This window comes from Falco biarmicus, chromosome 7, assembly GCF_023638135.1.
Source record: "Falco biarmicus isolate bFalBia1 chromosome 7, bFalBia1.pri, whole genome shotgun sequence".
Lineage (NCBI taxonomy): Eukaryota > Metazoa > Chordata > Aves > Falconiformes > Falconidae > Falco > Falco biarmicus.
Genome location: NC_079294.1, coordinates 44,507,870 through 44,559,494, shown reverse-complemented (window position 1 = coordinate 44,559,494; position 51,625 = coordinate 44,507,870). Strand labels below are relative to the sequence as shown.

The following is a 51,625-nucleotide window of genomic DNA, read 5'->3' as shown; positions in this document are numbered from 1 at the left end:
GAATGAAGGAGCCATTCTACCATTTGTTTTACACATATATTGCAATGTTTGTTGCACGGCTTTGAGGTAAAGTCATCCGTACCAGGCCAGGGCTGACAGGCAGTTTCCAATCGTTGTTGATAGTTTCACATAGCTGCTGTGTGAATGATTTCTCCTGCAACTCATAGCTCCTGTGGAATTGCTTTTAGAGGCATGCCAGCTCTCCTGGGCAGTCTGGTGATATTTATCACTGCCCTACAGATCTGAACCCAAAGCTGTAATTCCACAGAAGCTTTGTCCCCCCTGCCAAGCAACATGCATAGAAAAGCAGTATAGTTACTGTGCTGGAAACAGGAGTGTGCATAAGGGAGTGCTGATGCCAGCGATGGTGGCGAGGAGATTAAAAAAAAAGTCTTAGAAGTGTGAGCTCGCAGGGATTTTCTGTGGAATCCAAGAATAGGAACCCTGGAGCCATGTCAAAGTACTGTCATTTCTCCAGGTTCTCCACCATGGTGATGGAGTCCATGTGAGCAGCTGCTGCCATGTTGCACTCACACTGTCGGTGCATGGCTGCCACACTCTCGATTAAGTGTAATTGGACTTCAAGAGGATCACCTTCATTCTCCTGAAATCTGTGGACTATTGCTTGCAGAGCAGTTGTGATGTCAGCAGCCTCCTGCTTTTGCCACCCAGGAAACCCTTGCCCCCCTCACGTCCCTCTCATGGAATAACAAGCACTACCACTTCCATAAAGGCCCAAGGCACAAGTCTGTGTTTGCAGGAGGCTAAAGGCAGAAGAGAGAACAGTTGGCAAATGGATAGTAAGAAAAAGATCTGATAAAAGAAATGAGGGGTTCGGCAAGTGGGATTGACAACAGAAGGGAAAGCAGCTGAAGACGGGAAAGGAATTCAAACTAGAGGTGTCAGTGGATGATGGCGTGGTGGCAAATTGCTGAAGGCTGGCAAATGCTGGCAAATAGGAAGGTGCCTACGGCACTTGGCCCTTTACATGTAGCACAAGAAGCACTCCAGGATCCAGTGGAAGCTCTGAATCGTTTGAGAATCTTCTCCTGGCACATGTGCTATGTAAGAAGGATCTTAAAGCAGTGCAGCCCACATACGGATTTGGAAGATGATGTTTCCATGAAGTACCAGAGTGGAATGGCATTTCTCTGCCTTTCCTGAGAAGACACCTGGTTTGTGTTCCTTAAAATCACTCTAAGAATCAGGCTAGCCACAGAAGCAAATGTGAGCTTTGCTTTGAAACCACACCACTGGGCTAGACAAAAGTGCTAAAGGCAGCCACTGAACCCAGGGCACGTAATGTCTGCTGCATGTCTACGTTTCTTGAGAGGTGGATTACAGCTCCCTTATCGTCTACACCTGAGAGGAGAAGGAAGGGACATAAAGTATTATCTTATGTCTCCTGGGAAAAGATGTACGTTGCCTTTTTTTAAGGGTAGATCTCTCTACGCTGACCGCCCATCGTTGCAGGGGTCCTCTGAAATGGCTTTTCTGTGGGCAGCAGATAAAGCGGGTGGCCCAATACCTTTCCAGTGCAGTGTGCAGGGGGGCTGAATTACTTCCTCTGCTCGAGAACGAACAGGATCGTTGTGTGCACGAAAGAGAGACATGGAAGAGCTGCCATCTGCTGTTGGAAAGGTCTCTGAGTCACCCCTTAGCCCAGGCACTGCTAACTGCTGCAGGTGACTTAGGCCAGTGGCTCCCATCACACTGGTTTAGCACACGGAGCAGTATTTTGCAAGGGGTCCAGGAAATCCGCACCCGTCGTGTGCTGGGGAGAAGTAAAGTTTTCCTCGGAGTGCTGCTGTTCTCATTTCTGACTTCGGAAAAGACAATGGATTGTATTGACCTTATGAAGCATCCGTACCAACAGCACAGCGAGGCCGGCAGGTATGGCAAAACCACTGTGCCTGCAGGAGGGAGTTTAATGGAATAATCAACCCCATTTTCAAACTTAAGCCATAGCTAGTCAATTAAATCAGTGTTTAGACCTGATATCTGCAATCTTTTTTCAAGAAGCTGAGCACTCTCTATTACTATGGAAATAAAAGAATTGCTGACGTCCTACACTTCTAAAATCTGGATACTTAGGGTGAGAAAAAATTACTAATCATCTACTGAAAAGACACCTCATTCAATGAAAAGTCACTTTGAGTCAAAACTATTTATTGACTTCTGAAAACATGTTTACTCTTACTTTCTAAATGACATTTTAAGCCAGTTTACCTAAATATAACTTATTTTTTTACAAGAAAAGACATTCAAATATTTAATACGAATTAAAGAAAATATTTCAGTCATTTAAACAGCAAGTTAATCTTGTTAATGCTTCAATTAAAGAAAAAAAGCACTGAAAATTCTGCATACAAAGGTACTGCTTGTTTGTATTTTTTTCCAAGGGAGAAAATGAATGAAGAAAAAAGCCATCCGTATCACCCTAGTCATTTACAGGGGAACCACACAATGCAACAGTTCAGGACCAGATCTTTCACAAACAAATAAAGCTTCATACTACAGCAGTGTGGTGATGATTTACTCTGAAAGTAAACACTTTTCAGTTATTCTGTTGATTTTTTTCATTGCAAATTGGTATTTTTCAAAAAAGGATAAAATGAAAAAAAAAGAATAATTCTAGACCATGCGTACTAAACTCAAATCATTTTCCAGTAGGAATGGTGGCAGGAGCAGTAAGCGCAGCTACAGGTGAGTGTTCAGTCAATCCCATTGTTTGTGTTGGTGAATTTTTGAGTAGCGAGGTTCTGCTCTAGTAGATGCATGCATTGAAGTGCCTAAGTATAAGCTTATAGTCCATATTTGAAAGTTTTGGCATATTTTCCTTTTAAATAAAGACTGGGTTTGTTTTGTTCATTGTTGGTTTTTTGGTGGGGTTTTTTTTGGTTTTTTTTTTAAGAAAAGTGATAGTTCAAAAGGAAATTATTGATTTCATGCAGTAATTACAGGGTAAATCCCAAGCCCTGGTATATGTCAGACAAAATTTTAAGACTTATTGCCCAAACAGGTAACATGAATTTTGTCCCCAATATACTTCAGAGGGGAAAACTGTTAATCCAGCTGGGATAATGCTTTTAACTTAAACTAGTCAATCGATGAGAAGGTGTCATGCAAAACACACATCAGGGAACTCAGGAGCAGCTGTCACACTTGTACTCAGCTGGTCTGAATCAAGAGAAGTGAGTTCATACCAGGGCAGGTGAAATCCACTTTGTAGGGAGGCTGTATCTCATGCTGCCTTTTTCCTGATGTAAGAACCTGCCCTGTGTATCTACACCAGTGTAGATTTTCTTGTGATTCTGTGAGTTTTCAGCTGTGTTTGCCTGAGAGAGGAGGCAGCAGTGGGTACATCCAGCAGATGGTGCAGCTGATGGCTTCCACCGCAGGGACTCAGGGTCAGCAACAGGTTTTTGGGAAGGAGGTTATAAGGTGTACTGGCCAGAGAAATACACGCTACCGTTACGTGGCGAGTCCTTGATGAAGTTACTGATGTTATTCCGGGAAGAAGGCACTCCGCTTTCTTCTGTTCCTGCCCTGAGGTGCCAAGGTCTGTGGCAGCCCTGCTCGCGCCACTGCAAAGGCAGCTTGAACTTAGCAGGGCAGCTGCAGGTTCTCAAAACCCACGCACCCCTTCCCCTCCGCATGCAAAGCGTGGTTTAGAGAGAAGCATCTCAGCCTTTGCGTCGCCTGTTTCTGGCCTCTTCCTTTGAGAAGGCAAAGGTGAAAATGTAAAGCTGTGCAAAACAATCTCGGTAGCCAGAAAAAATGCTGAGTTCTCCTCAAAACTGAAAAGAGAGTGTGAACCCCCGAGGTCCCTGCGACACAAACTTACTGCAGCATAGACGAGAATGCTATCCCAAGTGTCAGATGCTTTGGGGCTGACTCACAATATTACTGTCTCCTCGGAGCCACAGCTGCCACGGGGTGGCCATGGAGAGTAAGAACTGCTCCAAAGCAGAAAGAAAAAAAATTAAAAAAACTTTCAGAGACTTGCCAATAAAGTTTCTTTGGCTCTGTGTCTAGGCATCGTTCCCAAATTCAGCCTCTCATCCTCAGATAAAGCAGTACAGCCTGGAATGAGAGTCAGATGCGTGGGAGGGGAGTGCACATATCTGTGCCTGGGATGGAAAACTTATGTACTGTAAAGCCTAGAAAAAACTGCTTATTTTGGGTCTTGCTCCAGAAAAACCTCTTTCCTTGGTTTTACAACTGTTCCCCGTTGCTTGGGACTGCCCAGATGTTTAATCCAGAGCCGAGGGCAGGAAGGTTAGGGAGTTTTCTTCACACTCTTCCTTCTGTCACTCAGACATGGGAGCACCAGCCCTAGGCACGGTGCCTCCAGCCACCCTCAGGAGGTGGGCGAGAAGAGGTGGTCACCTCGGGCTGGAGGTGATATGCCCACAGCTCCTGGCTTTACCAGCTACAAGTGGGTCAAATTGTAGTTGACTGGCTCAGTATTAGATCAGACATGTGCCTATCCATGGTCAGTAGAAGGTCAGCCTGTTGAAAGTTAGACAAAATATAAAAATATCTGTAATGAAAATCAAGACATTTTTTGAAAAACAGAGGATGTTACAAATCATTAGCAAAACAGGGCCTTGGGAGAAGGAACAGGCATCATAAATATGTCACGTTGGAGCATAACAAGATAAGGTCAAGGAGAACCAAATGGTTAATGAGACCAAACAGAAAATTACTTGAACCACCCTGGAGCAAAGAAAGCCCCCTGCTAACCAACCCTCCTCCCCACAGACCATGGAGGGGAATGATGCTGTCCCTTGAAATGGAGGCAAGGCTCGCCAGAAGCAACGAGCATTAGGTGTGACTGAACCGAACTGTGAACAAGTGCATCTAACAAAGCGTATAAAAGGTTTTACCGGGGGGGGGGGCGGCGCTGGCCTTGTGGGTTACCCCCAGCACCTGCCTGTACACCGGCACAAAAGGGGGGAGCAGGAGGCCCTGGGAGACCAACACCGGCCGCTTCCTGCTGGTTTATCTTGAGGTGATGTTACAGGGTGGGCAGATGGTGACTTTAAGTGCTGAAATTGTGTAATTATGCGAGGATCTTGGCTGTTCTCAAATTCGAAGTAAACGGGAACCACCGCCATCAAACCGTGTGGCCTTAACCCGCCAGGTCGCAGCTGGGCAAACGCGGCTGCTCTGCTCGGCCCGTCGCGGCTCTAAAACCCACCCGTGCCCGGCGGGCGGGCGCTGAGCTCTGGCTGGGGGGCGGCGGGAGGCGCAGGGGCTGGCACCCGCGGTGACCGAGGGCCGGGAGCAGGGCTGGGGACCCGGGGAAGGGGAGGGAACGAGCGCTCCGTCCGGGCCGCGGCCGGGCCGGGCTGCCGGGAGGCCGGGGAAGGGCTGCGGGCCCCCTGCCCCTCGCTGCCGCCCCGGGCGGAGGCCCGGCAGGCGCGGGCCGGGCCGCAGGAGCAGGCGGAGGCCGGGCAGGCCCGCGGGGCGCCGGTCACCCCGGGCGCGGGGCGGCCTGTCCCGCCCACCCCGGGAGGCAGCGCCCGGGCTGAGGGCTCAGCCGCGTCCCCGGCAGCGCCGCTCGGTGGGGCCCGGCCCGCCCCGGCCCCGCCCATAGCGACCTGCGGCGCGGCCCGGCCCACCGGCGGTAAGGCGCTTTCCCCGCGGCTGGCGGGGCCCCGCGGCCGCCGCTCCCCCGCTGCAGGGACACCCGGCGCACGGCCGCGGCCCTGTGCTTCCCGGGGGCTGTGGGGCCAGTGGCTTCGCCACCCCCCGCCGGCTGCCTCCCCCTCCCCGGGAGCGCGGCTCCCCACGGCGGCAGGTGGCGGTGCTGGGGGAGCCTCGTCCCGCGGGCGAAGCGCCGGCGGCCCCGCGTAGCTCGGGGCGAACGTGCGGGGGCCCCCAGGACCCCTGTGCCCGTGGAGCGCAGCCCCCGCCTGGCCGCGGCCCGTCGTTGCGGAGCGGCTGAGGGAGCGCCTCGCCCGGCCGTGCGGGAGCGGTGTGCGCGGCCCAGCGGGCCCAGGCAGGGAGCCCGCCCCGTTCCCGGCGCTGGGCGGGGGGCGCGGACCGTGCGGGCTGCCGGGGCCTGTGTGTGACGGGACGAGGCGGCCGGTGCCCCCCGCCCCCCGGGGACAGCCCGCGCCGGCACAGCGGGCACGGCCGGAGCGCGGGCGGGGGACACGGGCACCGGTAAGTGCTGGATGTCGCCTGTGCTTATCCCCGTTGTCCCCGTACTCCGTCGGTGCTCGGTCCACATCCGACGGTGCTCGGCAGTGCAGCGGCTTGCGGGCGTGGGCAGAAAGCGTGGATTGTAGTAGCGCTGCCTCCAGCGCTTTCCAGCTGTATAACACTGGAATGTGTTTATTTTAACCTGAGCGTTCCTTCTCCGGCCTTATCAGCTCTCCTTCTCTATTCCTACACAGCCCTTATCACAGAGGTATTTATTTATCATTCTTTCTTTGCAGGCGAATACCCTACGCAGAAAGCAAGACTCAATAACAATAACGTGCAGGTGCTGGAGGAGAGGCTGAAGGACATCCTGTTCTCATTTAGCAGCGGTGTTGTTAGTTGGGGTGACATGAAGGATTTCGTTCTATTTTGGAGATATTCAGATTTCTAATGCAGCTGAACTTCCATAGCTTTTTTTTTTTTTTTTTTTCTTTTGCAGCACAGGTTTCAGCAAATGAATTTTTCTTAGACAAAGATGCAGAACCTGGCACCAGTAGAAAATCTTACTGATACCGACACATCGCACCAGATGTCTCCGAAAGACCTAGCAGCTGGAGCAGGTGGTACGTCTCCCAAGGAAAGGGACTGTAACTTGAACGAAAGGACAAGTAACGATGAAATCATTAATCTTGAAGTAACGCAGCAAAGCCTCCCTGTAATGAGCAGCAAAGGGGGTTGTGAGGGGTTTTCTGTGAGCGCTTACAGTACCTCAGAACCCAGCGGTTCCTGGGGTGATTTTGAAGGCTTCAAGGAGTCCTTAGAGAAAACAAAGAGATCCAGTCACAATCTTGAAGTTTTGGTGAAATCAATAAAAACTTCTAGAGTTGATACAGACTTAAGCGGCGGACGTTGTAGCACTTCGGCCCATCACTCTCATTCTGAGCCACCTCCACACAGTGCGATACAGGAGGCTTCGAGCTCTCTAAAGGAGGTATGTGTTAATAGTAAACCAAAGACCAGAAATGTTTGTGTTACTGCTTCCTACATCTCAAGATTTGTATCTGAATGTCTCCTTTACTGAGGATAATGCTGTACAGGGAGAGAAACTGTCAAGCTACTTCGCAGCTGACTCAAGTGGAACAAAAGCAACTTCTTTACAGTGTTTGACAAATACTTATCCTGCTGGAGAGCTTTTAAGAATGCAATGGCTACTTTGCTTCTAGACTCTAGGAATAAGTAAGCACCTAGAAACAACGAACCTTGCCCTGAAGCACACCGGGTTTAAAAGCTAGACAGGAAGGAGTGTGTGAAACAGAACTGGGAAGGTGGTGGACAAAAATTGTGAGTGGCCTGCAAGCTTACTGAAGTAAACCAACATAGCATTGAGTTAGAAATTGGCAAAAATAATAACGTGTTATTTAATATACTGCATCAATAATCCAACAGTCTTTCTGGAATTTTAGACCGATTGAGGGTGGAAGTTAATGACACACAAAAATGAATAGAAATATAATTATTTTCTAGCATAGGATCGTACATTCTCTCATACAATGTTAGCACTAATAATCTGAATAAATAATATGTGTTCTTATCAGCACAAAAAAAGGTTCAGGTTAAGGGTTATACCCTGTTGTAATTAATGCGTTTCCATGTTTACCAGACCCGCATCACCGAAGCAAAACAAATTAACAAAAGGAAAATAAGAATTTTCAGATACAAAACAAAACACCCTCATTCTACTACTTTTGTCCTAAATTAAAACATTTGAAAAATGAGAGCAATCGACTTAAGACTTTCGCGGGGTTAATTGGTAGCAGTAACAGTTTACTGCTTGTAGCCTGCTAGGTGAGTTTTAGCATGTGTAGGGAGCTGAGGGGTTTCTGGAGACAGGCTTTCCTGCCCTGCCTGGGAACTCCACCTGTTGCAAAGGGGAAGCACAAAGATGCACGTGGGGTAAGCTGTCCAGCCCTGACGGAGCGGAGATCACAAGATGCCTGGTTACTGGTATGCATAAACAGAGAATTTAAATCATTCATAATGCTTGCTATTAGGGACGAGAAGTCTTACGCTGAACAAGAGGAGTATGTAATGACTGGAGCTGAAGCAGAATATAGTGGACTGTGGTTTCTTTCCAAAGCCAGAGGATTTTAATCTTACTGAAGCCTTTGCTTTATTTTTGCATTTATTAAAGGCAAAAGGGAATGCCCAGTATGAGCTAAATAAGTTAACTATGCCTAGAGTTTCAAGTTGTCTTTTCTTGTCTCAGGGTAGAGAAACAGCTGCAGAGCTGTTGGCGATTTCTTTGGGTGTAGAATAAACATGTAGCTTGTCCTTCATCCCTGTGCTTTATGTATTGTTTGTTTTGAGATCATAAATTCTTCAGGCTGGGGCTCCATCTTCTGTATTGTCAGTAGAAAAAAAAAAGTCCAGGTAAGTTGGAAGGGACCTCTAGAGATCACTTGAGACCAGAGTTCTGACCTTCAATATCTAATGCTTCTGTTAATTAAACTGTGTCAGTCTGGAGCAGAATTGTGTATTGTAAGATGAAAGCAATCACTAATTTCCTTGCAGTAACTGGATATTTTGCCTACATAATTGAATAACATTAAGGATTTTTTCACGTGTTCTTTAAATACTGGCCTTTGTGAGAGGGACTAGTGCACTTGCTTAAGCACTGAAGTATTCTGATGCAATAGGATGGAGAGGATTTAGTCAAAAAGCATGGGTGTGAAATTTGTGCTCTCATGTTTTTATAATTAGTACAAAGCTACAAGGTAAATGAAAATATAACCAAGTTTTGTTTTAGAAACATCCACTGAAGTAGACAGTAATAAAGGTATTGACTAAAATATCTTGTTTTTTTAATCTGGCTTGGATAAACTGTAAGCCAGTGACTTGTATGTGTGTCAGAGTAACGTCACAGACCAGGCAGCCCTGTGCTTCCCTCAATTCACACTTCTGTGGCTGTAGTTTCCACCCCCCACCCCCCCCAAAGCCAAGAGCAGCTGCCTGACTGTTCCTTAGCTCCCAGCCCATTTAGGTTTTGGTACTTATTTGGAAGTTGTTTTTTTTTAAACTTGACCGTGACTCTCCATGTATGCTTTAGCAAGCGTGCTATCACCAAATTCTGCTTCTCAGACATCTGTCTCCTCCATATAGTATCCCTGTCGTAAGTTAAGTCTACCAAAATAATTTACGAATTGATTTAAAGTATTATGACACTTTGGGCAAGAGTCTAAGGATTTTACCCAGGAGTCTCCGAATTCCCAGCAGTCGCTCTTTGAGTGATAGGCAGTTTAGCAAGGCTTTAATTCAGGAGGGAGCAGCGTGGGGCACAAATTCTATTTCTAGAAGCATGCTCAGAAGTACAGAAGCATTCTACCAGCTCTGTTGATTTTGCCATTCATTGTTAGATTACATCCGTACTCTCTCAGTATGCAGTGCACTTGTCTGAGTTCAGTATAATGGAACTGTGGAAATTTTTCGGTTTATTTCAGCTGTTTGAATTACAATTAAATGAAACTGTCAACATATGGACTATCCCTACTTATGTTTTTCAGATTAAATTGTTTGCTAGTCAAAGAAAACAAACTGGCTGGTTTCATTCTCCGGTTTTCACACAACATTGCTGCTCCTGGATTACATTCCCTCTGCAGGGTGTTGAAGTCAATTAATTGCTTTGATAGAGAAAATTGCAGTAATTCCTTCTTTGAAGGAATAAAAGGACAAAGCTTCTGGACCAGATGGCATGATAACGTCCCTTTAGGATAGGATGTAAATTACGCATATATTTTCTTGTATATGTATTTCTTAGTCCTCAGGTAACCCTGTTACTTTCTCTACGCCTGTTTGGATCATTTATGTGGCTATGCTTAGTCCTCCAGAGCTGGAGGAGGAACAAGTATGTAAATCCAGCTCTGATTTTTAACATAGGTTGGAAAAAGTTTGGTGCAAATGTAAGGATATAGAGAAATACACCCCCAACTTTTGTGCAAACTTACACAGTGGAAATATTTACTGGTAACTATAGCATTTAGCAGTTGTGTTACATTTGGCTGAATTAGGTGTGTTTTGAATACTAAGTTAGCAAAACAAGCTTTTGACCTGGACTGAATTAGCTGAGCAGGAGTCTTGAGTGCAAACCAGTCTATAACTTAGTAGCTAGGAAGCTAGAGACTAAGCTTCATCCTGGACTCTTGGGCTTTTACTTCTCCTCCTCCAATTCTAGGTAAATACTCAAAACACTGAACTATGGGCTCAGTCCCTCTGTGCCATTAATACAAATATTAGAAACAATAATACAATCTCTAAAAACATTGTAGTCTTTGGACTAGGTCCTTCATGAACTGTGGGGATGGCCTGTATAACCTATGTAATAAAACTCTGTTTTTTCTAGGCAAACCACAGCTGTGAGGATATATTTAAGTTGAGTTTTCCAGAAGTCTTTGTATCACAGTCCAGAGAGAGCGTAAGAAGCTTAGATCAAGTACTTGATACAAAAAATGAAGATGTTTGGATTCCTGAACTTATGAAGAATCAACTTTGGTAATGAGTTTAGACCAACAGTTTTTAAAAAATAAGTTCCTCAGCATTTACACTGTTTATTTCATAATTTAAAAATCAGTGGTACGTGCAGGTGAACTTAATCTTTTTAATCGCTATGCTCTTCAGCATATAGATCTTAACAATTTTGTAGTGTCTTGTTGAAGGAAATGGATTGTGTTTTAGCCATTGGAGAACAAGGAAGGGAATATATCCGAATTACAAATTCCTGCTTAGGGTTTTTCCTGCTGTTGGTGTGCCCTCTTATGACTAAGCCTCTGGAATGCCAGAACACCCAACAGGCAGCCTGTTCTTCCTGTTCTCTTGCCCTTTCTTTACAACACATCTGATTTATTTCTCCATCATCTGAGGCAGAGGCATTGCTGCTGCTTCTACGGACAATCCATTTGCCTTGTTTTTGTGGTGGTTTTTTTTTTTTTCTTCCCCCTCCCACCCCAGTTTTCCCAGGTGGTAACTTATGTTTAACCAGATGTGCTTCAGAATCTGTGCTGCATCTGGCATCTTTCCTGGGGTTATGTTAATAGCAATTAGTATCATTAACTCAGTTTTCTCTTCAGACAGCTGGAATGCTTTTGTTACATGTTTTTGAAAGATCAGCAGCTTCTGAGCAGTATTGTAGTTACTGAACAGTACTGTAGGGGTTTTTGCATTCATCTGAGGTTTGTATATAGAAAGCTGGGGCAGACCATACTTCGGAAATGTCGTAAGAATCGCAAGAAATGTCGTTACAACATTTAAAGTATTCATCCTTTTGGCAAGTTCCTTGTATATGCATTATATTTTAATCAGCCTCAAACTTGCAGAGAAACATGCTATGTGTGTAAAAGGGCCTGCAATATTAAGCAGAGTACCGACTACAGATGAAAAAGCCTTGGTCCGCTGTGGTGAATAACTAAGACCAATGATAGTTGCATCCTGCACTTAGCAAAAAGCAACTAGATTTATATAGGGTGAATGCAATGTAAGAACCCAAATTACTACGCGGAGGGAACTCTTTGATTCTCACTCTTTGAGCAGTGTGTGCCTCGGGCTTGTTCGGTAGTACACGAGTGTCAAGAGCAGATGCAGGCTACCCCCCTGAGCAGCAGGGTGCTGCAGTGGAGAAGCACGACTCATAGGAAGGAGAAAGGTTTGAGAGATACAAAATGCAAAGTGCAGAATTAATATGGCTGAGCTCTACCCACATTTCACAGAAACAATTGAATAATGCAAGTTGTTGGCACATAACAATCTCTGAAATATGCTTCTAATGCATTTCTTATCAGAGAAGTCCAAACATACAGTTATATTGACTTACTGTTTCTGTTAACCGTCATGCCGGCTTATTAGTACATTGGGTTGATAGTTTGAATGAATGTAGAAGGAGTTTCGAAATAAGTTGCTTTTCAGATTAAGGTAGGTTAGTTTATGACTGTATATAGTGAAAATAACTAAGTTCTGTATGTTCACTGGAAACTTTGTACACCTTGTAACCTCAAATTATGTTTTCTCTCCTAGCATTGATTCTGAAAACATATGGAGAACGCTTAGACACTTTGGTAATACCCCCAGCTTAAGACAGCCCTGGAGTAAAACTCATTGCCAAGAAAACCTCTTGAGTGTTCTTGGAATAGATGCAAATCAAAAGGTAATTGAACAATGCTTTGCTGTATGCCAGCATAAACACTTGGTTATGAATCTGATTTTCTGTAAGGCATACATGCAGATGCGTGAGGAACTAGATCTGAGTGAGTCATAAGGTTTTTTACAGAGAGCCTTTTAAAATTATAATCTGGTCTTTTCTCACCATTATGTGTAAGTAACTATCAAATTGTGCAGGATCAAATTGTGATCACCTTTACGTTGGAAGTCTCCACTATGTAGCACCTGCTTGTTAGGTGGTATGTTCAGCTTGAGCAGAGATACAGAACGAGCTTTCAGATGTGTGTGCGGTAAGATGGTTTTCTTTTTTGCTCTGAGTATGAGAAAATGGTTAGCCTCTAATATATTTCCATTAAGTGAAAATCAGATTTGAATCGGAGGCTGTTAAAGTAACTACTGGATGTTTTTACTGTATACGAACTGAAAGTGTGTTCCACTTCCCTTTTCCTCAGATCAGTCTGGTTTTGCAAGGCTTGCGGGAGAGTATGTTTTAAATTGAACTGAGACCAAACCAACAGTATTGAAAGATCTCAGAAAGAAATGTCTCTGTTTAACCTCTTGCTTTGAGATGATAAAGGTGTCAGAGATGGTTTAGTATTCAACCTAGTTATTTAGTTGGAATGAGTTAGTCTCATGTGCTTTTCAGAAATAACTGTTTCAAAATTGATAATTTAATTGCTGAAGCATGGGGCGAGGGTACCGGGTTCAATTTTGAATTTATAGACATCTTTAACCTTTCATGCAAGTTATATACAAATGGAACGACAGTGCTGAAGGTATAGGACCTATTCTACACTTGAAAGTCACTTTTATAGAACTGTCACTGAATGGCAGAGAGTGGCAGACATTTCTTCCACGCAGCTTAACTCCCCTTCTGTTCTTTTCTTGCCCATGGACACACTGGCATTCAATTAGTGCCCAGGCACCTTAAACTTCTGTCATTACTTCTTTTCTGTTACTGGAAAATTGCATTACTTTTAACAATACTGATGAAGATGTATTTCTCAGCTATTTTCTGTTGTAGGTTAAGACTAATTTTAATCGGAAATGGCTTTTTTATTAATTTAACTAACAATTAGATTCATGTGTGTAGAAGTTGTATTGGCATAAAAATGTTATGATGCAAGGGGGGCACATGATAAATCAAAATACAGCTTCAGAAAGTAAAATTTAGTGGTTATTGTTATTTGAGGGAAACTTCTCTTTAGGTTATATGCTTTGAGATCAGACAAATTCGTAAAGAAAATGTAAATTATGTTTTATTAGGACTTCTTGGAGAGCCAGGATGACATTTTTGAGGAATCGAATGTTAAAGATAATGAGGACTTCAGATGTGATGGCTTCAGTATTAACGACTGCAAAGCACTGATCCAGACCAAGGTAAGAATTGCTCTGGAAGAAAGCACTTCATAGGACCACAGAGTGTATTTTACATGTTCCTCTGTGCTGTAGCCAGCTGTTCTAGCGTATGTCCTGATGTAACTCTTTGGATGTGGAGTTGTTTTCTGCTCTTTGAAACCTATCTGACATCTTTAGAAAAGGTACAAGATAACGTACCAAATGCAAAGTGACATATTATGGGGGATACCGAGATATAAGGTTATTCATTATGTAAGTTGGACTTTAGGCCAAATTAGTTAGTGGTTGAGAGAGCAGCGACATGTAAAATGTAGGCAGGATGGTCTGATGACAAAGGAAGATTAGCGTTGTCTGTAGAAGGGCCAACATGTCAATCACTGAGAATGACGATTGTAACTCACTTCTAAAATATATTGTAAGGGAGATATTAGAAGCAAATCTGGTAGAGAAGAAATTGCATTCAGACTTGCATTTCAGATATTCAGAATGACTCAGATTTGGTTTGTCCACTTGAAGGGAAAACAGGAGCTACTTAAGGAGCAGAGCAGAACTGATGTTATAATTACCAGAGAAATATTTTGTTGTTAGAGCATTTCTCTTTGGTCAAACAGGCCTTAATAAGCTCAGTTTCTTGCTAAAACACTGCAAGTTGGAAGGAATATTCTGTCATTCTCCATTGCTGCAAAAAAGTTTCATTTGCTTTCTGTTTTTCTGAAAGTATTTTGGAAGAATGTTCCTAACACAAGGTCCCTTCCTCACTGGAGAATAAACTTGAGCAACTGTTGTTGCCGTGGAGAGGCACAGTTTGAGGCACACTTCCTTTGCTCTGTTTTGTTGGGTTTACTGCATTGGACAAGGAAGATGGATAACCGTTCTGGGAACCTGAACGTAAGGGACGTTAGGCTGGAGAATTCAGAAGGAAAACCAAAAAGACTGTCCAGCTTATTCCTTCATAATTCAGTTCTGCTTTCTTTAGTGAGTACCCAAGGGTGGGATCACAGGAACTGATGCATACTTGGGAATGTGTAAAATACAAAGACAGGGCTTAGGCAAAAGAGAAATGTTTGAAGGTAGATAAAGAAGGGGTGAAAGTAAAAAGAATCATGATACAAAGTTAAGGTAAGTAGACAGTATTTTTCTGGAGTAGCTTCTGAAGGGAAAGAATGAGCCCTGCATCTTGGTGTCTCCAGGAAAAGCTCATTGGGAAATGTATGTTGCTATTTCCAATTTTAAGTAAGTTAAATCATACAGTGGGATGCTTTCCATTTATCTTCTTAGTTATGTCCTTTTTTTTTCTTACGCTATTTTATTTTTATGAAAACTGTGTAAAAGTTAGATTGAAATGTGCACAGTGGTTAACTTACTGTAGGATGGAAAAAAATAACTTAGGTTTTCTTTTTCACTCAGCTTTCTGTATCACCAGATTCCAGACACGGTAATCTTTTCACCTGTAACCTCTTTTTGAAAACAACATCGTCAAATGGAGACATGCAATGTATAACAATCCCAAGGAAGAAGCACATTTTCCCTACACACAACCTAAAAATGAAATTTTTCAGTTAAGATGTTTCTTGAACCAAATGCACCTTTTTTTTTTCTTTTTGAACCAAATGCAATTTACCTTCACTTTGTTACTAGCTTGATACTATAGACTATGTATGTTCTTTAGGAAAGTGAGATACTACTGTACATGAAGTACCTAAAGCAACGTTATTAGAAGATATTTATCCTATTTAGTTATGAAGTCAAAGGTGTAATTTTGTCCTAAGTTTTGCTCCAGTCGTGTCTCTTACAGTAAATCCAGCTGCAGTCCCACTTTAAAGATACTCTGGACTACTCTCCTGAACTCTTGACCTTTCAGGCCTTAATACCTCTGATGGAAAGACTTGTTTCCCTGCTGAAATCTAAACACACCTCGAGTGTGTTGTAAAGTGTGCCTTGTCACCAGCTCTCCTGTTTGATCCAGTTTGGATCAGCTGAAATCTTTTACTTTGCCACTCCTGGATATCATGAGAGAAACCTTCTACATCTGGTGGCTTTCACTGGGGTTGAGGAAAACAAAACCGGTTTAACTTCTGTCTGTTAAAGCCTGCTGTGGTGACAGGGGTCGAGTCCGTGAAACGTTTTGTTCGGGCATTGGTTTTTTAACTGAAATAAATTACCTCTCTGAAGCCGATTTTAACAGGACTTCTTGGATTCATTCAGCTACCAAACACTTACACCACGTATAACCATGCTTGTTAAAGCTGAACAGCTGCGTGGCTCAGGACTTGCACTGTGCAATGCTGTAAATTGCTGCCCTTTTAAAATTTTATAGTAACTATCGACTACATCGCCCATCTTCCTGCATGCTTGAGTGCCAGAAGGATGCACTTCACTATCATTCCTATAATCCATGGGGCTTCCTTGCCAACTGCACTGGCTTTATTTATTTGTTAGTAATAACTTATGCAAGTTACTAATCCATTTACTGCTCTGGGCATTCTGAATATGAGAATTTTATACGGCTTTTTATTTTAGAGAGCTGCTAAGGACTGCAACTGGTATTTGATGTGTTAAAAGCAGGGAACAACTTGGATATTCCAAAACTAAGTCAGTTCTAATAATTTAATGATGTTTCTATTCTTAGAATAAAAAATACTATAAAGCACTGGCAGACTCCAACCCTTAATCTAGTAAACTGTTCAGCAGTGAAATTACAATTGCTGTAACAACTCGTAACTTCAGTAATGTTTATGATACCTCAGTGCTATCGGCATGGGATGAACTGTGTTGGTTACTTTGTAAATGGTAACAGGCTGTGCGGAAAGTGCTTCCCCAGCCCTCCAGGGAGTTCTGCAGTGCCAGACTCAAAACTCCACGTCTATGTAAAAGCAGGGGTGATTTTCTCAAGCTTAATACTGGATTTGAATACATTTTTGATTTCCCTTGTAGGTATTTCAGAGCACTTAAACACGCATTAAATATGTTGTAGTCATGAGCTGACGAAATAATAAATTTGCAATATATGATGGATAGTTGAAGTTGGTCATAAACGTTATTGAAATCAATTATAAAAATAAAATCCCATTTTTATGCTTTCAGACAAGCACAGCCCTGCAGAGGGGCTTGAGGGCACAGTTTGTGGCACATACAGCACTAGCTGATGCACCAGAGCCCAGAGACCCTCTTTTCTTCTGGCTTTTCAAATTTGCCTTTGCTAACATCAGATTAATGTGTCAAAGAATGTTTTGCACCGTTACCCCAAGAGAAGGGTGACTACATCATCTTTCCCTCTTAGCAGGTTTTACAGCCCTGTCCAAGGTACAGATTTGAAAAAACCCCAAAGGCTTCAGCCCTTAATGCAGAGAAAAATGGCAGAGAAAATTGCACCCTGTTTCTCTTAACAGGAGAAACCAAATTGTAGTCAAATGTTTTCAGGCGTATTGCATAGCATGAAGGAGCCTTGCCTTCTGTTGTCACCGTCAGAAAGGAGGGGTGCCGGAAACCCCTCCAGTGTGTTTTACACAAATACTGGCTGTTCATTTCCTTTAGTCATTTCCTCGTTGTCGCCTTCCCCAGCACCCAGCCACGCATGCCCACGCACCCGCACTCCCACCGCGCTGGCACCCACCAGGTGTTCATTCTGTGAAAATGGTGCACGGAGGAAATAAAACTTTGTGTCTTCCTTTTTAAGCTACAAATTTCATCATTTCTCATCTTAGTTGTGAGCTCTCAGCTGTGAAACAGCAAGTTTTGATGAACTAAACATGTTACTGTACTCTGTGTTTGCAGAAAGCAAATACCACAGACTTCTGACATTTGCTCAGGATTATGAAAAGGTGAAAACAAAAGCAAGGTGAGAGTTTGAGACGACAGAGCCAGGCAGAAATGCCTTTTTCTTCCACTGAGATTAGCGGGAAAATATACCCATAGAACAAAGTTTTAAGAAGTTCAGCTCAGTAATGGAATTACCGAACTGTTTCCTTTGCAGAAGGAACACTGTAAACAGCTTTGCAAAAATACAGAACTACATTATGAAAGACAAAAGTATTTCAATGCGTACCCTGTTCTAAGGTATAATGTAAGTAGAATTTCAGGGAACTTATGTCAAGAAACAATCCTTAAAATTAAGCAGAGGAAGAAGGCAAAGTACTGGGAAGTTTTGTTTCAGAAACAGCACATTGCTAGCATTTGCTATTTTTAGAAATCCAAGTAATATGTAAATTTCCTTAAATACATAAAAAAAAGGAGGAGGGGGGCTGCAGACCTTAGGATGATTTCTAAGTGTACCATAAGCCCACCATTGGTTGGACATGTGCAGAAGACTTGTGGAGTAAAAAGCAAACAAAAAAAGATATTCTTGTAAAAGCTTAAAAAGCTCTTTTCAAAGCACAGGGTCATTGATTTAAAAGCACTCTGATTTTTTTAATACTGAAGATCAGTTTTAATAATCCTCCCATTAAAAAAATGGGAGGACTTCCCAGAGTACTCCTACTCCACTTAGGACGGCAGAGGGAATTCGGCTACAAATGAGCTGCATTTGAATTGTTTGATCCAAGTTTCACTTGCCAGATCCACTCGGGAGGATTCAAAGAAAAGAAACAAACACACACGGCCAGCAGATGCAACAGGCTCCCTTCAGTGACATCTGGCAGCAGCTCTCCCTTCCTTCTGCTGAGAACCTCTGGAACCATCATCCCACAGCACATCCTGGATGCTGCAGCACAGCCAGTCTAGCGTAGTGCTCTGCTGGGATAAATGGGTCCTAATTAGGGAAAAATGGATGGCTTTTTTTTTTTTTCTCTCTCTTTAAGTCACGGCAAGACACCTGTGAATGCTGGGCAAGCACTTCAATGCCAAAGCCTTCCAGCTTGCCTGAATTGACACATACTTGTATAACGCACTTCTGCACCTTCATCACCTTATCGCTTCTAACATTGATTTTGAATAGCTCAAAATTGGTTTTGCAACTAATTAAAACTCATCTTCCTCATGGAACTAACGGACAGGTTATTTTCTTTTGCCTATTTTACTCTTGCTTGAGCTGGAAAGTTAAGTCTTTTTAAGTCTCACTTCATGGTGTACAGAATTCTGAGCTAGACAGAGCACTCCAGGTAGTCCCCGCACCTCCCAGCTAGCCATGTCTCACCAGCACTGCGCTCGGCGGCACTGCTCAGCGCACTTCTCAGTTCAGATCTTTCACTGTGGCTGAAATGGCTGAAAATACACAAAACCCTACACCACCTTTAAAGTCTCAACATAACCTGGAAGCAATCCTTCAAAAAATGTGTTCTTAAGACAACTGAACCGCAGCGTGCCTTCATAAGGCAGCGTTTTCTATTGCCAAACTTCAAGACCCATCAGTCCAAGAGGAGGTCTGTGCTGCAGCACCAGTCGTGTCCTGCTCAGGAACACAGTCCCAGGGCTAACGTTGCAGTGGGAACCACCTCACAGCCGAACCCAAATTTCTGTGAAGAAGATACTTCTAGACTTAAGTTTTTTACACTGTGGTCAGGAGGCTCTAGGAGAAAAGGCAAGAAGAATTTCTGGTCTGTAAGCTGTAGCAGCCCATGCAGTCTCATCAATAAAATAAAGCTCATTTTAGAGATCCGCAGTAAGGAGGATGGAAACATTTAAACCTGAAGTTGCATTTGCATTAGCCCAGACTAGCAAACACCTTCCACTAGCACCAAGTGGCAATATTTTTGTTCCAAAGTGGCAAGTAAACAAGTCTGAAGCACGAACAGTATGTGCATCAAGGACACTTGTATCCAACGCTTGCAAGCATGGCAACCCCCCAAGCAACACCAAGGACTGCATGGGCTGGGAAGAGTACATAGGGCAGTCGAGACAAAAAGCAGAGGACAGCAAAGTGCTAACAAATGGATGTCACCTGCTCACAACAGGAATCCCCCCCATCCCACTGGGCCATCCTTTGTTCCGTGGGGACAGGACACACAAAGGGGATGTGACGCTGTAGAAAAAGTTAGTTGAAACTTAGAGCCAAAAGCTTAAACATTAGTAACAGCTAGAACAGACAAACCCAGCATCTTAAATATTAATAGCTAAAGAGGACAAAGCCTATAGAGCATGGTATATGAGCTCTTAACAACTGTATTACAACATGCTGAATAGCTAATTACAGAATCGGCCGAAAACAACCTGGGAGGATGTGGCATCATGCAAGATGACCTCCTAGCAACCACATAGTAATGAAAAAGCAAACAAACCAATCCAATAAAACGCAAGACCCCAGACCTTATTATTACTATTGGGAGGAATTACCACATGAGGTGTGGGGAACCCAGGTTATAAATGTGTAATTGTCCGGGGGTTTCTTTGTTCGGGGTCCCTCTTTGGAGGCAGCCAGCTCAAGCTGTAGCACTATTAATAGAAAGTACTTTCATAAAGGAATCTTAATGCGGAAACCTAGAGCGGAACCCTGTTCTGGTGGCTGGCATGTATAATTTCCTTAACAGCAAATCTATGTACGGTATTTAGCATTTCTGGGGAGAAAGGGAGGAAAAGTAAGTAAAAGAGGAAAAAAGCACAAAAGCAACCACATAGGGAAAATGTTATATCTTCATGAGTAAAAGACCAAATGAAGGGTGACAAGGTACCATGGCTTTCTGTTTTTAAAAGAGTCAAATATTGAAGGCTTCAAAATATAAATGGTTAAACTGCAAAACTGTGGCTTTTATTTCCAAACATACAATAAATAGGTCCACCACAACTAGCCTCTAACTTCATTTTACATGGAAGGATTTTAAAATTAGTTTGTGCATATTTAAAAATTAAACTTCCCTTTGCACATAATTCCATACATAACCAAACTGCATTACATACCAGCTTATGGTCTTGGCACTGTGATGCAAGCAACCAATTAGAAACAGAGCTTTGTGGCAAGCACTTGAACAAAACCTGCATTTTCAGTTGTTGATAAAACATGTACTAATGATTTAATCTTTTTCTGTAGTATACAAAAAAACTTTAGCATGTAAATGCTGAAAAGCAAGTTGTCTTCTCTTATGTTCCTGTAGGGGCTGCAAGGTGACTAAGTGGATTTGTTAAGTGGTCACTATTTGCTACATGATACAATTTTCATACTAAAATATCTTTACTGCATAGTAACATTCCACATTTTCAAATGCAAAAAGACATCAGATGCAGTCTTATTTTATCCCTCTCACTGAATTTAAAGACATTTTTAACCACAACTCTGTTTCGTCACAGTGCAGAAGGCCCTTAATATTTCAAGGATTTATTCAGTCATATCTTTAATACAAAAGTAGAGGCTGAGGAAAAGCCAGAGTAGTCTATACACAATGCACAATCTGTGTACATTCTGAAGCTGTACCTCTTCAAGAACTATTTATACACTCTTCAAACAAATCCCTTTATCCAGCAATTCAAAATACTTTAGATCAGAAGTTTTATATTAGAATCAATACATTATATGCATATAAATACATTTATACCCTTCGGTTGCTAAACAACCCAGATGGCTGCAAGGATGTGACCTGAACTGGTTCTCCATTGGTTTGGGATACCAAATCGTATCGGCAGCTAACTGTTAACCAAAACAGTCACAGTAAAAAAAATGGAGATCTTTGCACAAGGCAGGTGTGCCACAGCATCAGTTAAGACTAGAAATACTAGGTGAACCCTGGCCCCTTCAATAGGGCGAGGATTTCAACTTCAGTGAGATGCAACACACAGGCAACATTTTTTTCCTCTGCCGATGCCCTGCTCATGAAGTCTCAGCAGAACAACAACAAAAAAAAAAAAAAAAAAGGAAGAAAAAAAAAAAGTCCCCCCCACCCTCAAACAACAAACCAAAGCAAAGCTTTTACAACTGCCAGTTTTCTTACAAGACAGGTGCTGCAGCTTTCAAGAGCAAAGTAAAAGTCTTATAATTAAAAAACAAAAAAAACCCCAAACATTTAATGTGCAAGTGTGTAATTCAGAAGACAAGAGCAAGGATCAATATAAACCTCAGTTCAAGCTGAAACACAGTATCCAAACCGTCTTCTGGAAAAATAGTTCTCACTGCAAATCTCATCTTCAGTTAATGAGTGCGCTTATATATACTTATATACACACCTGCCATACGCGCGCACCCCCTGCTTCCCCAGCACGATCTGCAGCAGCAGCAGCAGCCACCGCGACGCTTCCAAAAGCCCACACGGGCCCCAGCCCCGCTGCGTCCCAGCAGCCAGAAGCCCTGAGCTCCCACAGCCACAGCTGCGCCACGGTTCTGAGTCATCCGCACCGACTCACCGCACACCCCTGAGGATCCCAGGAGCCTTCAGAGCAGTCAGCGCTGGTGTCACAAGAAGTGTTCTCAGCTTCGTTTCTTAAAAGGATACAGAAATGTTGACTCCTGGGAGTATCCTCCTCCAAAGGTGCTAGAAGTTTTAAGTTTGAAGCGTTTCTTTCCACAATGCCAGGTATACAAATGTGTATCTTTTTAAATAATATTGCACATAAAAATAATCTTAAAACTTTGTAGTGAAAGCAGGGTTGAAGGACAGTGTTTTCCAAAACAGATTAAAAAGCTACCTGTACACAGTAATTTTTAATTTAAAGAACGCCAAGATTATTCAAAATCTAAGCACGTAATACTGACAGAAAAATGTTAAATTGCACAATCTACATATAAATTACATTTGTAAATACTTAAAACTTTTTAAACATTGAATACCCTTGATTTCACAAATCAGCTAGGTCACTGTCAAAGGATCAGCTTAATGAGTTAGAAGTATTTTCCCCCAGAAAAAAAAAAACAAACCAGAAACAAAAAGACCTGCAGTCTTAGACGAAGCACTGGAAAAAGAGTTAAAGCATTTCAGCTCAGAGGTAGTGCTAAACACATCCAACTAGAAGTCCATTATATTTGGACTATGATGAAATAACGTAGTAAAATGTAGAAAGACTATAAAATTTACAAAAATAAATAGTTCTGAATGCTTTAGAAAATGCAAGAGACTTCATTGATTAAGTGTCTTGATCTGCTTTTCTGACCAAAAGAAAGCAAAGTGTCTCATTTTTAAAATATACCCATCTCTAGTAATGTGTCTGCAATCCACGCAATCCAACTATGCAACTTGACATACGCCAACTTGGCTTAACTCTGATATTAAAAATAAAGTGGAGGCTTTGTAAAAGACCATCTCATATGAAATTTGTTTTGCATGTAAGTTCTTCTGACAAATTAAAAATTGCACATAAAAAAAGTTTATTGAAAGAGGCGTGAGGGGTGATAAGGGTATGTGCTTGTTGTTCCACATACACCCTGGAAGGAAAATGATGATTGCACAGTTCTGATAAATAAATATTTCTTTAAAAAAAAATAATCTGCCACTATTTTGGTTTTTAAGTTTTGGAATTATTTAGAAAATCCCACTATGGACAAATTACTTTTAGTTTGTGTTTTAAGGAATTCTTTACAGCTTTTCCAGTGGCTTGTATCCTGAAACCAAATGGAAGTGGCAGTTAGAAAGTATCTTTGGGTAAAACAAGTATCAGGATCCAACAAGAATTTCCATGATGTGGTCCAACTCACTCAGATCTGTTCTACATATCTGAATGTTGCTTGCTGAAGATGAATTACAAGATGGAAAGGTTTTCAATGGTTCTTCTGTAGCAAGAGATGGTGGTCTGGGCGGCATTAGTGGCGGGCAACAAAAGTCTGAATCATACATTGAAGTGTCAATATCTTCAAAAATGTCATCTATTGCCAAATCCTTCAAGTAACTAGTTGAATTTGAAATCTCAAAGGAACCAAACACACATTCAGCTCCCTTCAAATCCTGTCTATCATCTTCTAGTTTTAGACCAGTATTTTCTGAAAACTTTGGCTGGTCGTCTCCAGTAGGAACCAGACAAGTAGGCGGGCTTATATCTTCTACAAAGTCTAAATCCTTCAGAATGGATGAAATAGCAGATGACATATCATCATCTGAAACTATCAGCAGGCTATTTTCAATTGGGTCTTCTACAGACCGCAAGTCGCAACAGTTAGACTCCTGCTGACTAACACCTGAAGGCAACTGAAGAGAAATCCCAGATGACTCCACCCCTGTGTAGCTGTGAGAACTAGGAGCAATGCCAGGGCAGACATTAATTGGCTGCTGGTTACTCTCTTGTCTCATTTCCTCTTGAATTTGCCGTACTGTGTTGGCTATGAGGACAGAACGGTGCAAGTTCGGTTCCACCAGCATTTTGTATGTCTGTAACTTGGTGAGGCACATATTAAGCACCAGCTGCCTCTTAAGTGGGTATGGCAGATTTCGACTGGAATCAAAGGCACTCGAGAGACCAGCCATGTTCTCCTCATAGTCACTCAGCTTGCGTTTTAGACCTCTCCCCAACATGAACCTGAAAGAGAGATGTTAGGAATTAACCTTGGACAAGCCTATCACTTCTTCTGCAAGATCTCAACAGACACTTTTTGAAAAGCCTGTAGCGTACAATGTATTGGTTAACTTCGACTCTTAATGCCAGAGAACACTGAAAGACAGAGTAAAATCTTAGACAAGATACAACTTGCATTGAGAAGATGCACTTTCCAGCTCTATTGTTTCACAACAATTTAGTCAAGGTCAGGTTGGTTGAGGTTGTGAGCAACCTGGTCTAGCGAAAGATGTCCCTCCCTGCCCATGGCATGGGAGCTGCAACTAGATGACCTCTAAGGTCACTTCCAACCCAAACCATCCTACAAGTATATGATTTTATTTCTTTTAAACAGAAAACACAAAAGAAATATAGTTTTTTTAAAAAAGCTATATACTTCTAAGGTTAGGTTTTAAGGTTTTCCTTTAATTCTACTATAAGAATACGAACTTAATTATTTAAAATCTGTAACAGGTAAGATTTTTAGATGCTTATCCATTTAAATTATATAGCATACAAACAAATAATTAATGAGAAATATCTGAATGTCCACATGAAATAAACTAGATGCTCATACCAAGGATTACAGTAACTATAGATTATTTCAACATTTTCATTTTAGCATTTGTTTCTAGGTACAGTAAATAAGATTGTAAAGCTAGTTTCAACACCCATTTTTATCTCATTAAGGTATTTTTAGTGTCTTGCTCAGTGTCTCTGAGAACCCTCTACCGAATTAATTTCTCTTCCTCTTTGGTGACTTAAAAGTTAATTTACTACAGCTGAACCATCCAGGCAAGACCAACACCATGCCCCCTCGCACAGGATCCTTATATCCATTCCACAGCTTAGTCATTTAGCTAAAGAGTGGGAGGAAATTTGGCTGTGCCACAGAGCTCACAGAATGATGATTGGTGCTCATGGCTGCTGGTTCACAGGCTCCTACTGACTTAACGCTAAATGGATGCATCAGAGGGCTAGCAAACAGCATTTTAGAAGTGACCAATTCTGGTACATAGCTAAAAGAAAAGACATAGAATTTAGTTGCTTTCAGTCTGCTTTCCATGCTTTTGCACTATAATGGTAGAGCTAGAACACTGTGGTACAAAAACTGTATGCACACACTCCTAAAACACAGGCGATCCAAACAAACACATGCTTGGATATTTTGCAATTACCATTCAAAGTATTTTATTACGGACAACAAGCACTAGGCAACCACTTGTATAAACACAGAAAAGGAGTATACCATGCACAGGAAACCCTGACAAAGTCTCGATTACACACTTCTTGATGTGTCCATGGAATACAGGCACCTCACTCCCAAATAATTTAAAAAAATTAAGCAATCATAAATTAGACACCCAGTGGCAGATTACGGGCAGAACCTTCATACACAATGATCCAGACCCTGCACGCTGCAGAGGGCCTCCCAACTTCCTTTCATGTGAGCATGGGATACTGCCAGCAATACCTCAGCTGATTGCCGCAGCTGCCAGCTGCTAGCCGCCTGTTGCTAGACTTTTGGGGACAAGGAGAAGGCAGCAGGATAAAGCCTCTTTTACTTTTGGGATTTCTCCAGATTTGCAGGAAACACTACAGGGCTCCATGGCTACATCCATTTGCTTAGACAAGACTGTTGGAGAACTCAGCTCCTCTGGAGGAACAGAAAGTAAGCAAGCAGTGCATGCTTCTCAGAAAAGACACACAAGAAAAAAGAGACAGTTGCTAGAGGAGTTTAAGACTTCTTGATCATGCCCACTTTATTTTTAGGGATGTATGTGGATGAAGTTAAATTTATCACAAGAATGTATTTTTACGTACAGGTAGTAGTTTGGTCTATACTTCAGTTTACTAACACGTTCACTATTAAAACAAAAAACTTTTACCACTTTGAATTTTACCAGTGCTGCATTTTTTAACTCGGGAAGTCTGGTTTACTCCAAAGTTTTCTGTTAAACTGCCACAGCACCAGCTGATTCTCTTTAAAAAACATAAGGTGTCTGGATGAGGTGCGCCTGTTCACCTAGGTGAACTTCCCACACTTACCACGTATTACTCCTCCATTCCAGCACCAGCAAATAGACCCAGACAGCACCAAGCACTCAGTTACAAACAAAACCAGAAGAAATCTGGATACAAAATTCAGGCACCAAATATAATAACAGAATATATTTGGTGGGGGGCAATGTGCGAGTGTGCACACATGCATGCCTGCATGGCATCCTCAGTCAAACTATCAACTGTCAGCAACCAGTAATTTCAGACACAATCTGTGGAAAAAAAAATCACAATTATGCAGGACTTTTCAGCAGAACTGTTGCTAAGTATACTAACTCATATCATGAAGACAATTAGTGCCTGCAAATCATAGAAAACTCACAATAAAATTATTAACGCTCCATTTTAAATAGCGTTTAAATGTTGTGTACTACCTAAGGCATTACCCCATACCATTACTATAAGAATAAAAATACACATCCAAATGGCTATTTGTTCACGAAGCAACACTGTTCCCACGCACTGCAAACTAGTTTGCTTGGTTTTTTTCTCTCCAGTAATTAAAGCAGACCAAAATTCACACTCACAAGGGAACAAAATTAAGGCCATACAGGGGACAGTAATTCTGACATTTTATACATTCAGAATGCTTGGAGTTTTGGCAATTTACTGCTTTTAATATATTTTAAAATACATATTTACACTTTGTTAGACACACAGGAAACACTAGACATCTATTTGTATTATACAAACAATATTTATTTCCAACACCTCAAAATCATGTGCTACTATTTAAATTCTGTAAGCAAGCTTAAAGAGCAAGCCAACTATCATATGTGATACAGGGTTTCACAAAAACAACTTAAAATGAAATGTTTCATTTTTAAATTCATACAGTAGACTAATTAGACTAAATATTTCATGCTCATACATGCACCCTCCTTTTCATTCCTCAAATTTCCTTCCTAAAATTTGTCCCAGAGCATTCTAAAAATATATAACAAAGCTTGAGCATGACAGCACTCTGAACTATTAAAAATGAAGTGCAAGAAACATTATTTGCTCCAACTTCAAATGTTTCTATTTAAACTCCACACCCTCTTGATGTCAAAGATTATTTTCATTTGTTTAAATACACAAATGTAGTCCTATCTTATGCTTTATAAATTGTGGCTGTTTAGCACGATTTTTGCCTAACTGCAAGGATCCCCAAGACTCCCTCCAGGAACTAGATGACTTCAGAGGTTACATAAAAATTTGGAAAAGGCTTATGAAAACCAGAGTACCACGGGTACAGTGGATTTAAAAATGACTAGTGTCATGGTTGCTACAGGAGACATTAAATTTCAGTTCTTGTCAAACACACTCAGCTGCTGACCTACAAAAGATACAAAGCCCCTTTGTTACCAGCTAATCTACATTTTATCAGGCCTTTTGCTTTACTTTCTAACACAAGAATTTCTGGCAGGGTCATATCCTTAACAAACTATTCCATATTTTCTAAGTAACTTGTCCATTGTGTATTAACACACGCATTCTAAATCCCCAAATTCATATACCAAATGCTCTCTTTTGATAGCACTGCTTTGTAAAATAATGTCATCAACATCTTACATAATTATGCAGTGTTTGCCCCACTTCAATTTTTGGTACTAAGGAAAAGAAACCAAAGTTTACACAAAAATCCAAGCTACCAGGCCCCGACAATCCTGTATTACCAAGTGATTGCTGCACAGCTGTCAGTCCTTTCCATCAGCTGACGGTACAGCAGAGACAGTTCAAAGAGGTGCAAGTTGGGCATGCTAAAACAGGGGGCCTAGAAACTGCACTCTCCTTACTCCAGCTTAATTCCAGGAACCTACTCAGATCTCAAAAAATTGGATCAAGTAACAGGATTTTGGAACGTGCCAATCTGATAATTCTGTAATTTGTAAGTAAATAAACTGAACAAAAATTAAGTTTATGCCAAATTCAAATGTGAGGTCTACACATAGCTATTCAATAATAAAAGAAGCAAGCTGTAAGTCACCCTTCTCTTGAACTCCAATAAGTCCAACAACAAAGTTTTTCTTTTTATTGCAGATGCTCTATTTTAGAATCTTTTGCCATGAAAAATCCAAGAACAATAAGGAACATCACATCTCAATTTTTTTTCCGGCATTTTCTCATCCTCTCTCATTACAGTAATGCAAACTGAGCTGCAGGCCATTTATGGCAGGCTTTTTAAACTAAAATTATTTTGCAGATATAAAGAAAAGGAAGCAAAGCGAACTCCATGTTTACAAGTGCCAAACTCTCCATCCATGTGACTGAACTACAAAGGAGTCTGTGCACAGAAATTCTGCTCCCAACAGCATGTTCCTCAGCTCCTTCCAGTTCCAAGGAGGACATTTCATAGAAACTCCTCTGGGCTAAGACGGGAAGAAGCATCCATGGACTGCAATTCTACACCATACCAGGGTCTGAAAAAACTTGGGAGGGAAGAGGCACATCCCTGGTTGGCAAATTCACACAGAATACCAAACAGGCCTAGTCACAGTGTGCAGCTACTCAGAAGAAACATTCCAGGCTACCAAGAAAAATCCGCATCGCAATGCGTTGTGGACAATACAGGACTGGTGCCACCATTTCAGAGGGAAAACACAGCTCCATCTGTCACAGGGTCTGATAGTGCAGTGCAGCTGCCACTGCCGCATGGTTAGGAAGTACAGCTGGAAACAGTCACAAACAAGAATGCAGCATGTGAAAACCTTTGATTACTTCTATCTGGGCAAACCACTTGATTTCCTCTTCCACACCTTCCAAGAAAAGTTTTAGCAGCAAGTTAAACAATGTTTAAAACTTAGAACAGAACAGAGCTTTAACTTTCAGTAGAGAAAAGCTTCAAAAATAATGTGTATATAAAACATGAATGCCAGAGTTAGTATTGTCTGAACACGGAGTTTTCACACATAAACCAAGCACTACAGTCAACCACATGAGAGTTATTAATTTACCACGAAACAATATGATTAAATAGCAAAATTATCAATAAAGTACTTGGCCTGCACTATGCAGGTCAAAATCATTTAATTGATAGTGGTCCCTTTTGGTTTTTCTTCTTAGGATATTATTAAATTCAGACTGGCTTGATCCTTTCCATACAGCCATACTGTTGCATTTTTCAGCCTAACACTGTCTAAATGCGAAAAATTACTTTCTCTTGTAGGCCAGAAAAATCATATTTGAATAGGTGAAAGCTGCCCATCCAGTATTCATTCAGTAATGCAACTTACATATTAAAATCAGAATTAGAGACTAGTTGCTATTGTAATTTGGGTAATTCCCTTTCAAAGTCTCCTTTGGCTCATAACTGTAGAAACCACGTAATAGTAAAACCAGACTGAAGTCTCTTCGGATTGTAAACTTGTGTTAGTGACTGACCAAAGCTGGCTGATAACCTGATTTCTTGCTCACCCCTCTTCCCTGGGCACACATTTCACAAGCACGCATCTACCTGCAGGAAGTGCAAAGGAAGACAAACATCCCTATAATTATGGCTACTTCCCAGAATTATTTTATGTAAGCCACACTATTTTTAATGATAAATCCTTCTCCTACCCAACACACATTTTAGCTTAAAGCTATTAACGAAGTTGTGTTGCCTAAGTGGTGGACTAGGCTCTTGACTAGTATTCCATGTATAGGAAGCTGCACAAGGAAAAGGTAACGCTGAAGGTATGGGTAACACAGTATAAATCCTTTCCTCCTATCCGGACTTAACACTGAGCACGTAAACGTGACTTACGTAACACAGTAAGCTGTCAGACTACACAGAACAGTGTATCTGGTGTCTTTAGCAAGTGTTGGAGATCCCCGTAGCATCTTGGCTGTTAGCAAAAGTTAAGAGGAAGTGAAGGAAGGAGGATTAAACACCTTAGAAAACACTGAAGTAAAAACTAATTCAGACCTGAAGACACTGTAAAATACACAAAATTGTATTTAAGTCCATTGCCTCCCCACCCCCCACCAGCCCTGCCCCAGTTTAGCCAAGATGAGTAACTGCTGGAGAAGGCAGAAGTGACTAAAAGTGTGCATACGGGGAGGAGTGCAGTCCTACCAGCTTACTCCCATACCTAAAGTCCTATGTAACAACTTCTTTACAGGAATTAGAAATGGCCAGAAAATAGCTGCTCAAAAAAAGCATAAGTAATGTCGACTTTCTGGTCACCAAATCCTGACTTATTATACACCTAAGTCTGTTTCTACTAAAGCAACTGGAACACAGAAACAACATATGCTACTGTTCAGACTTAAAAAACAAACCAAACCAACCCCACACCCCAAAACCACAGAGAAAAAAACCCCACACCTATGGATGTGCCTAACATCCTTTCCCATATTTTGAAAATAAAGAGTAGGCTGAATAGTATTCATTAAGTAGAGGAAAGGAACGAGAGGAAGACTGAGTATAGTACACAATTAGTCTGGAATTCATAACCTTCCCGCTGTCACTTCACTATTTGTGGAAGTAGAGAATAAATATGTACCATAGACTAGTATTTTAGGAGCTGAAACGATGTTTACAAAGCACTTGGGAGTAAGTTTTAACTTGATTTAAAAGTTAGTTTGAATCCCACAAACACAACCTACTTATGTTACATCTAATGTTACCTAGTAAATTCCTGCACTTCAAGGACATCTTCCTAAGTTCCTTACTCCCATTTTACTTCAAAAAGCACTGTTAAGAGCTTTGCTTTACAGACTACCACAGCTAAGTTTCAGGGCACATTTCACACTGAAGAAGAAACTCTCTTTAGGATGCGTAGCTTCCACAAGCTACATCAAGTGGATCTGGGCTGTTTAAACCAGTAAATGGACCATATTGTCAGCAGCTGCTATTTATCACTACAGGCTAATATATATAGCTGCTGAGGCAGTACCAGTTTTAAGTAGAGAAAAACTTCCATCCTTAAAAGAGAGCAAACTAAACCACTGCCACTCTTCTCCTTCCTCTCCCCCTCTACACTTGTGTATTTAGTTCTGCATTTATAAATAAAGCTCACAGGTATGTATTTTTAATAAGAGTGTGTTTAACAGATTTTTTTCTCAGGAATTTTGGGTGGATATTTTTTTTTTAGCCCAAGAAGGGCTCAGAATCATTTAAACTAAGGGTCAACAGTAGCTCGGCAAAAGCTAACTAAGTTAGCTTAGTAACAGAGTTACTAAATCTAGAAACTCCCATAGTAAAACTAAACTGTAATTAAATGAGATTATAAAGGACTCCAAACAACAAGAACCAAACCACCACAGTTCCACAAAAATATCTCACTGGAGAGATAAATGATCATTAGAACTGCAAATGCGATGACATACCTCTTCACAGCTTGTTCTAATCAGCTGAACAGTTCTCAATTGGTTTTCTTTACGTATCTATGTACTTCAAATATAGATACTGGATGTATTCACCTACGTAACACTGACATGTATTTTAAAGTTATAGTGATTTAAGTAAAGATCCATTAATAACAACAGTTATAGCCTATTAATTATATCAAATCAGCATGCCCATACTTTTAACAGAAAAAAATCAGACCATTAACAGTAAAAGCAATGAAGGGGAAAAAGGAAAAAAAAAAAAAAAAAAAAGAGCAGCTTTTCTCCTGATAGAGGACCGTGAATATACTCTAGGTCTCTGTATGGGATATTTAGGTAAATAAACTCCAATAACCAAATCAGAAATTGCTTTAAATTTTCTCTAACAGAGTGGCACACAACAGTTCTTCAGTATCCGAAGTACCTTCTCCTCACAAGACAGGACTGTAATACTCAATTTCAGCAGCTGAGCAGGGGCTCTCACTATAGAATTGAGGCTGTATTTAACAAATTTCCAAGAAATATGATCATATGGAAGTATTAAATTCTTTTGTTACATTATACAACTTCCTCATTATAAAAGAAAAAAAAAGTAATGCAAATTCAGACTAGTCAAACCAAAGACCTTATACTATCCCATGAGCCTAAAGCACTTTATATTATATATCACACCTGTTTTTAAAAATTGTTTTTTACTTTACAATTCTAGCCTGAAAAATAACATCTACAACTGATTATCAGAAGACATGCTATGCACATAAGATATGATTTCATAAAAACATACAATTAGTTACCCTTAGAAAACAGAAAGGAGTTCAGGCAGGAAGATTCCAGATTTTGCATAAAGTGTGGTCATCCAAGAGTCTTGAACTATGCAAGAGGCCAAGCCATCCACCGAGGCAGGACGATGTGACACTTGAGGGGAAAAACAAAACAAAAACAAAACCAGAGTATTTCATTACCATGTCATTTTTTTAAGTATTAAGCACACAATTCAATACAATTTTTTAAACTGATTGCGCTAAACCCTATTGAAACAGGAAAACTGAGTAAGAAAAACTGAAGTTCATGAATACACTGAAATAAGAGGAGGACCTGAGAACTTCAGCTATGAACACATAAAACATGGAAATCATCTTCTACAAATGAACGCTACAGAATAGAACACTGATCCTTTAAGTGTTAGGCTTTAGGAGGAGAACTTGCATTGATACTTCTCCAGGTTACTGAACACCAGTTTACAGTCTTAATAGTTTCAGAAAAGACAAAACCATGAACTGTACAGAAGTAAATTTCAGAATTATCCCAACATTTACAGGCTGCAAAAGGAGTTAGGATTTTTATTAAATTCCCCAACTTTCCTCATTTTCAGCATACACAAAACCAGTATGAGAAGACAGATGGCAGGATGTCCTGTGATTGCATGTAACGTAGCATCATTTTCATCAAAACTGTGATAAAGCAACACCTGCAGTTTGGCTAGAGAACACATGGATTAAATCATGGATTAGATCAAGGCACTGGAAACTTGTGGGAAATGTGAAAAGGCTGAAGTGACAATAAACTATGGACTAAGCTAGATGATAAGGAGGGAACTGCTCGATCCATGCTCTTAAGGTCTCAACACCACCTGAAGAATCAGTTTCTTAATTCCAAGAATTAAAAGCCCTTATACATGCCAACAGTCTCCCATACAGATTATATTTAACACGTTTGTTTGTGCACAGTATATGTGTGCACACACAGACACCTGTCCCCCAACTACAGCAAACCAACTGCTTCACAAATTTACCATGAGAACATGAATCAGTACTTATCCAGATACTACACAGTCCTTCACGATCAAGGGTTCATATGGCACTTTACAAATCTTAATACATGGTGCAAGGCAGTCTTACATTTAGACAGACAGACAAGTACAGGAATAAAGTTCATCTTACATAGCAACTAATAGCCTGATGCTAGCAAAGGGCTACTCTGTTTACAGAACCTTGGAACTGTAAAGATGCAGTAAAACAGCAGCATCTGTGACCTAAGAACACCAAATCTAAACCACAGCAACGAACACATTATTATCTCCCTCCTCATTCTAGAAGCTGACTTCTTTCCCATCCTAAAGAGATCCAGGCTATTTGTAAATAAAAACACCAGAACAAACAGACAAATGAAAATTCATAACTTATTTGCTTTGAAACAGTGGCACTTCAGAAGGTCACTACTGAGGTTTAATAAAGTGTACCTGTTAGGTCACTGCAGAGGTGCACATTCATTGCATTTTCTATACAATTAAAAGAAACAAACAGATGTTTTACAATGTGAAGTCTTTTTAGCATTAAAGTATCCTAAAATCTAACAAGCATGCTAAAAGTTGAAAAGTTTCAGACTTCAGCACCTTTGTTTAAAAAAAAAAGTAGCTAAAAACCTCTGCTAAAAAATTAATACTGTTAATTGTATTTTAGAAGTCCAACCTTTTCCTAGAAGGTGCTTAAGTCCAGGAAGTTACCAGATTTAATTCCTTTATTATACAATTTAAAGGACTCCTGCAAAATTAACTGCTGAAGTTACGATTTTTGCCCTAAATGATTTCACACGCTGGGACAAGTGTCAAGAAGAAGCAGAGGTAAAGGTTACTAGGCTTAGGTTTTTACAATGTGTTAAAAACCCCGAAACCATAGAAGACACACAGTAGCTGTAAATCACCATGAATTACACGTCCAGTAGATTATTTTTGCTTTCACTGTTTTCCCTTGCAGTCTCCTAGTACCTGTTCACGGGTCACTTTAGAAATTTGAGATTATAGCATTCATTTAAACATCAACGGTATTTTCCATATCACAGTTAACTGCGTTAATCAAAAAACCTCAGATGAATCAGAAACAAAGCACAAAACTCCTGCACAGGGGCTCCTACCTATGTTTTTGGAAATTAACCGTTCCAACACAGTTTGGAAAATTCCAGGCCTATCTAGGGGAGGATTATTAACCGCGTCTATTAGCGAGATGAATTTCCGACATGCATAAAAGAGACCAAGCTTACGCTCCTCCACTCTCACCCACCGACTTGTAATTCGGACTCACACACACGTTTCTCGAGTGAAACAAAACCTGGTATTAAAAACGTAACTGCAACAAACACACAAGTCGCAACTACCAGGAGGCAGCGATCAGGAGGGCCGGAATGAAAAGGCTGGCGACGGAGGGAGAGCCGCTTCCCTGCCCGCAGCCGCCCCTGCGAGCGCACCGGCCCCGCCGCAGCCCCGGGAGCTGCCACCATTTGGCCTTTGTGGCAGGCGCCGGGCTGGTACTTCCTGCAGCGGCCGCCCGCGCCCCCCCGCCGCGGGCAGCGGTAACCGGAGACAACCCCGGGCTTCCGAGCCGCGAAAAGTTCGCACTCCGCCCCCTCCCGCCGCCCGGCTCGCCGAGACCCCGGCCGAGCTAATTATAACTGCGCGAACAACTTCCACCGCGGTCCCCGCGCCCGCCGGCCTCCCCGCCCGCGGCCGCGCCCCCCCCCCCCGCACCCAGCCCCAACTCCACAGGGCCCGCCGCGTCCACCCCCCCGCTCCCGCCGGCCCCCCCACCTGTCCCCGCTCCCGCCGGCCCCCCGCCCTCACCTCGCCCGGCCTCCGCGCCCTGCCCCCAAGGCGCCCCCCCCCCCCCCCGGACTTCCCTCTGTCCCCCCGCCCTGACCAGCCGTTTCTCCGCGGCCGTTACCGCCCCCCCCACACCGCCCCCGGCACCGTGCCGTCTCCCTGCCCCCAGGCTCGCCGGCCCCACGCCCGCGGAGGAGGGAGGCTGCCCTCCCGCCCCCTGCCCCCTCGCGGTGCCTCCCTCAGACACCGCCCGGCCCCAGCCCGGCCTGACCCTGCCCGGCTCCCCACCTGGGAGCGGAAGAACCCCCCGCCGCTCCTTCGCAGCCTGCCGTGCCGTCCCTAGCCAGCCGGCCGGGCTCCCTTCGGCGGGGCTGGGACTCCGACCGGGAGGAGGAGGTGGAGGCGAGTACCACCCCCGCCGGGCCCCGGCAGCCTCCGCTCCGCCCTTCCCTCCGCCCGCGGCGCCCACAGCGGCGGCGGGGGTGGGGAGGAGGGGGGCGCTGCGTGCACCGCGCCCGCCAGCTGGCCGCTTTCCCATTGGCCAGTGGCCCTTTCAACCTGCCCAGCAACCATTTTCTCACTGGCCGGCGAGCCGGGGGGGTTGGACTCCGACTGGCCCCGCGGCAGCGTCCAATGAGAAATCTGGGCGAGCCAAGGTAGGCGGTGCCGCGCGCCGGTTTCACCCAATCAGAAGACGGGCGCCGCCGAGTCCCCCGTCCCCCCGGCGCGGCGCTCCGGGAGACGGCCCCGCCCGCGCGGAGCGGGTGCCGCTGACGAGGGGCGGGGGGGGAAAGGCGGAGCGTGCGGGCAGGCACGAGGCGGCGCGAGGCGCGGCCGCACGCGCCGCTGCCCGCGGGCAGGTCCGGCCCCACCCGCCGCCGGCGGGGTCCGCAGCCGCGGTGGGCGCCCCCCCCCCCCCCCCCCCCGCCGTAGGCGCTACTACCCGCACGTCGGGGTTCGAACCCACCCGCGGCGACACCGGCTGGCCCCGCGCTCCACACCCCCGTTATTTTTCGGCTTAAACTGGCAGCCAGCCGCTGGCCGAGAGGGCCACGCTTCGGGGGGAGGCACCGGCGGGGCCTCCGCAAAGCCCCGCTCCTCCAACTCCCGTCTCCAGGGCAGTTGGGAAAGCAGGCACGCACGTCCCTCCACCGGCAATAACACCACCTCAAGCATTGCGCAATCCCTCCATAAATACTCACTTCATTTTTTCCCCCCTCCCGTTTAAAGATGAGGTAGCTTTGGCCACACTCAAGCCCCCCCTCATCTTTGCTTTCCACTGGCGTTTGCGTAATCAAGTTCTGTTGGCACAATGGGCTGTACAAACCAGATTTCAAAATCGGAGGTTGGAGCGTTTGCAAAGGTTGATTTGGAGCCTCCAGTACACGAGGAAGCCCCTGCCGCGCCCCGCTCTGCAGCGGGGTGGGTTTACCTGCAGGGCAGGCAGAGCCACGCGTGGAACATCAGCGCTGCCCACCCTCACACAGAGGTTACGCACTGGTCTAATAAATACTACAGAAACTGTCAGAGATGATCTACAACTTTGATGAAAGATCAGCTACTTTTTCTGATTATTCAGCTGAAGAAAACCGATGGCTGTTTGAAACCCCTCAGGTCCAACAGACGCAAACCCTTCTGCCCACCGGTGGCACTTGCGCAGGGGTGGGAGCGCAGCGGGCCTGCAGCCTGGCAGAGGGGGCAAAGGGCACGGAGAGCCGTGGCTGAGCCCTGCAGGACCCGCGGCTGGAGGCGAGGGGACCCCCACAGCGTACTGCCACCACTTTCTGGGCCACAGCTGTGCTCTGACCTCCCCGCCGGGGGTCACGGAGCACAGAAGGGGAGCTAGTGCTGCCGCCAGAAGCATTAATGAATCCTTTCTGACAAGATGTGTCAGAGAGGAGGATGCCTCCTCAAATGGCTGAGGGGTGACGCCCCTGCCCCCATGGTCCATCTGCTGCACCAAGTATAAGCAGGGGACTGGTGGCAGTGCTGAAGGGGAGGAAGGGACCAAATATCCCCCCATACCCTTTCCCTTCCCACCACACACTGTGGCTTAAGTGGAAGAGTAACACCAAGATGTTCAGGATTCTTCCATCTGCTCAAGTCAACCAGGGACAACCAGAAGTATTGCACCAGGACCGACCCCTGCCATATGATAGGGATTATCTCCGAGGAATAGATACAGGATAGGCGCATGAGGGGAGCCAGTGTCGAAGGGTCAGATCACATCATTAGTGATTATGTCTAATGCAACACATAATTTAACTAGCAATAACTTGAGCAAAAATGCTGTTTTCTAGACTTGGCTGCCGCTGACCAAAACTGAATGACCTCCGGGCAGCCCCACCACAGCAGCACAGCGGACAATTCACACCTCTCAGCTGCAGCGAGTGGATGCAATACCTGAGCCACACTGCTATCCTCCTCCCATTAGGCGGACCTCTCAGAAAGATATCAACACCCATCACCCTGCTTCCCCCACTCTGTAAGTGATTAACCTCATGTGATCAGCTGTTTTGCAACTAATTTTTGTTTTAACAGAAAAGGGTGCCTGTGCCTCCTACAGCCGGCATTTCTAGGAAGGTCAGTTCCACTTCATACATGCTCTAACAAGATCGAAAAAAAAAATTAACATGGAGTTGTTCAACTACACACATCAGAACTTTAGACTTATAGCCTAACATTTGGAGGTGATTAACAGAAATTACACAAAATACAGTGATTATTTGCAAACGGTTTTGTCACTTTTTCACTCACGTCAGCAGTGGGACTCACAGAAGAGAACTGGAACCCAGTTCACCTTAGCGATGTTTATGCCCCACGCAACTCAAGCTAGAGAAGCTGTGCTTGTCTCACAGGCTTAAGAATTCAGAGGTATGAGCTGGCATATAAGGTCTTTCTTGACAAAGGTTTTCTTTAAAGGGCTCTTACTTTCTCAAATGAGGTCACATTCTAGGAGTCTTTAATACTCAATCCTTGAGGCAAACACAGGACTTAACAATATGTTTTTATGATTTAAACATGGGTCTTTCAGTATGACTTACTATACTCACCTCAGCAGGCCAGAATACCATTCTCATGAGCAGCATTTTTGCTTTTGCAGCAAATTTTGCATTAACCAGAAAAAAAAAACCAACCCCAAAACCAATCTGGGTCTCTATATATCACTCATCTGAAAGTATTACTGGAGGTCAGCTACTTCTACTTACCTTCGTACTAGGCGTCTACTCAAAAACACAGTTCCAGGAACACAGGAACTAATGAAGACTGCTTTCCTATGGATTTATGCCTGTGATTAATTACCTCTGTGTCTAAGGTACAAGCTCTAATTGAAGCTGGTCTTATGCCTGGAAACTTATAAATGTCTCTCCCTTATCTGGATTACTGGATATCAGTACAGAAAACAGTTTTCTTCTGATCTCCTTCACCTCCCCACTTAAAAAAAAAAATTCTAAAAATACAGTGACTGTGAGACCTGCCAGATTTGGTTGACATTAATTAGCTGTTCCAAAGCTGAATGACAGAACAATCGTGTATGCTGTACTTCCATAGGAAGGTGAGAAAGAGTAGTGCCTGCTGCACTAAAGTCTGGTTAGTTTTACCACCTCTTTTTGGTGGTAAAGCCTCTGTGAACTACAAACTAATCTTACACTTATTCAGGTTAAAAAAAAAAGCCGTGACCGAAGATGGTAAATTACAAAAAAACCACAAAAACCAATCATATTACTTAGTATTTGTCAAGAGTACTAAATAAGCCATTATTCTATTTTGTCAAAAGAATCACAATTTACAGGGAAAAACACTTTCTCTGTATACCTTTCAAACAAAGCAGAGGCACATAACCAAATCATGTTACTGGGCTTCAATTAAAACAAATAACCTTTCAACAGTTTTATCTTAAACGTCAGTCATCTCACTGGACAAAAAATCCCAACACCAAGTACTTTCCATAGCTAGTGTTTCTCTCAGTAATGATCTCAAACACAGAAAAGTGAATTTGTTAAGAAGTACTGGCTTTATCCTGTTGATTATTAAATTATTTTGGTGGGGTTTTTTTTAGCAACATACCTGCTCTTCCCTTTAGAAGTCCTGTTTCGGAAGCTTGTGCAACCATGGTTGAAGTTACATTACGGTTTCTTGATCTCCAAGACTTGTCTGTAATTGGCACATGAAAACCACAATATACTGTTCCTTTGTTGAAGTATTTTACTATTGCAGTATGTACTTGCCACATCCCACATGCTCCCAGGGGACTTCCAAATACAGCAGATGTGTGGATACAATTTCTTTTTAATTCTGTTTTTGCAAGTAGTCATGTAATCACCTGTATCTTCAATTATTCTTCCCTAAAATGATGACAGCTAAAATTACTGAATGTTTTCCCTGCAATGGAAAGTTGTCTCTAGCTTTATATTTTTCTGTTGACACATTGGTTGTGCATCAACATTTGCCACAATAATTCTTCAGGTCATAAAACATTCATTTTGGGGGAATCCTGGCTGAGCAAATGAGTAATTGTGTTTTTTTTTTAAAAAAAGCTACCATATAAACTTATAAAAATAATGTCAGATAATAACATTTTAGTATTTTTCACTAGTTTTACAAAAAAAAGTCACTACGGTCATCTGAAGTAAATCTTTTTCCTGACACCTTCAATGACTCAGCAGGATTTCATCTCTTTGTGGAATTTCCTTGAAAAAAAATAGGAAAATTTATCTTAACTATCAGCTTGCAAGAGACACCAAAAGGAGTTTAGACAATCTTTGTGCAAGCTTATATTTGAACAAACCAAACTGACAAAAATACGTATGTTTCTAAGAGGTACATTTAATTTCTTTGGAACTTGGTGGGTTTGTACTTTTATTATTAGTCACATAGTGTGAAATCACATTCATTTAAGACTTGATGAGCAATCAAAATTTCTCATGATCAGTCATGGTTTTTTTGTGCATGAGGGACTATACACATCCTAGGCCTGAGACAAAAAAATACTTTCACTTTGAACAGAAGTCACTTTTGAAAGCATTTTTATTTGTCTTATCCTAGATGTCAGCAAATAAATGGGTATTATTTTCATCCTAGCTTTTGACGGTTTGTTTAGTTATATGGCAATATGGAATAAGTCGCAGAACTGTAAAGCAGTCATACACTCAAATCAATATTCTGAAGCACAAGACATCCATAATAGTCTGATAATTACAATATACAACTATACTATCAGTCAATTTACAATGCTTTTTAAAATGCCTACTACAGCAGTCCAGACATACCTGAGACTTCAAAAACAGCCTAAGGACAGCTTTGAAAACAGGTAATTCCTGGTGAGTGTGAAGACTCCCGTGTGAATCCCTAACCTGCTCAGGGCTGAAACCCCTCACAGCTGCACCTCGGAGGCAGTCTGGAAAGGTGCTTTTCATCCAAAGTAATGATTCCCTCTTCATTTACCAAATTTGTTCTTTAGGCAAATTGGCTACATTCACAGGCAACATCTTTTGCTAGATAACTCAGAGTGCTGTGGAACAGAGAGGAGATTTAAAAAGCCCAACAAACACCAAACAGGGAAGCGATAAGCAGACAAGGGAGGAGAAATAAAACCACAGGCACAGAGACAGAAGGGGACAGATATTCATGGTTACCTGAGAAGGAAGCAGATTTGGTGTTAGCTATTTGCTTGAAAGTACTTTCTTTTGTGCAAGTCTACAGCTGAGTTATGTCATTCAGACCGAACAACCTTGTTTCAGACACGGCGCTGACTGCCATGCAAGTTTCACGACTCTTTTCCCTAGGAGCACATAAAAGAAAAAAGGCTGGTAGAAGTGGCAGCAAAACCTGGTAGAAGCCTCCCCTAATTTAACAGAGGTTAAATTATTTCCCATTTATATGCAGAAATTAAGAAAATCACCACCAGGAAGTATCATCCCATGCCATTTGTAGTAACAGTTCATAAACCAGGTAATTTTAAAATTCGCCATCTCACAGACACTCCGTCATTTCTGATGCCTCCAAGTATATTAGAGGAGTACTCAGAGGGGAAATACAGTGCATTAACCTTTAAGTGATGCATATTTAGCTAAGACCTCCTTGGACTAGCCAAGAAATGACAATGCAAGTTAGAAACCAAAGCTCCCCCCACCTCCTGCCCCCCCCCCCCCCCCCCCCCCGGAGAGGTGAAGGCACGCAGCAGTAACAGCTGCAGCAGACGGAGGCACGCCAATAAAGCAGCAGAGAGACAAGCTGATTTTACTCCGACTGGTCCTTGCAAAATCAGACCAGGTCTGGGCACACATCAGTTCTGTATGGTGACTGTGCAAGTTTCAGCAACACAAATTCTTATCTCAGCTGAAGACTTGAGCCAAGGTATCAGGCATGTAAAAGCATGTAAGATTTGGCATAAGTTTTAAGAACATAATAGAACGGGATATATATTTGTTTAAATGCTTAACTACATAAATGCATACTTACCTAATACCTGTCCCGTTAAGTCAAGTAGTCTTTACAAATTGCTCTAACCAGGCATAGCTTTCCCAGTAAAGGAAGGCACCCAGCATCATGCTTTGTACAGCAAGATATTCAGTTTTTTATATATATATATATACACACACACACGTGCATTTGACATATACAGTTTAAGAATTATGAAAAATTATACTAATTCCTACCTGTAACACGGAGACTGATGCACACTAAGCAGGGGGAGGAGAGCATCTTTTTAAATATCTTAACATGCAATTGCTCGTTTAATGACAATGGGGATGGGGGCGCAAAGGGGAACACCCACAGTTGTTCAAACCCCTAGGTTTTCAACCACAGCTCAGAGCAGTTTTGGGGGACCTTCCCAGAGGGACAAGAAGATACTTAGTTATTCAACTCAATGCTGACATTCCCTTTAGAAAACTTTGAAACTGCCTGGCTTTCTGCTTTACCCTAAGGCATCTGGTGTCCAATTCAGGGGACCTATTCACACACAGAAAAGCATCAAGGAAAATTTCCTGCAGATTTATAATTTTGAAGGAATCTCTGATATGACAACAAACACTGCCAAATAAAACAGCCTGTTATTTCTCTGTGATATGACAATTCACATCAATATTTGTACCCTCCTGAAGCAGTACATACTACTGCTACGCTTTTCAGTTACAAGTGGTATCTCTATTGATTAAGACATGTAGTATTGGCTTGTTTCTTTCATCCAGCTACATCATATGGACTAAAATTGCAAGTATCTGTATGGTATTTCATCCTTTAATATGAAGTTATTAATCAAACTTCAATTGAGGAAGCAATGTTTAATTACTACAGTAACTACAGATCATCTCATGCCAAGTTTGATACAAGAAACATTTTCAAATTCACTAGACTCATACTAACTGCATGGTTTCATGCGACTGAGCTAGTATGCATTCAACTACCAAGTTTGAAAAAATTAGCAAAATTATACCAGTTTTGCCCAAACCAGATGCTTCTAAAGCACTTGTTGAAACCATGAGCTCAGTTGGTCTCTTTTTATGCAGGTGACACTAGAACATCCATAACACCCCACCACCCCCACCCTCCCCTTTTTAGGTGTTTGAGAATCTGAAAAGGGTAGTGTGTAGCAGGTAAGGTCACTTGTGGGAAGGCTGAGTCTGTCGGGCGCAGAATGGTACTCTTCACATTCAGTGACTCATTTGGCTCAAGTCTACAAAAAACAACAGTTACTGGTGGTTATCTTCCCCTGGCACAACCAATGCTAACACATTCCAGAAACCAATCAATCCTTTCTGCCCTTCTCTACCTCCCTGCTAGTTTGGGGCTCTTCCCCAATACCAGCTTGTGAAGGTAAATGTTTGTCATTTTATAACAAAATCATACACTCTACTTGATCTATCCCTTTCCTCTGAAAAAGCCTCACAGGAATAAGTCTAATTATACACACTCTAAAATGAGCGTGAGTACTTGAAGACAGGAACACCATCCCATGTTGTATTATCTTCTGTTATTAAAAAAAGGCCAAGAGGAAACGCTTGGTAAGAGCAGAGCATATTAATTACGACAAGACATCATGACATACCAGTTGAGATTTAAAGGCCGCTAATAACACTTTTTGTAGTAATTAGTGCAAGGTCGTTATCCCATATAAACAAATATTTGATGGTAGACTTCAGTGATAAACAATTCACTTGATGACATTTACATATAAATACACATAAATAAAAACCTATGTAATTAAGGTTTGTAGTTAACAAAAAGTATGGTCTGAAATGAATTAAATGTAATTGTATCTAGCTGGATCAAAGCTCTTCCTCTAATGATACTCAAGTATACAGGGTATGAAAAGCATAACCGTACAATTCTCAATTTAGTAAAGTACTACTCTCTAAAACAGAATCATGAAAACAGCTCTTACATTTTAATGTAAAGTATAAAAATGTATATTACATTTACATACACTTTACTGAACTACATTGGGTAGCTCACATTAAAAAAAACCATCCCTTTTTGAAAATCTTTCAAAAAATACATCAACTGCAGATACGATCAAAAGTTACTAAGTCAGCAGCTGACATAACATCTGTAGTAAAAAATATATTTTAGGAAAATACCTGGAAAAATCTAAACACCAATAAACACTTTAAAACTATTTTTGAAGTAAAAATTGTAGCAAACCCCAGAACAAGCTAGCTAGAATAAAAGAAACTATTGCATACTGCTCTTTAAGAGCCATGTAGCGACTTAGAACAGAAGCAGCAGACAGGGTAGGAGTTTTGTGGTGGAGCAGAGTGGAAACCAGAGGAAAATAGGAAACCAGTTACCCAACTTCTCTCTATGTTTGTTACCATTTTTACTGGGAGAAGTATAAGAAAAAGATGAGAGAATCCCTCTCACTGAGCATATCCTCCATCAAAGGCTAAAACAAATTGGTAAAAGGAACCAATTTCAAGAGCCTTGGACCCCAAACTTAAAAACATTTACCGTATGTACTTACAGTTCAACGGGCAACAAATCAGATTATTACACTACAAGTTGCAGGTTAACTTTAAGAGTTAACACTATTTTGCAATATGAAGTGCTTTTTAATATATGTATCTATATAATATATAGATATTTGTAAAATACACGTGCAGATTTGAGAGAACAAACTGTGGAAATAGCTTTCTCCAGTCTTTTCTTCCCATTAACAGATCTTTATCTCCTACAGAACGAGCTTCAGGATTCAACAAGGATCTCCACAATATGATCAAGCTCATTAAGATCAGATTTAAAATTAGAGTTAGAAGCTGTAGCTGTTGGAGAAGAAAATGTTTCAAGCCCATCACAGTGTCCCATTTTTGTGTTGCTCATCATGCCTGTTAACATAGTATCAAGATCATAGTAAGAATTGTCAACTTCTGAAAACAGATCTTCAACAGAATTAGGACTTTTATTCTCCAGTGTCTCAAATATTTGATCTAATGACTTTTGAAAGTTTCCTTTATTTTCTTGTGGATTCTCCATTTCCCACACATTGCTCTGCAGGTTTCTCGGAGCTTGCACTGAAGAAGCTGTTGACATGGTTTCTGAACTATCTTGTGCCTGGTCACCCTCAAAGTCTTTGTTGAAAGCACTATAGCCTGAAACATGCTTTCCCTCAGCTTGTTCCCTAGATGAACGACAGAGGATATCTGTTGAAACAAGACGATCCAGGGATGCCTGCCCTGTACTCTGTGTATGTATCATCTGCCAAGTCCCATCTTGAGTCATTTCCTCCTGGATCTGCCGCACCGTGTTGGCTATAAGTACTGAACGACAAAGGTTAGGTTCAACCAGCATATGACACAGCTGAAGTTTAACCAAGGACATATCTAAAAGTGACTGCCGCTGAAGGTTATAAGAAGGAATAGCCTTAATACCAGCCAGAGTTCCTTCAATATCTTCTTCACCATCAAAACATTTTCTCTTTAATCCTCGCACAAACATTGTGTCCTGTTAAAAAAAAATAAAAAAAGTCTTGTACAATGTAAACAGCTCAAGAGGGAGTGGGAAAAAAAAGACAAAAAAAAACCAAAACAGAAAAACTTTAATCTTAAATTTAAACAGCAAATTCTTTTAAGATAGAAACATCAGAATTGTCATACCAGGTTATAGAATGGCCAGTGTGGTACAACAGGGGTCAGGAACATATGGACTGGGTCCCAAAGACGGCACTCGGGAACCAGGGGTGAGCAGGTCCACAAGTCATGGCATCGGAGAGAGGCAGGGGCTCCCAGCTCCTGGCTCCCATTAAGCTGCACGCTTGATGGAAGTCAGGAGCCACTGCTTCGCACAGAAGCAAACATCTCAACAGCCGTATTTCACCTATTGGAGAGGCAGTTTCTCCTCGCTCCTCCAGAGTTTCTACTGGCATGCTTAACCTCTAATTTTGGAAATAAAAATACAACCTGGCACACCATCTTTTCAAGACTTGACCCTCTCCGGTACATCAACATGCCTACCAGAGCAACATGAAAAAAATACCATTGGCAGCACACTTGAAAATATTAGCTTATTTTGGCTACAGAGAGAATAAAATCTAGATTTGTTCCTTAAAACTTGGGACATTCAACTGAGGTGCCTGAAGCAGTCCTTCTGGTTCCCTTACTCAGATGAGTAAATGAACTGTGTAATTCCAATATGAATTGAGCAAGTCCAATAAGGATAGGCATAGTCATCCTCCATATGCGCTTCTGTACTTCTTTCCCAGTTGACTCCAAGAAAGTAAAATTCCTGTATGCCTAAGTTTAGGTTCACCCGCTAAAAACAAGAGGGGTGCATGCAGGCTTCTCATGTTTTACATCTAAAAAACACTTGCTGAATTTTCCAAGGTACGGCTTTCAAGCACTAGCCTCCAGACCTTCTGAACTGCACTAATTTTGAGAACAGTCCCCCATGCAAATATTGCAGCTATCTCTTGAAATACAAAGTAACATTTCTTATAAAAATTAGGCTGTAAATGAAAGCTAATACCCGATCTTTAAATTTATGCACTTTTGACATGTTCCTTCTAAGTCTTCTGTGCTTAATATTCCTGTTTGCCCAGTATTTGCGGACTTTTTTTTTTTTTTTTAAATGTAGTGACCCAAACAAAGGCTTTCAACTAAAAGCTGATAAAACCAAAATACTATTGCAGTGTCTTTCTATAGACTTTTCCCTTGCCCTTGGTAAGCCCTAACCTCTGCCTTGCTTTTCTGGTTGCTATGGTATGTTCCACCTATGTTCAGGGAGCTCTCCGCAAGCTTTTTCAGTCACTAAAAATCCACTGAAGTGCAACACTGTTCCTTTCAAAATACATTACATACTTATCTACTCTGAAAACCTGGGGATAGCACAGTGGCTAGATAAACATTTGGTCTGACAGTACAACAGTTCTTAAGTTGCTGTATATATCCATGAAGTAACCTTTATTTTTTTTTGGATTTGCTGACTCTTAAAAGATTTATTTCCACTGAATGTACAAAACTCTTTATAGAAATCATTATACGGAGAAATCCTAATATGCAAAGCCTACAATATAGAATATATGAACTTTTTCTTATGGTCATTTTTCATAGACTTCATAAAAGCTATCCATGGATTACCAATATATTAAATGCTTAGAAAGTCTTTTTATTACATTTTCTCCTGTAGCCTAACATATCCACATTATTCCCATTAAACACCGCCGAAGTTTTTGCTTTATAGTGCCTTTTCTAGATTTTGAGATATTTCTGCAAACTTCCTATATCAGAGGCTATCCCATTTAATTTTTCCTACAAAGCTGTATGTACAATAATTTCTAACACCAACACCACCTGAAACCTGACCTGTAGAGACATCTTTTGGGACTACTAACAAACCATGTATGATTATGTCATCAAACATTAAACACACTGCAGAGTTTAAAGCTTCTTTTATTTCAACTTATTATATTCCTGTGAAGAATAATTAAAACTTCAATTGAATGTTAATCTTGTTTTCATACACCTGCTATCTGGCATTTAAATGCCTTCTAAGGCACACCAACAGAAGAACAGAACACAGCAGAAAACCTGAAAAACTCAATACATGACACACAGTTGGGTGTGGTGAAGCAGAGGAAAAAATGTTTATGGATACTTAAAGGTAAACCTTTCATAGCATTCACTGGATTTTTTTCTGTAACACTTACTTCCAGTTAGTATCTTACATCACAAAAACAGTTCTTTGTCACCCTGTTCTTGAGACTTGAAAAAATACTAGATGACAGTTCATTTAAGAAGCAAAAAATTACATACCAGTAACTGTGTTTGACGTAGTCCTTCCTCTTCTCCCATGCTACTGAGCAAGAGTCCATACAGTAAAAGTTGGAGCACTACCTACCAAGCACCGGGAAGCAAGATGTCAGGCAAGTACAGGAGATGCAGAACAAAACAGTTCCCCATTTCAGAAACCTTACACACCTCCCTTTTCAATTGCTTCAGTATCTCTACCCTCACAGTGCTCCTACAAACTTGAACAGTACTATTAAACCCAATTTAAAGCTAGAGCACGAAGGTGATCTGGCCAACAATACACCCAAAATCAGTGGCAGGAAAAGGAAACTGCCAGTTTAAGTCCAAGTCTTAGGCTATTAGCCTGACCTTTGGACCAGCCTCTCCCTTATCCTTATGCCTTTGCCATTTGAAGAGCAAACCAAATCTTTAACAATCATCTGATAAACTTAAACATGCACAAAAGCACACTGAAAGCAAGTCTTCATTACTTTTATCACAAAACTATACAGTTTTCACCTTTGTGGTACAAAACCGCATTATCTCTGTAGCATCTAGAGAAAAACAGCAAGCACACACAAATATAAAACTGAAACACAGCAAAACCAGGGAGAATTTTCCTTTACCAGCACAGAAACTTTATGACTAAGAATTACTTCGCAAGATGACAATAATGAAAGTAATGACAGTAATGAAATTGTTTTAACTATATAGGCGAAGTTTTTAAAACACTTTTAAGGTGAAGTAAGATCTGACATACCAAATACAACCACCAAACACATGTAACAATTCCTTTAATTACTGAAACCAAAAAGAATGTTCCATTTCAACAAGCTACATAAATTTATATGATAAAATATGACAAAAATTCAGATACTTTTCTAGACATGTCTGTATAATACAAGACAGTTCAGTGTCTGCAACTGAAGTACATACCTAGAAAAGACACAAGTAAAGAGGATACATATGGTCATCTATTTTTGTCTTCTATTGTGGCTAGTAATAAACTATTTTTTAAGTGTTTGCTCTCAGAATTGGGGGGTGGGGAGATGGTTGACAAAGGAGTTGGGGACCACGGTGGGGGAGAAAACATGTTTATCTCAAGAAGCTGCATACTTCACAACAAAAAACCCCACCTTAACACTCTCAAGCCAAACTCTTTTGACTTGATCCCAAAATATTCAGACTAAAATGCTGTTATGTCATGGAAACTGTATTTCAATCAACTCATAGTCTCATTCTCTTTTCCAGACTACGCTTACATCAGCATTCAAGACAGGGTCATAAGGCACCTAACTACAATTCCAGTAAGACATCATAATATCCCTCAAAAAGACACCAAAAAAAAGTTTTTGCTCCCCAGGTATACTCTCAAAACATTTTATAAATGAAGAGCCATCTCTTTGCGAGCCTGTATATGGCAACAATTTGAATTCCTACTTTAGTTTAGAGTAGGTGACAAGGGCATAAACTTTGTTTAAAAAAAAAACAACCAAACAAAAGCCCACAACTACTACAGGTAAAGATGATGCAATCGGCAGAAAAATAAATTAAAATATTTTCTGGTGCTATTTTGTATATCTAACGATTTCAAAGGAAGAGGCATTGCCCATTTGTCTCCCAAACCAGCAGACTAATACAGGAGGGGACCGTTACGGGAATGCATGAATTCTTGGTAGAAGAGCCATCATCATATCCACAAACTAAAAGGCATAAGGGATGTTGGGGGACCAGTCCAGTCTGTAATCTAATACTAAAGAAGTAAACAGTTCTCCCGTGCAACATAATAATGCGGAAGACCTGCTACATGTGATTCCAGGTTCTTCCCTAGAGCAATAAACCAACCGTGAGGACTCTATTAGTATAAACTTAAAGAATACACCCATCACAGCAATTATTTCATCAGATTCTATTAACTGGCATATGAGTGTGCCTCAGAACCGAAGTTCTCGGTAAAAAAAATATTAATTTCATAGCCATTATCAGATTCAGTTAAAACCTTGCAAATAAATTACCTCCCTCAGACTTCTCTGCACTATCTCCAACAAGCATTCATCTCAAGAGAATGCGAAATTAAACCCCTAATTAATCAAGATATGTTTCTCTACTGATTTACATATTAACATACTAAAAAAGGCCCTGGACCTTGTGTAAAACTTCTTGGTACACGAAAGCAAGATTGCTGCTGCTTTAGAGTCGAAGTGTTCACCCCCCCACCCCCACCCCCGATAATTTCAAGCAGCATCTGTCTCTGTCCAGGAGGCAGTATCTAGACTAGCTATATTATCTCCCTTCTTCCACTACTATCTGCACGTCAAGAGCCCAAATTTCATGTGTTAAACTTAAGTGCTGTTTGAAATAGCTGTGCAAAAAAAGCTGTCAAGGAGACAACAGCTATCTGCAGCATAATAGAGCAGGAAAACAGGAGTTTTGTGGGGTTTGGTGTGGGTTCTTTTTCTGGTGTGGGTTTTTTTTTTATAGTCACACAGGGAGCATGGTATTATATAATTCATTAAAAGTTTTGCTTTGGGGATGGACAAATTCCCAGTCTGCCTTACAAATACTGTACTTGAAAACTCATCTAATTCTTACTAAAGCATCAACTTAAAACGTTCCAGGATTCACACTCAATTCAGATCCCTGTAGAAATGTGCTGCCACAGACACACTTAAGTACGTAAGGGGAAAAGTCACTTCAAGAGAGAGGAAATTTTAACACTGTTCATCTTGAGGAGAAAGCAGACAAGACCTACCTAGGCCAGTGCTGCAGGTTCACTTAAGCAGAGTGCTTTTTGTACAGCCCTAAGCATAATGATGGTTAGCATGGGAATGTAAGAAAGTATTGTATCTACCACTCTAATCCTCCCCACTCCAAAATTGTCCTTTGGAAGAAAGCAGAGCTATGTGCAATGGTGAAAAGATGGAAAGCCAGGCACTCCTCTTAGGCATGCCTATGTGTGCCTGTGGTGATGCTGAGTTGTGAGCTGGGCAGAAGACACAGCAGAAGACTGGCAGGGCCAGGAACAGCCCTGTTTGGACCGGGACAAAGGCACCTATAAAGCACCGGGGTCTGCTCCACGCTCCGGGCGTAGGGGGCTGGCAGCCACCTCCCCAGGACAGGGGGAAAGGGCACCAGCTCCCGAGGAAAGGCAGGCGGGGAAGAGGGAACAGCTGCACGCCCAGGGCAGGCGCTGTGAGGAGCAGAAAGCTCCTGGAAGCGCAGACGGCAGAAGCTGGGAGCGGCTCGCCGGGGCCGGCTCGCCAGGGCCGGCGGGGAGAGGCGTGACCGGCGGGGGCGGCCGGGGCGGGGAGTGAGCCCCGGCGCACGGAGGCCGGGGAGGGAGCGCGGCGGGGGCCGAGGCGGGCCGAGCCGCGATGCGTGCGCCGGGCGAGCGGGGGGAGGTCCCCAGCCGCGGCACGCCGGCAGTGGGAGGGCAGGGCGGCACGGCGTGTGGCGCTGCCGGGAGGGTGCCCGGCGGGTGGCGGCGCGGGCGCGGAGGGTGCGCGGCTGGCGAGGGCACCCAGCGGCGGAGCGGGGCGCCCGACGGCGGCGGGGAAGCGGCTCCTCTGGACCACCCGCCCCGGCCCAGCTGGCCGCTCCAGGGGCGCGCGAGCGGCCGCCAACGGCCCCGAGCGGCAGTTACTCACCGTCCCGCGCTCCCGGCAAACGGCCCGCCGCCATTTTGAATCGGCTCCCTCCTCCGCGGGCTCCGCCGGCACCGGCTCCCCGCCCGCGCCGTTCCCACACCGAGTCCCGGGGGGGGCGGGCGGCCCTGGGGTCCCCGCGCCGCGCCCGACCGAGCCGGCCTTCCCTACTCACCGCCTCGCCGCTGCTGTCGCCGCCGCCTGCCAGCTCAGGAGCCCCCTCTCCCGCCTCACCGACCGCTCCGCGCTTGAGGGAGGGGGCGGGGCCGGTCCCTACGGTTAACCCCGCCCCCCCGCCCGCCATCTTATTGTCAAGGCCCACAAAGGAGCTCGCTTCCTACCCCCGCCCACGTCTTCCCGCTGAGGGCTGGGCCTTCCTCGGCAGCCACGCCTACGAGCGGGCGGCAGCTACTATTGGCTGCCGCCAAACCACGCGGGCGCCGCTCGCCACTGCGATTGGTGGCTCTGTTGCCATGGCGCCCGGCCTCTCCCGCCTCCAGGTACCGCCCACGGGAGGCTGTGGCGTTGCCATGGCGCCCCGGCCCTTCCCCTCGGCCGCGAGAGGCTGGCGGGAGGCGAGGCGGAGCCGCCCCGATTTCAAACGGCAGCCAAGGCCCTGCGGCGTGGCTGGGCTCCCGGCCACGGGCTCCGGCGGGAACAGGTTCCGACCTGGCCCCTCTGCAGCCCCCCGCTGTAGCCCGCGGGGCGCCCAG

General features: G+C 42.8%; 3 protein-coding genes across 22 annotated transcripts; 1 reads left to right on the top strand and 2 right to left on the bottom strand.

Annotated features, from left to right (window-relative positions):
- The first annotated feature begins 6,038 nt into the window (after positions 1-6,038).
- CLBA1 (clathrin binding box of aftiphilin containing 1) lies at positions 6,039-15,895 on the top strand. Of its 13 annotated transcripts, none has more exons than XM_056344889.1 (7): positions 6,039-6,177; positions 6,453-6,499; positions 6,661-7,147; positions 10,553-10,701; positions 12,217-12,346; positions 13,627-13,740; positions 15,127-15,895. In XM_056344889.1, exons 3-7 carry the CDS (start codon positions 6,692-6,694, stop codon positions 15,280-15,282), a joined length of 1,005 nt encoding a protein of 334 aa, XP_056200864.1. In that variant the 5' UTR covers positions 6,039-6,177; positions 6,453-6,499; positions 6,661-6,691; the 3' UTR covers positions 15,283-15,895. The 13 variants fall into 13 exon arrangements, with proteins under 13 accessions (XP_056200864.1, XP_056200863.1, XP_056200860.1 ...); XM_056344888.1 differs by having other exon boundaries at positions 6,656-7,147; XM_056344885.1 differs by having other exon boundaries at positions 6,453-6,550; positions 6,656-7,147.
- Positions 15,896-20,371: 4,476 nt separating this feature from the next.
- On the bottom strand, positions 20,372-35,509 carry LOC130152051 (SERTA domain-containing protein 2-like). Of its 4 annotated transcripts, none has more exons than XM_056344899.1 (3): positions 35,333-35,509; positions 32,237-32,367; positions 20,372-24,081 (listed from the first exon to the last, which is right to left on the bottom strand). In XM_056344899.1, the coding sequence occupies exon 3, from the start codon at positions 24,075-24,077 to the stop codon at positions 23,226-23,228; it is 852 nt and encodes a 283-aa protein (XP_056200874.1). In that variant the 5' UTR covers positions 24,078-24,081; positions 32,237-32,367; positions 35,333-35,509; the 3' UTR covers positions 20,372-23,225. The 4 variants fall into 4 exon arrangements, with proteins under 4 accessions (XP_056200874.1, XP_056200871.1, XP_056200873.1 ...); XM_056344896.1 differs by having other exon boundaries at positions 32,247-32,367; positions 35,333-35,508; XM_056344898.1 differs by lacking the exon at positions 35,333-35,509 and adding an exon at positions 33,692-34,913 and having other exon boundaries at positions 32,247-32,367.
- A 7,490-nt stretch (positions 35,510-42,999) lies between these two features.
- CDCA4 (cell division cycle associated 4) lies at positions 43,000-51,217 on the bottom strand. Of its 5 annotated transcripts, XM_056344891.1 has the most exons (5): positions 51,088-51,172; positions 50,021-50,069; positions 47,293-47,373; positions 45,139-45,358; positions 43,000-44,986 (listed from the first exon to the last, which is right to left on the bottom strand). In XM_056344891.1, the coding sequence occupies exons 4-5, from the start codon at positions 45,181-45,183 to the stop codon at positions 44,231-44,233; spliced, it is 801 nt and encodes a 266-aa protein (XP_056200866.1). In that variant the 5' UTR covers positions 45,184-45,358; positions 47,293-47,373; positions 50,021-50,069; positions 51,088-51,172; the 3' UTR covers positions 43,000-44,230. The 5 variants fall into 5 exon arrangements, with proteins under 5 accessions (XP_056200866.1, XP_056200868.1, XP_056200865.1 ...); XM_056344893.1 differs by lacking the exon at positions 45,139-45,358 and having other exon boundaries at positions 51,088-51,190; XM_056344890.1 differs by lacking the exons at positions 45,139-45,358; positions 50,021-50,069 and having other exon boundaries at positions 51,088-51,217.
- Positions 51,218-51,625: the final 408 nt, after the last annotated feature.

Bases quoted from the DNA above. Each gene is read 5' to 3' on its own strand.
- CLBA1 (XM_056344889.1), top strand. From the start codon at position 6,692: ATGCAGAACCTGGCACCAGTAGAAAATCTTACTGATACCGACACATCG. The intron at 10,702-12,216 runs GTAATGAGTTTA...TTTCTCTCCTAG, and splicing joins CTTATGAAGAATCAACTTTG to CATTGATTCTGAAAACATAT. The intron at 12,347-13,626 runs GTAATTGAACAA...ATGTTTTATTAG, and splicing joins GAATAGATGCAAATCAAAAG to GACTTCTTGGAGAGCCAGGA.
- LOC130152051 (XM_056344899.1), bottom strand. From the start codon at position 24,077: ATGTTGGGGAGAGGTCTAAAACGCAAGCTGAGTGACTATGAGGAGAAC.
- CDCA4 (XM_056344890.1), bottom strand. From the start codon at position 51,216: ATGGCGGGCGGGGGGGCGGGGTTAACCGTAGGGACCGGCCCCGCCCCC. The intron at 47,374-51,087 runs GTGAGTAGGGAA...GGTGCTTGGTAG, and splicing joins GCGACAGCAGCGGCGAGGCG to GTAGTGCTCCAACTTTTACT. The intron at 44,987-47,292 runs GTATGTAATTTT...TTTTTTTAACAG, and splicing joins TACGTCAAACACAGTTACTG to GACACAATGTTTGTGCGAGG.